This window comes from Anoplopoma fimbria, chromosome 16 (genome assembly GCF_027596085.1).
Source record: "Anoplopoma fimbria isolate UVic2021 breed Golden Eagle Sablefish chromosome 16, Afim_UVic_2022, whole genome shotgun sequence".
Classification (NCBI taxonomy): domain Eukaryota; kingdom Metazoa; phylum Chordata; class Actinopteri; order Perciformes; family Anoplopomatidae; genus Anoplopoma; species Anoplopoma fimbria.
Genome location: NC_072464.1, coordinates 10,948,890 through 11,019,854, shown reverse-complemented (window position 1 = coordinate 11,019,854; position 70,965 = coordinate 10,948,890). Strand labels below are relative to the sequence as shown.

At 39.4% G+C, this 70,965-nt stretch overlaps 5 protein-coding genes across 8 annotated transcripts in view; 3 read left to right on the top strand and 2 right to left on the bottom strand.

The window, feature by feature from the left end:
* The window catches only part of LOC129105022 (potassium voltage-gated channel subfamily E member 2-like), a 1,749-nt gene extending 1,267 nt beyond the window's left edge, over positions 1–482 (bottom strand). The window contains exon 1 of the mRNA XM_054615890.1: positions 379–482. Coding sequence (XP_054471865.1) covers positions 379–408 — 30 coding nt within the window. The 5' untranslated portion in view covers positions 409–482. The remainder of the gene's footprint in view (positions 1–378) is intronic.
* Positions 483–7,396: 6,914 nt separating this feature from the next.
* On the bottom strand, positions 7,397–14,256 carry slc5a3b (solute carrier family 5 member 3b). 2 transcript variants are annotated; one of them, XM_054615291.1, is made up of 3 exons: positions 14,078–14,256; positions 12,594–12,756; positions 7,397–11,200 (listed from the first exon to the last, which is right to left on the bottom strand). In XM_054615291.1, the coding sequence occupies exon 3, from the start codon at positions 10,971–10,973 to the stop codon at positions 8,841–8,843; it is 2,133 nt and encodes a 710-aa protein (XP_054471266.1). In that variant the 5' UTR covers positions 10,974–11,200; positions 12,594–12,756; positions 14,078–14,256; the 3' UTR covers positions 7,397–8,840. The 2 variants fall into 2 exon arrangements, with proteins under 2 accessions (XP_054471266.1, XP_054471267.1); XM_054615292.1 differs by having other exon boundaries at positions 12,607–12,756.
* Positions 14,257–20,720: 6,464 nt separating this feature from the next.
* dop1b (DOP1 leucine zipper like protein B) lies at positions 20,721–42,741 on the top strand. Its single transcript, XM_054614819.1, has 38 exons — positions 20,721–20,916; positions 23,222–23,399; positions 23,938–24,119; positions 24,244–24,414; positions 25,114–25,303; positions 25,479–25,577; positions 25,894–26,032; positions 26,124–26,218; positions 26,976–27,087; positions 27,220–27,331; positions 27,465–27,584; positions 27,867–27,975; positions 28,309–28,545; positions 28,638–28,951; positions 29,049–29,452; positions 29,539–29,810; positions 29,901–30,053; positions 30,202–30,302; positions 30,779–30,969; positions 31,069–32,677; positions 32,916–33,015; positions 33,103–33,294; positions 33,489–33,611; positions 33,716–33,850; positions 34,003–34,058; positions 34,176–34,280; positions 35,229–35,295; positions 35,397–35,556; positions 36,234–36,316; positions 36,398–36,507; positions 36,600–36,749; positions 39,186–39,247; positions 39,379–39,507; positions 39,585–39,721; positions 39,832–39,887; positions 39,977–40,120; positions 40,265–40,397; positions 41,542–42,741. The coding sequence occupies exons 2-38, from the start codon at positions 23,262–23,264 to the stop codon at positions 41,797–41,799; spliced, it is 6,948 nt and encodes a 2,315-aa protein (XP_054470794.1). The 5' UTR covers positions 20,721–20,916; positions 23,222–23,261; the 3' UTR covers positions 41,800–42,741.
* Positions 42,742–44,254: 1,513 nt separating this feature from the next.
* LOC129104403 (MORC family CW-type zinc finger protein 3-like) lies at positions 44,255–56,893 on the top strand. Of its 2 annotated transcripts, none has more exons than XM_054615075.1 (19): positions 44,255–44,506; positions 45,673–45,745; positions 48,060–48,192; positions 48,404–48,630; positions 48,914–49,070; positions 49,504–49,648; positions 50,064–50,192; positions 50,293–50,412; positions 50,520–50,617; positions 50,788–50,895; positions 51,927–52,055; positions 52,566–52,640; positions 52,813–52,855; positions 53,046–53,105; positions 53,415–53,523; positions 53,628–53,697; positions 53,787–54,903; positions 55,254–55,456; positions 55,601–56,893. In XM_054615075.1, the coding sequence occupies exons 1-19, from the start codon at positions 44,468–44,470 to the stop codon at positions 55,773–55,775; spliced, it is 3,210 nt and encodes a 1,069-aa protein (XP_054471050.1). In that variant the 5' UTR covers positions 44,255–44,467; the 3' UTR covers positions 55,776–56,893. The 2 variants fall into 2 exon arrangements, with proteins under 2 accessions (XP_054471050.1, XP_054471049.1); XM_054615074.1 differs by having other exon boundaries at positions 44,256–44,506; positions 53,046–53,123.
* A 907-nt stretch (positions 56,894–57,800) lies between these two features.
* LOC129104580 (MORC family CW-type zinc finger protein 3-like) lies at positions 57,801–68,476 on the top strand. 2 transcript variants are annotated; one of them, XM_054615321.1, is made up of 18 exons: positions 57,801–58,523; positions 58,902–58,974; positions 60,316–60,448; positions 60,658–60,884; positions 61,168–61,324; positions 61,767–61,911; positions 62,464–62,592; positions 62,693–62,812; positions 62,920–63,017; positions 63,188–63,295; positions 64,364–64,492; positions 64,957–65,031; positions 65,199–65,241; positions 65,429–65,503; positions 65,786–65,906; positions 66,112–66,782; positions 67,163–67,296; positions 67,441–68,476. In XM_054615321.1, exons 1-17 carry the CDS (start codon positions 58,485–58,487, stop codon positions 67,286–67,288), a joined length of 2,469 nt encoding a protein of 822 aa, XP_054471296.1. In that variant the 5' UTR covers positions 57,801–58,484; the 3' UTR covers positions 67,289–67,296; positions 67,441–68,476. The 2 variants fall into 2 exon arrangements, with proteins under 2 accessions (XP_054471296.1, XP_054471297.1); XM_054615322.1 differs by lacking the exon at positions 65,429–65,503 and having other exon boundaries at positions 57,802–58,523.
* The last annotated feature ends 2,489 nt before the right edge of the window (positions 68,477–70,965 follow it).

The window sequence follows — 70,965 nt, the reverse complement described above, 5'->3', positions numbered from 1 at the left end:
CCTAACACAGACTCTAGATTGTTCCATTCGTGTTTTTGCGTCAACAACCATAGTTCTCTTATATGCTTAGCAAAACTGAGTTGTAATTTAGTGAAATATTGCTGCAAAGGAGGATCATATTTACATTTGGAGTCCAATAAGGAACATCAGCTATGGTCCATAAATCAGTACTTTGATGGGATATGTGATTCTTTAAAGCAGAATGCAACAAGTAATAGCTCTGAAAAAAGCAAATTCATCAGTGGCCAAACTGATATTTAATTGCTTCAAAGTAATATAAATAACACGAGAAACAGGTTCAGCAGCCTACAGTCATATTATCATCTAAACTAAACAGAAATTAAGACTATGGTATCTCTCCGGCTTTACTGTACCAACCTTCTGCCAGGTTTTCAAAGGCCGTATCATGAAACTGGTCAACTTGGACACCTTGGAGTGAAAATGGAACAAAGCAAAGAGACACGGACAGAGAGCACAGCTGGTTACAGTAGGAAGCAAAGTCTTCAGCTCACAGTAACACACCACTGCTCATTCTTTGTTTACTTTTTTAATCTTTTTCTCCTTGGCTGAACAGGGGGGCTTGTGTGTGTGTGTGTGTGTGGGTGTGTGTCGAGTGACCTTGAAAATGTTAGGCATAGAAATTGTTAATGGGCCGGAAAAAGAAAAGGGAGTGCTCAAGGTCATTATAGCCTGACAGACACACACACACACACACACACACACACACACACACACACACACACACACACACACACACACACACACACACACACACACACACACACACACGCACAAGCATTAATATATGCATTTTTATTCAAAGAGTAGCAACAAATAAAGGGCAGAAAATGAAATAACCCAAGATTGACCCAACTGGTTTGATAGTGGCTTGCAAATGTGTTTTTTCACCTGTATCACCTGATCTGCCCACACGGTGGAAGCACCCTACAAGGGGACATTGACTGCAAGGCTATAGTAATTGTATTGTATCTTTCCCCAGATGGCAGCAAATACAGCACATTTTAAACTCGTATTCACATGCACTACTTTGCTACCTATTCTATAAAGAAAAGTGAAAGTGCACTATTTGATTTATTGAGGAAATTAACTGGGGCCTGAAGTCAAATATGCAATCAGTTTCAGTCCAAAGCAGCACATGGAAGTCATTAGAGATCCTTTGTCTTGCTCAAGGATATATTCAGCGTGTTATCTGTTTGCTGACAAGAATTTCTGAAACTCTTTCCTGTGATGGAGGGGCGGTGTTTCTCCCCCTGAGAGCCACACTGCTGGAGTAGATGATTCACACCACTTCTGGTAAGTCTGAATCATTTGGTTTTTTTGTTGCAGTGCCAGCAGGCGGACGCCCTGCGGACTTATTGCTCTGTACCGGGAAAAAGGAGAAAAATAGAAAAGTATGTCGAAAGAGCACAAACACAAAGACACAGGTTCACTACCCAGAAAAGTGGAGCTGGAAAATGAGTTTGTTAATAACTTGCAATAGAGTGCTGCAGGAATTCGTCCTAAAACACAGACATTATTCAGAATTTATGCACTTATGGTTCCCTTTATCTCGCTGTCAATAGTTTTTGGTTAGATGCCTGGAATAAGTGTTTGTGTTTGATCACACATGCTGTTACACTGAAACTCCCATACAAGAGTTAGCTCCAACCCTCACATTAACTACAGCTTCTTTGTAAAATAGTAACAGTTGTGGTTGCTGGAAATCCTTTGAGCTTTAATAAGTGAATAATTATTTAAGTACTTTTAGCTAAGTGCTTTTGCTGCAAGAAAATTCAACTATTTAAGGGGTTTCATCTATAAACCTCAAAAAAGGCAAAATGTTCAAAGAATTCCAAAATAGGCATCTCCTTTAAAGGATTGATCGCAAGACAATTATCCCCAGATCATGCAAATCCCCCATTTCAGCTTGATGAGGCTTTGGTGGAGCGAGGGTTTGGTTGTTGAGGAAATCTTAACAAAGTCGTTCATGTAAAGAACTTTAAATCACAGTTCAGAGCGACATAGTGTCCCCCAGAACTTAATAAAGTATTTTTTCTTCTCTGATACCTAGGACTCTTTCTATCCCTATTTGGTCATCCTACATTAGCTCACCAGTAAGCCCGAGGCAGACCAGGTGGCATGATCACCTTTGCTAACACAAACAAGTCCCTTGACCTTAACATCAACCCCATTTCTCGTAAGTTTATAGTGGCAGCCATCTGTGACCGCTTGGATTCCTCGATAAATTCCATCAGCAATTTCAGTTCCTCATTTACTTATTGCAAAGACAAATCATAAGGTCACAGAGTGATTTATCATTACATTTAACCCAGTAAACTTGTGTACTGCTGTTTCCTTATGGTGGATGTTGGTTCCCCTTCATGATTAGGCCTTGGATCTTCTTTTGGGATCAGGTATTTGTTACATGCAGGTTCAGTAATCAATGACCAACTCTTGCTATTCCTCCTTTATGTCTTGTTCCCCTGTAGTGGAATGATCTTGTTGTGGTTCTTCCTCTGGTTCTTTGCCTGTGGGCTTTTCTCATCCTGGTTCTGTGCTTTCTCATGGTCTTTGTTAGGGCTCTTGTTTGGCATTCTCTTATGCAAGCTCCAAGGCTTCCCTGACAGTGAAGATTAGATGAGGAAGACACGAAACCATGAAGAAGACGACACAGAATATGATTCGGACCAAGAGACAACCAATAACTATGTCCTGTCTTTACTAATAAAATCAAATTGATACATGTGCCACCATTTGAAAAAATTAAACCGTTTTAAAAAAAAGCAGGATATGTTTCATCTGAGTATTTGTTATAGCTAAAATAATCTATACATTATGCCTTTTTTACTCAATGAGGAAAAGGTGCACTCAGTAGAGTGAAGTTCTCCACCTGGTGTGTTTGCAATCACCACTGTGGTATTGTGTAATTGAAAGAATACAACCTGTGCTGTAAAGAATTGTCAAACAAACTTCATTGAAACTCAAAAAAAGCTGCAATGTAAAGTTTTTACAAACAATGGGCTTAAAGTTGTTGTGGTTGAGAGGTACTCTGCAGTGTGTGTACTGGTTGTACTATTAGCTGTTAGCCTTAAACCAATACACACCTTCCAAAACAATGACCATGTGCAAACAGTCCCCGCTCCCCTGTGTGCCTATGTCAATGGCAGTATAAAAGTGTGAGTCAGCACAACCACAAAAGGTCCTTGAGCATGCAGCCATAACTGTCCATTCAAAATATTGTGCAGTTTGCTGTAGCAGAATACGAGATTAGCCGTGGACAAAATCAGAGGTAAACACTCACTCAGTCACGGACTTACTGGCACACACAATCACACACACAAGCCTGAACACAAACTCTCCCCATGCTAATGCCGGGCAGACATGATTAAGATGGACAGAGCAAAGATATATATGATATCTCAATTTCACAACTGGCTCAGTATGATGAAAGAACATAACAATGTGTGTCGAAATGAAATGACACCAGGGAACCAGAATATCTGATGTTTTTCGCAAGAAAGCAGCCTAATCTGTTACAATGGCAAAAGTAGAAATTCTCTGAAATGCATTTGATGCAACACTCTTGCATGTTGAGGGTAAAAGTATTCAAGAATCAAACCACTATTTTGTACCATTTCCTAAAACTTTCTAGTAAGCCACACTTTAAAGGAACATCTGGTCCAAATAAGTAGTCAAATGATCCGACCACTTAAAGATATTTTTATAACCTGACAACCCAAAAGTTGTTGTTAGTAAAAGCTTATAACCATCTGTAAAGCATTAGATAACTGTCAATAAAACAATGTATTCAATGTATACATCATTTATGGTACTTAATTGTCTTTCCAAACAATGCTTCTCAACTGGCTGGATTAAAGATCAGAGGTCAGAGACGGACCAGAACAGCAACAGAAATGTGTGTATGTGTATGCTTGTGGTCATTGGGGTTATGTCATCCATGAAGCATAAACACTGACCAGTGGTATGTAAGTCCCAGGAGTCAGTTTATACACAGGTGAAATTTAAAATCATTGGTTGAAATTTAGAATGATAATTGACTTCCTGTTTAATCACATTAACTTGTTTCAGTTTTTTTTTTTATTGATTGGGTGGTGCCCTTGTGTGTGGTATCTATTAAAACAGCATGGGTTACATGTAAAGGTTTCCAATAAAGTAAACAGGGATAGCCTTCATATTTTCATGATTTCTGTTTTGCATAAACTTGGATCGCTCTGACACAGCTGCAGTAGCAGTAGGCTATTCAATGTCCCTTTTGATAATCAGTTACCATTATTATTATTATTATTATGAAGTTTGATACATTACTTATAAACTTAGCCGCTATTTTTTCTGCAACTGTATCAGCAGTTCACGCTTGACACTCTAGCAGCGATGCTGTTAATTTGTCACTAATCAACGTTGTCATCATCAGCTGGTTTGACCCAGACAAGAAAAGGCCTCACCGGTGTATGTCTCATTGATTCACATTCACTACGATGCGGCCTTGACACTATTCTTTCTGCTGTTATTACTAAGGGAGGGTAATATTTCCTTTTGCCTTTGAAACCCTGTTCCAAGGATTAATGCCAGAATATCAGGCATGCTGACATAGATTAGTCTGGGTTTTGCATGGGGAATGACAGGAATTTGATTGTGGTGTATTAAACAGGTCACTCCACATTACCTACATGACTGCTTCTGTTGCCACCCCAATAAGAAAGAACAACAGAGACATTACTTATAGCTCAATAGCAAAACAGAAGAGCAAAATTAAATTTGATATGATGGGAAAGCAAACAGATTTTAGATGCAAAATGTGTTTTGCTACAACTTGCTAATACTAGCAGCAAATCTCTCAATTTATTTTCAGTTGTAATATGGTCTTAATGACCATCATTCCATTCTTTAATTGTAATGATACTCTTGAGATCATTAGTAATTCACAGGGATCTACAAAACAAATTGATTGTATACAGTACGACTAAAGCATACTATATGTTGACGTTTGCTGATCACTCTTATGATTTGCCTGGATGCAAAGTGCTGAGGTCCTGGAAAGTGTGTGCACTTGAGAACAGCTTTTAGCTCACCTAAAAAAGTATTTGGTTTTGGTTTACAGTCCAATATATTCATTAATGTTAGTGGGCTTGCAGGGGCATGTTTGCTGGGATGTTTGCAGGGTCAGGCAACCATACCTAAATGATTGTCATGTCCTGAGTTGAACCTCCCTGGCAGCCTTAAATCTTACCAGTATTGAAAGACTTCAACCCAACCAAATACATCGTGAACCATTTGATTATTAATCCTCGGTATGCCTATACCTTGTTGGAAGCAGTTGGCAGTATGTCAAGTAGCGGTGCCTTTAAAGATCGGTTCAGGGCATGAAGAAACTTTGTTTTACATCCCCTGCAAAAAAATTACCACCCTTAAATATCCCAAACAGCAGAAGAAGCGTGAGTCACTGCAAACACTGACACAGATTACTGATAGGATGTAAGTACATTTTAAATTATGCTGTATCAAAGAGGAAAGTCCTGCTTAGTATGCTTCAAGGCAAAAAACTGGCTTCTTATCCACAGTTCATCTTACACTGATATGCTGTTTTGCTGAAGACGGTTGTATATTCTAAAATGTTACCTTTAATTCTGTGAATATGAATCTATTTTTTCATAAGGTTTTATATTAACATCAAATGTGCAAGCCTAATAGAAGCCTTTACAAAAAAACCATACAATATATTATGCCATCCAAATTAGATTTTGAAAATGTACTTATGAAGGTTACACATAGCTAATGACACATTGTAGTGCATACATTCTGTTTAATAATACAAAATAGAAAATACAAAAAATAGACAATGAACAAAGCATGGCTTGGATTCCAGTAATTGTCCACAAGTAAAGAGGGAGGGTATGAGTTGGGTGGGAGTTAGTAGAGGAGTAGGCAAATATGTTTGCTATTAGAGCAATGTCAAACTCCCACTGTGTGTTGTATCTTTCAGCAGTGTTAAAATAACAACACCAGAGAGAAGAGCTCCTGGCCTGCAGTTTTATTAAAATCAGATGGGAAACACAAGCAGAGGTTATTATGGACAGTTGACCATTAGATGATTGCTTACCGGAGAGCTATCCACCTGCATAATTTAACTAAACAGTTGTGGAAGAAGCATTCAGATCATTTATTTAAGTAAAAGTAGTTTGATGATCCTTTTATGTTCCTTTTAGCACCACAAGCAGTTTGACACTTTTACCTTTTGCTCTAATATCTCAACCACTATTTTGGCACAGATATCCAGGGTGCCCAGAGGACGAAAATGAGTTACTTTTGTGATCAACTGATTAAACATATAGAGACACCAGTAGGTCAAAGTTTTCACTTATCCTGTGAAATATCTCTTTCATGGCAACTGTTAGACAAACATTTAGTGAATTTCTGATAAAGTGACAAGGCACCTGCTGTCGGGAAAAGTATTTCTCAATTTGCTCCCAAATGCAAACCACACACTACCCTTTAGATGTGTGTGCTACATTTGACTTTGTTGAAATGGGTATTCATTGAACATCAGTGACATGACATTTCAATGTATTTAAATGGCACAACAATGTTGGTTGTGTCACTTTAAAAAACAGTGGACTCATCAGCACATTATCTAACCACATTAATCATTATGATATTAGTTTTGCATTTTAAAGTACATGTTTGTAGGTTAACTTCTTATCCAGCCGTTAGAGAGGTGTCATGTATAGTAGACTGAGGATAGAGGTATCTAGGAGTTAAACTGGTGAGAAGAAGAGATTTATAAGCTACTGATGCTTTTTTTTTTTATTGGCTCAAACTTGTGTTAAGAAGCCTGGATTCATCCAATGCTCTTTTGGCTCTGAGAAGAGTGTTGTGTTGGGGTTTATGTAACCCTGGTCAACAACAGAAAACCCTAAAACACTGAATGGGAAAATAAGTTGGTCACAACCCACACCCAGTATGAATTCCTTCCTACCTCTTTAGAGTTTTTAAAGACATCTCAATCATCGTATACAGTGAGAATTTGCTGAGTATCACAGACAAATAATGCAGTTATACAGGATTTGTAATAAGACGTGTAAATACCAACATAACCAGGAGATACATTTTGAAGATGGGTCAACAACTAATTTTTGCAATTACCTGAAAACAGATGCTTATGCTTCGTACACTTCGAGACAGCTGATAATCACATGACCAATAAGGAATGTTTCAGGTGTTGTAATATTCTTTAGTCAACAAATCACCTGACTTGACAATAATTAAAAATACATTAAAGGGCACTTTATTAAAAATAGATGTCAGTGTCTTCTATTCTCCAACTATTCCTCTATTTTTTGTTGTCACAACATAAATAATGAATACACATTTTTTTGTCTCCACGGGAATTTTATTTTAAGTCTCTAAAACTAAAATCCATAAAAATAACAAATGTATATTCTCTCAGAGAGTAAGAATACATTTTAAAGCACTTTCCCATACAGCAATCATCACTCAATCCTCTAAACTGTATGCGTCATTTATGACCGGCATTAATAGGGATAGGCCCGTCACATTATGACACCGGCATTTTAAACGGAGCTCATTCAACATTATTGTCAAATTCCAAAAAACACAAATATTTTTAGGGTAACTTTTTACAATGTGGTATTAACTGCCCTCTAATTTAAGGAAGTAAAACTGAATTCTTTGTTCTTCATTTTAGCATTGCATACTAAGACACATTTGGTAAAAGAGGTTTATAGAAGATGCACTTGAAACAAGATGAATTGCACTGCAGTGCACTAAAGGTACATTGACACACGGTAGATACACAACAGATAGCCTGCTTCAGAAGAAATGTATTGTGGGTGATCCAATGAGCCCTGAATTATATTATACACAATGTTAACATAATGCAACAAACTCAACACTTTTAATAGTACCACACAATATGAAGTGAAGATATTTCTTCTCGAGATGAAGAAAATATATAAATATAAAATGGGAACAATTTCTAATGTTGTGCTTCTTCTCTTCATTTCCTGTGCTTCAAAACACGTACATATTCTAAATACCAGATATTTGTTGTAAGCTTGGCAATTGTCGGCTAATCCAAACCACATAATGGTCATATTTAACAGCACAGAGAAGCAATGGTTTTTGGCACTTAACTCATTTTACATACTTCATAATGGTCCACTTTACAAAGAGAGGGCTAGATAACATTTCTACCTAGTCTCTCCAGAAGAGCAACATGGATGTGTATTAGTTAATTTGCTGATAACCTTGAAATTACAGTTCAGGGCACAATAAAAATGTATAAAATACCAATACCGTGACAATTTAATAGAAACCGTGTTTTGACTTACTACAGACATACATGTGCTATACGTGTACAGTCGCCATCACCTAAAATAGAAAAAAAAAAGCATAAATCACAGAATACATTTAATTTTCAGAAGACAACAAGTGCGTTTGTCAAATAAGGCAAATATTAAATTCACAGAGTACCAACAAAATAAAATGCGAGCCTACATATTATGAATGTCGGATTAATACAAGTGCTGTAAAAAAAAGAAAAAGGACTTGCACCAGCCAAATAAGCTTCATAGTCATTAAGGAGTACAATTGCTTTCATGTGGCAAAGCTTTTATCATTAAAAAAAGCTGATTAGAGGAATCTTAGAGCCATGTTAGAGAGCTACAAAAGACCACTGGATTACAGACAGAGCTTCTTAAATCTTTGAAAATTCAACCTTTCGTTTGTAAAAGCCATAACTTCCACCTTAATAAAAAAAAAAACATCCACACCAGTCCACATTGGTTCAGTGCAGAGTTCAACTACAGTGAGAAGTAAACATACATGAAGACGGCCAAGCAACAGTTGACAAACAGACCCACGTTGAGGAGAGTTTTAATTCTAGGGGGCTCGTACAGCACCTCTGCAATGACTCTTGCATCCTCCAGCACAACTTTTGGCTTGGAGCTTTGTGGTCCCTCTTTATATCCACAAAAACATTCCAGTAAACGCATAAACCTGCTAGTCTCCCCATTAACATCGCAGTTTTCCGTTCTGATCATTTCCATCCTTGCACTATCAAATTGTTCTGGAGGGGTTGCTACAGGAGATGCTTCCGTACTAGTTGTTTCTGGGTCATAGTCGGTGGATGGGACCAGGGGTATGACATGTGCCCCATCCAAACACTTCTCCTTACTAACATCTGGGATCATTTCTTCTCTGAGACTTCTGTCTGCACTGTCATGGCTCTTCTCAGTCAGCCTGTAAGTGTCCTTTCTGTCCTTTGGGGGAACCCTTTCAATGGTGCGGAGCCCCCAGAATGTGGTGGTACGAATCTGCTCCTCGTCTGGTGGAGCGGTGCAGAGGCTGACCAGCACCGCCACAAGCCCTGAAATCCAGAACAGCCCAGTGGCAAAATACATGTAGTGAATATTAACGATGAAGGCAGGCCTATCGTCTGGCTGGTCACAGCGAGGCTGGCGGTAGATAAAAGCTAGGATCAGCCGCACGACACCGAGTGTGAAACCTGTCATCCCTCCGCAAAATGCCCCCATCTCATTGCACCGTTTCCAGAACACACCTAACAGGAAAAGGGCAGCAATTGGTGGAGTGAGGTAGCCAGCAACTTCCTGGATGTAGAGGTACGTCTGTCCGCCTTGCATTTCAACAATAACAGGGACCCAGGCAATGCTGATTACCACCATGACCAACACAAACAAGCGGCCCATAATCAGCAGCTCACGCTGAGAAGCATTCGTTCGAGCAGTTTTGTATATGTCCAGTGTGAAGATGGTGCTCGCACTGTTAAAGATCGAGTCTAGATCACTCATCAAGGCAGCGATCATGACTGCCATCATCAAACCCCTGAGTCCCACAGGCATCACTGCCACGACCAGGCGTGGGTAGGCAAGGTTTGAGCAGCCGGCCTCAGAGCCACACACCGACATGCAGTGCTCCGGCCCAATGCAGGCGAGCTCGTCTGCAAACAAGATGCGGGAGATCATCCCTGGAATGACTATTATAAACATGGGAAGGATCTTGAGAAAACCAGCCATGAGCGTAGCGCCTTTAGCGTGAACAATGTTCTTTGCTGAAAGTACTCTCTGAACAATGACCTGGTCTGCACACCAGTACCAAATAGATGCAGGGGTCTGGCCAAGAAGGAAGCCTGGCCATGGGACGTCTTCATCCAGGGGACCTCTAAGGACATGTAGTGCGTTTGATTTAGGTTCAATACGACAGGAAGGCGAATAGGTGAAGTTTCCGGCGGCCATTATTGCAGTAACATTGGGGACTGCCAGCATGTACTTAGTTCTGACACCCTCCAGCCCACCAACTTTGATTAGGCTAAGGATGGTTAAGGTTAGGGCTCCACCAATCATCAATACTGCCTGAAGAGTGTCCGTGTAGAGTACTGCCACCAATCCGCCAGTGACAGTGAGCAGTGCAGTCATACTAATGAGCAGGAGGATAGACACATAAAGGTTCCAACCCAGGGACTCTTGAATGAAGAGGGCTCCAGCAAACAAGCCCACAGACAGCTTGGTAAAAATATAAAGTAACAAAGACAAGAAAGCAAAGTAAACCTTTAGCCGTTTGCCACCGAAGCGTTTCGACAGGTACTCAGGCATGGTGAAGATTCCAGAGTGTATATAGACAGGAACAAACACCCAGCCAAGCAGCTGCAGAAGTAGAAGTGCATTAAATTCCCATGCTGCAACAGCATAGCCACTTGCTGCGCCGGACCCAGCCAGGCCTATGAAGTGCTCACTGCCAATGTTGCTGACGAAGAGCGAAGCACCTATCACTATCCACGTCATGGAGCGTCCAGCCAGGAAGTAGCCACTCACAGTGCTGCGATTGGATTTCCACATGGAAAAAAAGCCAATGGCTAGCACCAGGACAAAATACAGGGCTACCACAGCTATGTCCGCGGCCTCCATTCCAGGAGCCATTTTTACAGATTACCAGAAAAAAACTCTTGGAAGTAGAGCTCAAAACTATATTAATTCTTATAAAAAAAAAAATGAATACAAAATAGTCAATTATCACTTTAGTTGTTTAAAACAGAGAAATTCACTAGGTGTGCTTCAGTGGGGTTTATCCACCGGCACTGTGGTTGTTCTAGTTTTGGAGGACGATGTTGTAGGCCTCTGGTCTACAAAAGCCTATAGCTCAATTTCTGAAAGACAGAAAAGAGAAAGAAAACCGCCCTAATTAGAGCAGTAATTTGAGAAGGGTTAAACACCAAACAGAAATGCTTGAAAATGTACAGCCTCTCTGAAAACACAAAGTGAGGTTTAAAAATGACTTAAAAGTCAAACTGAACACCATATAACAACCAACATATAATGATTAAAAACCCTGATGAAAGGGTAAAATATAGTATTGCGCTCTATTAAACACATTAAGATTTAAAATAATGCCAGTTCTACTTTACTCAGTTTTGCAATTGCAGTAATTCTCCATGTGAGTTCAGCCTGCCTATGACTTTATGACTTTCCTTAATCTTCTTAACATAAAAACTCAAGGTTGTAAAGACTTCAGAGGAAGCTTAAAAACATTATGTTAGAAATTAACAAGAGTCAAGAAGGAACAAAAACATGTAGCCAAAGACTATCCAGTTCTTACATTACATAATATGTTGCCTGACTTTTATCATCTTCAAAACCTTGCAGGTCTTTAAGATAACAAAATTGCCTGTGTTTAGGTAGTCTTTAGCATTTTTGTAAAATGCTAAAAAAACAGCCAATATTGTGGAATTCCTTTTTATGGTTTAGACCATGAACAAATAAAGTGTAGAGGGAGGCAACAGGACGACACTTAATCACACAAAATTAAGAATTACCTCTCAATTAAGACTCGTTCTTCATTAAAACTAGTCCAGCATAGGAAAAAAACAAGTTCCTTCAGCCTAGAAGTGAAACCTGAATGGCAACAAACTGCATCCAAAATGCTTGCATCTGCAAAGACCTTTTGCTTAAGTAAAATAACTAATGCCATGATTTATTAGAAAAAAATCTTTAACAAGTCCTGTATACAAAATACATAAATAAAGTACAAAATCAAGAAACTTAAAAAGTGAAAGTAAAAATACTCACTATGCAGACAAATTGGCTCTTTAGTTGCTACATTATTCTACAATATAATATTAGATTATTTTTATTATTGATGCAGTAACATATAAGAGGCATTACAATGTTATAGTCGGTTGCAATAGAGCTCATTTTATATTGTTGTATTTAATTTACTCATTGTAAATAAATGTACTGAAGAAAAAAAGTACAATATTTCCCTCTGAAATGTAGTGGAATAGAAAGTAACATCAGAATAGTACTTAAGTACAGTACTTAGTTTTCAGTTCACTGGTTATTACCATGCTGTATGAAAAATAACCAACTCAGAAAGTTATTTTGGAGCTCTGCACAAAGTCACAGTTAATTGTTTGCTTTGTAATTCAAATTCAACACTTATGTATAGTTAACAGTGAGATTGATCGAATTAAATAAATAAGTCAGAAAAAATGCCATAGTGCATCTGCTTTGTGTCAATCATACACCCACACACCCACACACCTGGATATCTGACCTCTTGAGGTGGCAGCCGTCCATGCGTGGTAGAAAATAACCCTGCCTATTCCTCCACACAGGAATAAAAAAATAAGTCTTTGTCGTCATCTCACTATGTCACCTTCAAGGGCCGCACTCCATGTGTTCACCAAAAACTGTCCGGGAGACTCTGAAACACAGCAATGTCATTCAATAGAGTAATATAACATCTGCTTTGTTATAGTATGGGATTAAAACATGTTTTTTGCTATTATGTTGATTATTACATATTTCCACTAATTAATCTTAGCTTAGACCTCTCTTTCACACGTCGAACTGAACTGAAACCTATTCATTCTTCCTCAATAAAACGCATGTATGCCCTATTCAAAACGACAAGACTGCATGAGTATGAATCCCACTGCATTCCTTGGCAAGACCCACGCTGCGGAGCTGGGTGAGGCAGAGACGATCGGTTAACGTGAAGCATTGCCCTCGAGTGGTTAGTCAGTCAGGCTAGTCCGGACATAGCACCTGAACTAACCGGTTACTGGTCACCCGGCGGGCACGGACCTGCCAAAGCAGTTGCCAAAATGTGGGAGATTTGCCACGGCAGTTGTCGCTGTTTTTGGGGAAGTTGCCACGGCAGTACTATTTGGAAGGTCTTGCCATGAAAAGCAGTCATTCATAACGCCAGCAGGTTTCTTAAAAACGCCACATTCATAAACCCCTTACAACACCAGTCAAAAGTTTGGACACACCTTCTCATTCAAATGATTTTTCTTACATTGTAGATTAATATTGAAGATATCCAAACTATGAAGGAACACGTATGGAATGATGTGGTAAACAAACAAATGCTCAACAAACCAGAATATGTTTTATATTTTAGATTCTTCAAAGTAGTTGAATAAGAAGGTGTGTCCAAACTTTTGACTGGTACTGTATACACAAATAATACTTTCACGTTTGTTCCCAGTAGGAAAGTGTTCTGGATATTTCATACATGGCTAGATATATATACTTTGATATATACAGGTAGCAACACTGCCCTTCATCCTAACCACCGGTAGGGTGCGCTATCATTTCAGCAGGAGGGAAACACCACCAGACTGGAGCACCAGACGGCCACTGGACCGCTGTCCTCCGGTCTGCTCCTCCGGTCTGCTCCTCCAGTCCGTGGGCGGGTCACTGCCGCCTCCTGCAGGGCGCAGCTTTGCATACGACCCCAAAACAAATCAACCATCAATCACAATCCCCCTGAACCATTTGAGGTCAATGCATAGCTCGGAGAGTTTCACAGCATTACCGTCTCAGACAAGAGCGTAAATATAGTCATCAGACATATTGGACATTTGACACAGATAATGAATGGTACATTTACAGTCATAACCAAAACAACGCTCACACATGACCATATATTTGTTTATATTAAACAGCCACTGGAGTGCTCAGGTAACGATAGTCGTTACATTCAGACTCAATGGATAAATACTAAAGACGTAGGCTACCTTGGTTAGCATAGGCTACATGTGCTACAGCGGCTCTCCATGCCCCAGCAGGGAGATGTGAATGAAGCAGTGACTCCTCTCCCCGTCTCCCAACAGAGATAGCTGTCTCTTCGTTTGACGTCCAAAGTCCGTTTTTCTCAGGAGTAGCTATGCCCCCAAAACAAATGCTACTACTTCTCTGCTCCTCATATGCGCTCATTCAATCCACGCCCAACACACGTGGATCCACGCGTTGGACACACCCATGAGGCGTTTGGGTTCACAGACGATAACTGGGATTTTCCCCAATTATTTGACCTACGTGTTTACATAGATTTAGCAATAAAAAGGATGCGTGTATTTTGAGGTTATTGTCAATTTTAAAAGGGACGAGAGTGGCCACTTAACACTTGATTTAGTCGGGGACAAAGATTTAACACAGGGTTATTTGACTAAACTTAAAAATGACATCTTTACATTGAATACAACTGATGGGAGCTCTTCTACACATTATAGTACTTCCCTGGATAATGAAGAAACCATATTTAATCTGGGACAATCTAGAATATTCTGTTTAATTGAATACTAGTAAAGGATTTTTTCAAAAGTACTTGATTTTGATCTTTTCAGTGCTTTATTTTTTTCTGAAGCCTCTCAAAAAATATAATTTCACCCTATAAGAAAATGATAATGCCCATGTGAGATAGAGAGGTGATGCAGATTTCATTGGAATATAGTATATATCATATTATATAAAATAGGGGAGACAATAAAATCTCCAATCATGCAGCAACACCTCTATTAGTATTACTACCACAACTAATCACGAGCATTAGTAGTAGTAGTAATAGTAGTAGTATTACTGATAATAATTTAGCATAACATAACATACCATGACAAACAAAACCATACATACAACACAACATTACAATAACACAATAGTAATATACATATATTTTGTAGTCATAGCCATATATCCTAACATATATTATACTGTCAATTTAACCCAGCCCTGTGGTTATTTCTGTTCAGTTATTTACCACAACCATATGTCCACTTAACATAACTAATACCTTATTATATTTCTGGAAAAGTCTCTTTAATGTAAATTGGGGACACATTTTCTCGAATCCAATATAAATATAGGCTACATTTTAAAGGTTTGAACTTGTGCCATTACAATGCGGTCTTCTAGTAGACAAAGAACTAATAGCACATATGACGGGAGCTGATTGCGTTAATTAAGAGTTAACAATAAAACTTTGCTGGTTTTGCCATGCTCTCAACTTACACTTTCAGGTGATATGGGCAGGCATCATATTAGGCCTTGGAGTGTAGCATCGAGGCCAATCAATCTAGACAGCAAGTGAGCTTACAACCTTGTGTAGGCAAAGGGCTCCTTCAGATCATCAACCTGAGCAAGCCCATCATTCTTACACATGGATGACAACTGAGATATACAGAGCATCAGGACATCTTTTGGTCAAAAGATCTGTGATGTTTATACAAAGTGCTGCCTCTCCTCCTGATACAGGCTCTAGTTGAGTCCCACAAGTGCAGAACTTAACCATTGTCTTCATTGTTGTGATAAAGACACCACTGCTGAGAGGGGAGCTTAAGAGGACATTAGGAAGTTATTTTAATAATGTTAAAATTATTGTTTTCTAACTGCATGGCTGTCTTACTGTTTAAGTGCAATTGAAAAATAGTTTGTTCAGTTGCCAAAACTCTGGTCACGAACCAAACTTTTGACTGATGTGTGACAGCACCTCCTTTACATGCTCACTATAAGAAGTAGACACAGAAAGGTTTTATTGCTCTTTGCGGAGACCACTGATCTCTGTATGCTTTGAGTCCATTTGCAAATGCTTAAATAAATCTCTCACAAAGACATCTCTTGCATTTTGTCTTTATTGATGCACAATTCAACCACATTAGCTGGCTACAGTTTTTGCCCTATAGAGGCTGCAATTTGACATCGAGGTCTAGTGTGTGGATGTGAAGATGTGTGTTCGTGTTCATGCCAATTGGCGAAAGGGTTGTGGCAGTGAGGTTGACCTCTAATAGAAAGTTGCATAACTTTCCTTTGTTGTAGACTCTTGTGGGAAGCATCCAGGAGGCAACCTCCGGGTCAGAAAACTGGAGCCAATGTGGAAGGCCTTAAACTTTCTGTTTATGTGTTTAGGTATTACATATTTAACCCTTTTACAGTGTGTTTTCAGTTCATGTTGGTATTTGTTACTTTTTTGTCACCTTAATATGTCTTCTTTAGTCTTTGGTTGTACTTAGCTCCACCCTCTCATGTCACCTCTGGTTGCAAAAAGCCAAGATGTCGACGGCCAAAATGTGGAAGCAGAGGCTTCAAAATGGCACAAACCTATAGGTGACTACGTCCACTTCAATGCACTCAGCAGAGTACCTTTTTCATTAGTGAGGCTTTGCACTGCCCACAACACTTTAGACCCGCCCCCTCATAACTCATGAACCGTTTGTCTATGACATTTGAAGGAGGAATCATTGGTCTCTGTAGAGAGTTCCTTCATCATTTTAACATGGAGGTCAAGTGTGGTGGGTATTCTGAAATCAAGACTGACAAGAGAGAATCTTTTTTTTCATGGTATTCAGTCTTTCAACAGGCAAAAGGGCAAAACACCATCAACAGAGCTGTCTCTGACATAGATAAATACACGCTGTTGGAACATCATGATTGGTTACAGAAAAAGTGTACGATTCTCTGATAGGTTTGGACAAATTATCAAATGTCACATTTTTAGCAAAGTACCTGAAATACATCACCACACCAGCCAGTATTTGAACTGGGTTTATTGACACATTTTGTGTTCTGTCTGCTCATCTACTGATTCACTCATAATGTTTACACAGCTTCATACTCTAAAGGTCAACATGCTCTTACATGCTCTGCTCTCTCAGAATGTTGTCTGTACTTCCATCTTACAGCATTAAACATCATTAAATAATTAAGCTTTAATTATTCCCTCATACCATTAATGTGTATTGTTTATGAGGTTGTGGGTGTATGGTTGCAGCTATTGCAAATATGCGCTTGTTATCACAAGTTGCAGCATCATACAGATATTTTTTAATTTGACAGAAGTTACTCAGCAACATATTTTTTCCCTAACTAAAAATGTAATATAATGATTGCTGTGCTCTTGCTCTCAGGTCACAGTACTCAAACATTGTTGTTGATGCTATGTACAAATTATCTCCAATTCAAAGATAACGGGAAAATGGGATGCAGGATAAGTCCAAGATTATGTTTACTATTGCCTTCTTTCTCTGTGAAGTGGGGGCTTGATTCTCAGTGGTAACCATCAAGTACATTTTCTATGGCTGTGACTTCTGCTCAGTAATAGGAACAAACTTAAGGAGGAAAAGGCACAAGACAGTACTTGCTGTCTGGTGTGATGTAGTACACCATCCTGTAAGTCGCTTTGGATAAAAGCGTCTGCTAAATGACTGTAATGTAATGTAATGTAATGTGTGAGAGACGTGGGACATAATATCCAGTGAAAAAGATCTGATTCTGGCAATGATCTACAACTCATATAACCATGGTTACATTTGTCAATCATTTATTTGCATTCTAGCCATTTTATTTCTTTTTTTTTAATTGTTGGGTTAACCCTTGCCCCCAATGGCATGATTGAGAACCACTGGGCTGCACCATTGTCTTAATACGTTTATAAAATGAATGTATGCTGTCAAGAAGAAATAAAATCAAATAGCACTTGATTTATATATAGCATGCTATTTTTTTAGAGAATACCTAAACCCTGGGTTTTGTGCATATATTAATCATGCAAAATTTCAGGTGAGGTAGCCTCGTAACCACTGAGATATGCTTTGATCATGTTGCTGTGGAGTCACCTACATGCAATTTGAAGGATCTCTTGGAAGTTTATTTGTGCAGACTCAATCTGTATGTTTTTCAAATTAGACAGTGCATTTAAAAGTCATGGCAACCTCCTTTTGTCAGGGAGGATGAGCTATCACTTTAACTATTAGAAAAAGGGGAGGAAAACAGCTATCTTGGCAGAGGTTACAAAAACACATTGATCCACCCTCAATGTTTTCCAACTTGGTTGTTGCTGATTAGAAACACCAGTGTACTGTTACACAGTACTCTCCATGTTCACATTACACATGACCATAGCGTTCCTTTTGGTTCACAAAGCATGTTATTACAGCAGCACTGTCTTTGAGCTACTTGAATTCACAAACACACACCCTGAATTTCCAAACCAGTACCTTTGTGCCAAATAGCCAAGGAAACAAGGCTGTGTAAGAAATGATCTAATGAATGCAGATCTAATTTGCTTATATGCCTCAGAGTTCAGGAGATTTTAGCAGGATATAAAATGCTTTATTGATAGGCACATTGTGGCGCTGTCCAGACCAGAACCTAATAGGTTCCTAGTGCCTTCCAACATTTAACTGGAATCTTTAAATCATTTTTTATGACATTTTCTTAAATTTCTGAAAGACCAGACTGAAAACATAAACTTGTTGGTGAAAGTTAAATGAATCAATGAAAAGACGAAAGAAAAGTATTTTACATAATTAAAACAAGTGAAAAACATTTTGGAAAGTGATTGTGTTTTAGTTGCCAAGGCTTTGCTGGAATTAATTAAAAGTGTCGGAACTTGTACCAACTGGTCTGTAAAAATGTCACCTTATGACTCTTTTGTGCAGTTCATTTTTAAGGAAGAGACTAATAAGAGTTTGTTTCCTCTTGTCACTTTCATTACACTCAAACTTTTTTAAAGAAAACAGGGAAGTACTGTTATTCAAGCTTATCAAAAGAAAACACATCATAGTTGTATTAGTATTGGTGCTAAGTAGCTAAGTATTATGGCCTTTTTTAGATTTACACAGAAAAACATTGTCGTAGCCATTTTTAAGTTAAAAATAGAAGGCAAATACTTCTAACTATAAACAGCTTACTACTTTCTCAGATAGAACTTGTGGTCTAATCTTAGTTTAACTTCAGTCCTGTCGAACAATTTTTATATATATTTCATGAGTTAACACATGAGATGAGTGACAAGTATTAGTCAGTTCATAACTGCATATGTGGTACATATACTAATAAGCCATATAAATTAGAAAATGTGTGGTCAACGATACAAGCGTTTATTACAAGCAGAATCCAAGATTGTTATCTTTAAAATTATTCATTTCTATTGATACTTTGAACATTAAGCACGATGTGGCCATATCATCTTTTAGCAGTTCAAGTAGAGGCAGGTTAAAATAATGCAAGAGCTCCACCTAGAGACATAAACATGTATTTGACAGTCCTTGAGTGTGCATACAACTTGTTATAAGACTAAACAAAGCTTTAACCCAAACCTCAAGTGAAAATGTATTTTTTCTGAAAAATGACATTTGACATACAAATTAATTTTGGCATGATGACATTGTTATAAGAACTAAGTAGGAAAGTCAAACAGGTCCTGCAGTATTTGACAGGGACAATTTGGTCATTCATTATAAGATGAGAGTGTAAGATATTTTGACAAATAATGTTTAGTCTTTCAATCAAATAAAAAAAAAAAAAATTGTGTTCGATAGGTCAGATATCTGAGAGCAGGCATATAACATTTAACTATAACTTGACATTAACCGTTCATTTTAAATTTGGGAAAAAATAACTTTCAAAATGGAGAAAATGTGCATGTATCCCAAAAGCAGTAATAGTGCTATTTCAAAGAAGACATGTTCACTTGTTGTATTCGGAAAAGCACTGGTGCAACTTACTACATTTATATCAATGAAATGCATGTCACAGCCATGACACAATATGTCTCGCAAAATGTGTTTACTTTGGTGCCAACAGAAAATGATAAATAATGAGAGGAGCCTTTATCCAGCCTCATAATACCCCAAATTATCATGTCTCATTTGTAACACTGAAGCGGTTTTGAGTACTTGGTAGTACAGGCTTGAGTACTTGGTAGTACAGGCTTATCATATTTATATCAACATATATGTAAGCCAGTAGGTGACAAGAATTTGCAGTACATAGTTTGTCCATAGCTTTGAACTCTCAAATATTGATACCAGTGTCAGCCCCAAAATATTGGTGTGTGCTTTTAATGCATTGACATGTCAAATGCCTGCTCGGAGAAAGCGAGCTAAGCCTAATTTCATTTGATATATCTGAAAATGCAATGTATTCATATATATTTCGTCAAAAAGAACCCCTTAATTAAATATTTCACAACAAAACTGGTCAATATTTAGACATTTTTGTTTTTATTTGCAAAATTAATCAAGCTGTGGCTAAGGTGGTGTTTTAAGGTTGCAGTGTAGTGTTCAGTTCAGCGTCACGCAGGTATCTGGCGGAGAGGTGAGAGGTTTGTAAACACTGCACATCCTGGATTATACCAAAGCCCGAGGGGAGGTACACAGTGGCGTCCACATCTCGATTTTAAAGCTGCACGTAGAGAAACCGGTTTATTTTTGCTCTAGGCGAGAACCTTAAGTACATTTTGAGTGAATTAACTTTCTCACGACGGTTTTAAAGACAAACATCTCCTTAAGAGGATACCCCCCCCCGCCGCCACACCCCTCCTCTATCAGGAAGTGGACCATCCCTCCGCGTTCAGCTCTGAATCAGCTGAGTTGGAGGCTTCCACCCCGTTGTGTCCGTCGCTTCATGGTACTCCTGGGATGTCTAGGGACACACTCCTCCTTAGCACAATAACAGGTCTACCACCTCTTCTCCTCTGAGCTACGTTAGCGTGAAGGATGCACCATGAGGACCGGACCATCGCCTCTCTGAGTCGGACTGCTTTGAAGCCTCTGCGCATCTCGGGCTTGTTTCTCTGTTGGTGAGTCATTGATGCACCCGTCAGCTAACGTTAGCTCATTTTGTTTACGGTGGTGGTGCCATAACTGTATCTGTTGTCTTGTTATAACCAGAATACCATATCAGTTCTTCTGACACTGTAAAAACAAAACGCTGATATTTGAATATTGCGTTAACGTTACGTTGTTTTAATAGCCAGCCAGCTATATGTTACATTTTCCCCCTAGTTTCAATTTTAGTATTGACTAAAATGTGCATTATCTAGCTGCACACAAACATATTTCACCAACTGTAAATATGCATTACTTATTGCATATGTTACTTGTTTCCCAGTGTTGGAAGCAGTGCTATTATGATGCGGTCTGAAGTCGTGCGGTTACATAATATACTCAACTCTACTGATGCTACAGTTTATTCTCAGGCCGAAAGCTGCAGCAGCCAAGTGTCATTTGGTCACAGTTTATGTTGTCTCCTCATCTGCACATTAAAGTATGTTGTGGTGGAAGTGTCAGTCAGGTGACACAGTCTATAGCTGGGCTTGCTGTGGGCCATAGTGCATGGGTCCACCCTCCAATGCACACACACTCCTGCCTAACAACAGCTTGTAGAAATGCATGGTTTTATTGCACTTGCTGCTGTTTTGCTTATACACAAAATGAGGAAGTGAGATCGTGGATAAAAGCGTCTGCTAATGACTGTAATGTAATGTAATGTAATGTGCACTTAGTTCTGCTTTGCACACTCAATAACCTACAGCTGCCACCTGTTATTAGGCTGAATTTTAAGGATCCTCATTTGAAGGTTGCAAGCAAATAAGTTGTCTCTCTTTGCCGGAAGAATTATGGTTCATCTAAGGAGAAATATCTGAACAAGGTCTGTGTATAATAGAATAAGCCTAATTTTCACCTTAATGAAAAGCTGCAAATAATAACAGTTTGCTTATGTATACATTATACTGTAAGGAACATGGTAAAAAAAAAGGAAGCGTATTATTACCAAACCTAATTTTCACCTTAATGAAAAGCTGCAAATAATAACAGTTTGCTTAATCTGCCATATCACCTGAAAGCCAAAGCCGTAGGAAAATGCATCCTTAATAAGGTAGAGAGCCTTATCTGTATTATTGACAAGGTTGAGTTTAGCTTTTTACAAATTTCAACAACAAAGTCAACAGAGACTTAATTGATGTCTTCACATTACATATTATTTTGATTAAGCAACAAATAACGCACTGTATTCAGTTTTTTAGGGGCATTTTAAACTTCAACTATTTGTAATTTATAATAATAACTCAGAAGATTAATCGTTAACTGAGTTTTCATTGATTAATATTAATATAAATTTTCTGTCAAGAGGCTGATAGTTTGACCACAAATACAGAGTCGCCCTGCACGTGTTGTTGGGTTTGTCCACGATGGTAAAGCTCCTCTCAGCTCAGGCAAAGGGAGTCCAGATGTCTGTGCTCCTCTAATCCTGCCTCTACCCCCCCCCCTTCTCTCTGTAAAGCTTAATTCAAATCCACCACATTCATGTACAGAAATACACACACCACTGCCTTGCCATGTGCCGAAAGTGAGAAAGCTACTCCTTCTAGATCATGCAGTATATTTACTGAAGGACACTTAGTTCTGTTTTCTTGCCTATGTAGCCTAAAATAAGACAGCTTTTTTGAAGCTGCACTTATTAATATTGATTAAAACAAAAGATCAAATAAGAATACTTGCAAAGAGCCCACAGATAATTAGTTGAGTTGGTAGAGATCAAGATAGAGCTAAAAAGACATCGAATATTGGACTTCAATTCATCAGGTGGCAAAAAACACATCTCAAAATGAATGCTAATGTTGCTTTGCTGAATTTGTGCAACCACAACACCATAAGGTGATCCTAAGTCAAGTCGATCTGAAGTGGCCCCAAAAAAGCCTATAAATGCTGCTTTAAATGTCACTGTGAAGACAAGAGAGAAATAAACTGTATCCTTCTGTCAGTTTGGGCCCAGTCCACAACATGTTTTTCTCTGGAAGTGCATGCATAATCAAACAGTTTGTGTTAGCAGGACTCCTCCCTCTTCAGACTGAGAGACAGGTCAGTCAGATAAACACTGACCAGTCAAGAATGAGGACATTTGTCTCCATAGCCTAAAAGCCTTTATCTATCAGAACAGAGCTAATTGGCTAATTCTATTAGCTAGAAACAAGCCTCAAAGGTGGAGGGACGTCCAAGAGGCTGCAGACAAACGGATAGTATCACAGAGCTGATTGTTCTCATGAGGGCGATAAACATAGTCTCTCTCCTCAAACCCTTTGGTCTGTTTCCCCTCTCATGCAGAAATATTGTGCTGAACATGCGGGGATCAGACTGATCTATCATGGATCCTGAGGAGTTGGAACTGCAGAATGACTACCGCTATCGCAGCTATGCGTCGGTCATCGAGAAGGCGCTGCGAAACTTTGAGTCTTCGAGTGAGTGGGCAGATCTGATCTCCTCCTTGGGCAAACTCAATAAGGTACGTTATGTTGCACACCGTGGACTGTTACAAATGGTTCTAGTATAAAACTAAGTTTGTCAATATAGAACTTTGGTCTATTATTTAATGACAGTTGATCTGAATTCACTTAAGCATCTGCAGTGGGGGTTTTTTTTTGGTCCTCATCTTGCGGCTGTCAACTTCTCAGCTGCTTTTGTGAATTTCCGTTCTCTGTACTTATGAGGAAGTTTTCTTGTGTCTCTCTCTCGTATTGCTTGAGTCTTCTAGCTATTTGTTTTGGGCAATAAATATGTACTTTTGCTTCTCCCTTGCAGAGCGTGTGTTTACTTTGGAGTGTCTGTGTGTGTTTTATCAAAATCATTAGTCCTAAAAGTACACAGGGAATGTGATGGAAAAAAGTCTGTTATACACTAAATCTGTATGCACAACATCTCTTCCAGTGTGCCTCTGTAGGTTATACTATTTGATGGTTATGCCAAATTCTAACTTAATATATAAACCTTTTGTTCAGTGGCTAACCCAGTTGTTTTTTCTCTTTTCTGTCTCTTTCTTTCAGGCCCTGCAAAGTAACCTTCGCTACTCCCTCCTGCCCAAGAGGCTGATCATAGGGAAGCGTCTCGCCCAGTGCCTGCACCCGGCTCTGCCGAGCGGAGTGCACCTCAAGGCTTTGGAGACCTACGAGGTCATTTTTAAAATCATTGGAACAAAATGGCTGGCCAAGGATCTCTTTATTTACAGGTGAAGAAACTGGCATGAATGTGTTACTGCTTTAAAGAGAGATCCGGCCTGATTATGTGTGCAGCTTAGCATCTTATAACTTGTGTGTGTGTGTGTGTGCATCTGTGTGTGTTTTGGTTTTCAGCTCAGGATTGTTCCCACTGTTGGGCCATGCAGCCATGGCAGTGAAGCCTATACTGCTGACACTGTACGAGCGTTACTATCTCCCACTCCAGAGGGCTCTGCTGCCCAGTCTTCAGGCCTTCATAACAGGACTACTGCCGGGTCTGGAGGAGGGATTGGATGTTTACGACAGGTACATAGCACATACAGTTTTGTTAATTATCTCAAATTGATCATTTCTTTCTCATTTATAAATGTAAAGGATACGTCTGACAATATTCAGATTATTCTTATTGCCAACAAATCCCCCAAAAAGACCACAATCAATTACTAATTGATCCCTCTTACAATCCTATAGTTCCTGTATCCAAAGCCTTATTCATCTGTGCTATAGGACTCTATTGTTGTCTAGAAGTAATTTAAAACAAATCCACAAGGTTGCATAGACGATCCTGCTATCGTAAATACTCAATTACGGAATGTTTATTAATCTGCATCTGAAAATAGTCCCAAAAAATGCACCGTTTTCTCCTTTAATGAAAGCATACATGAGTGACTCATTACAGAAGCGTCAGCTTGTGGCTGAGAGCCACAGACAAGGTAGGGAAGTGAGATTCTTATTAGATTTCTCAAGTTTCTTCACGTGATTTGTCAAGTGCTTTTATATGACAATATGGAAAACAAGGAGTCCATCTTTCTATTGGGAGCTGCTTGGTGTGCACTTAGACACTTTTATACTGAAACAACAGAGGAATTTTATATAATTGATTGATATGACATCACCAACCAAAGTCAGCCTGCCACTCTGAGATATAGATTTAGTAGAGGATATATTGTTCGATCACATGTCAATGGGTTTTTCCTCTCTATTCTGTCATCTCTCTTTGTCCAGGACTGATGCCTTGCTGCTGAAGCTGTCGCTGCTGGTGGGTCAGCAGGTGTTCTATGGTGCGCTGTGGGGCAGTATGCTGGTCACCCCCATGGTGCGACTGCCTGCCTCTGTCTTTATAGTCACACATTTTGACTGCAAAGCTTCTCCGCGCCAGCAAACACACATGCTAGGCTACGACCACCGACTGGTGGTGAGTGTCTGTGTTTGTCTTACTGCACTTTTGTGGTATGAACCACGTTTAATAATAATGGGTCATTTTTTTGTAGTTTGGAAATATTTCAGTAATTTTTTCAATTTAGTTCTACATCACCATCTTTTGTCATCCGTCTAAACTTCTGAACTTCTCGGCTTCTCTGTGTCTTCAGATGAAGTCGGTGTGTCTTTCTCTGCAAGATTCAAATGTCCTGGTGCAAAGGAACATGCTTGAAATCCTGCTCTACTTTTTCCCCATTGCTGCGTGCCTGGTTGGTACACACATTAACACACTCACTCCCGGTTTTTCTGGACCACATCTTTGGTTCGCTGTGATCTAAGTAAAAGCAGATTCATTAGATTCAGTTTATTAAAGTGAAAAAAAAGTAATTACCCTGTAATTGCCATCATATATATATAGCAGTGGCTGCTGCGTGAAAGTATTGAGTATCATTTTTGTGAGTTGTCTCCAATACTACCGTTTGTTTACCTTCTTTTCCATTAAACATACAGTCTTTCTCGTCATCACACTCCTGTTTTTTCTTGTTGTTCCTCTGGCAAATGTTACTCTCTGTGTTGTTGGTTTAGGACCCAGCGGAGGCCAGTATTGCCATGAGTGGTAAAGACATGATAACAATGGTATCTGCAGCCGCACTTACCCTACTCCGCAGAGACATGTCCCTCAATAGACGCCTCTACGCCTGGCTCCTAGGTGCTGATCACTCAAGTACATTTCAGATATGAATTACCCACTCAGTTTCCCAGTTAATGCAGTACTGTATGTCTCCGTGTATGTGTTGTCAGGGAGAGACAAAAAGAAGGAATGGTGGCACCACACCCTACCCTCTCCACCACCACGGAGGAACATGCATCCTTTTACTTCAGCACATATTCAAGAGATTTCCTTGTGCAGGTAACTCAGTCATGTGTTAGCAAACAACAAAACCCTTAAAAATCATAAATATGTGTTTATTTTTAGTAAAACCGGATTTGTCAATGTTGTTAAAGAAAAAGTTTGACATTTTGGGAAATACACTTACTGATTTTCTTACTAGAGTTATATGAGAAGATCGATCCTATTCTTAAGGTTATACAGTAATTATTAAGCTACAGCCAGAAGAAGGTTAGCTTAGCATAATAACTAGAAACAGTTGGAAACAGCTTTGTTGGCTCTATCCAAAGGAAACAAAATCCATCTATAAATCCCTCCTAAGCTCATTAGTTAAGACTTTATATGTTGTTTGTTTAACCCATAAAAAAAAGTGTGAGAATGAAAATGGTTGTAGTTCTATGGTCTATGTTTGGCACTATTTCCTTACTGCAAGCGTTGACTTGTTGTCTTGTTATCACAATGAGGATCCGGGCAACCAGACTTCCTCCAGGAAGTGACAGCTTCCAGGCTAGAAATAGTCCGCCACATGACTTTTATCTAACTCTCTGCAAAGAAAGTGAATAAACATATTTCCCAAAATGTCTAAATAAACTAAACTAACAAAATGTCTAAACTAAACTATTCCTTTAAGAATTTTATATTTAAAACATTTATATTTCAGCTTGGACATGTGGGTAGGCGCATAATTTGTAAAATCTCGGTCAAGTGTGAAAAGTGTACCAATGTATCCTTTTCACCTGCTGTTCTTATTCTCATTTGTTTGTTTCTGTGACTTCAGGCTCTTATTAACATCCTACAACAGCAGGATGTTGAGAGCGACCCAGAGAGTGTGATTGGGTACCTCAGGCCCTTTCGCATTATCATCAGTCTGCTGGATAAACCGGAGATAGGTAGGCAGCACCGAGCACTGCAGCGTACAAACACGTCAAAATGCTGAATTGCTTGATCCGCCACTCTTTGTTAATGTCGCAGCTTCACTCTAAGCATGTTTCACTGTGATAAAAGACAGCGTTTCTGCACAGGTCCAGTGGTGTTGAACAGTGTGTTGTTGGAGGTGGTCCGAGCCTTCTACAGCTACTGTCGAGAGATGCTGGGGGAGGAAAGCTCAGGTCTCTCAGGCAACCAGCTAGCCAGGTGAGAGCGATAGATGATAGGAAAGATGCAAGGATGTTTATTGTTGAATACATATTTAACTGAACATGTGACAAAATTGCAACTGACAAATATGAGACCTTAGAATATGCTTTTCTTATGTTTTCTGAAACAGTACAATAAAAGAGAATAAAAATGCAGCAGAGATCATAAAGACGGTGAATATGCTCGTGACCTCCATGAACAAAGAATACCTGTGGGAGTACATGACCCGACGCTTCTGCACTTCTGTCAGGTATGGCAGGAATGACTGTGACATGGAATTCTTATTTATAAAGGGGAATTATGCATGTTGACTATAGACATTCAAGATTATAGGGAAAAGTCAGCATTAACACAGTAAACAACATAGAATCAATAATGTGAAAGAAAGCCATCAGCTGAATTGAATAAATTGTTTCCGTACAAAATAAACATGCCAAGAACATAAACGAAATGTGCGTGAACTCTCTTTTTTTAACCTCAAATATCAACCAACAATGATCACTGTTTTTATTTCTCCTTCTTTACTCAATAGTGACAAAAAGGACCCACCAACACCTCCTCGACTGGAGCGCAAACACCCTGCTCCGTCTGTCACAGAGATGTCCGATCTCATAATTTTCCTGCTTGACGTTCTCCCTCTGGTAAACAACTTACACACAGTTGCACACATTTAGGTCACCATTGTGAAAGTAAATTAATGCAGTGAATCTGGCAAAAAAAATAAAAAATGTTTTGCAAAAAACCAGAATATTGGGTTTTGATATTTTGGCAAATTTCAACAAATGACGAATTGAGAAGCAAATTGGTATAATTTTGACAAAATAGAGAAAAATGCTAAGCTTTAACATGGTTAATCTTTTTTGCATGCTTGCATGGTTTAAACAAATATTATCTTTCATTCAGTGTTAGTTGACCAAAGTCTGACTCATAAACACAAATATTGGACACAAACAGTGTTGTTTGTTTTCCCACAGGAGCTTCATGCTGACATCCAGTCCCAATTCCTCCCAGAGATGTTGGGCACCATGCTAGGGACCCTTCACAGCCACATGGACTTTGTTGGCCTGGAAGATGTCACACAGGGTCTACGAGCATGCTTCAAGGTCCTGAGCAAAATCCAGATGCCTGTAGCTTATATGGACATCGAGGCAAGAGCACAGACAGAGGACATGGAATTACAGTCACCGGAGGAGGAAAGCAAAAAGGCTCAGGTTGGGCATTTTACTGTCTGCGCCAATGTGAATTATTTTTCATTTATATTTTTGATGTTTGACTGTGATCATATCAATCATACTCTATCTAGGATATAGAGAAGGAGGGAGAGAAAGATGGCAATGTTGAGGAGTTAAATGGTAACCATGGAGACGAAGAGCTGAACAGAGACGGAGGAGACGAGGCAGAGATTGCAGATGGTGTTTACCCAAAACTCAGGTCCGAAGACAGCGGATTGGGCATCAGCGCCTCACCTTCGGAGCAGCATCTCCCACCAGGGATGAGGATGGTGGAGGAGGAGGAGAATGGAATCTCCAAAGAAGGCGAGGGAGTGTGGAGGAAGGGAGGCAGTGTAGACACCATGACCCAGTGTCTGCAGGACATCCTGGCCTCCATAACCACAAGGTAGACTAATGAGGAATTATTAAATTAGGTATAACCTACATGGACCTATTTTATAAAAGTGTGATTTGTATATATTTTCCCTTCTACCATGTTATAGATACCTGTTGGTGCAGGTGGAGGATGTTGGGGGACAGGAGGAAAGACCCCAGCCTGACCTAACTGCAGCGTCCGTGGATGAGAAGACATTGTTGGCGGGCATAGGGGGACGTGAAATTAAAGACAAACTGGCAGAAATGTTCACTCCACACAAGCTTAAATCCCGGCCTACATCTGAAGCCCAGCTCTTAGCAGCCCCCACAGAGAAGAAAAAGGAGCGTGGGCATTTGGGGTGTCCGGACTGGGCGGCTGGCTACATGCCCCGTGGCAGGGCAGAGATCTCTGAGGCCTGTCGACAGGCCTTCACCGCCACCTGCCACCTGCTGCTGGAGTGTACCACCTTCCCCGTCTACCTAAGTGAAGAGGAAACTCTGGTTCTCCACACAGACATGTTTGGCCACACAGGTCAGCACATAGATGTTAGTTATTACTACTGTCCGCTACTTACTTTAAGCCACAAAAAGTGATTAAAACGTTTTGGTTTTCCACAGATTTTGATGTCCACAACTTGCCAGTGTGGTTGAGGTCCTTGATGACCCTGTGCTGCCTGTCCAGGGACTACACCATCCAGCACATAGCAGTGTCCGCTTTGTTGGAGCTCATCAACCACTCCCAGTCCTTAGCACTGGTCATCCAGGACAAGCACAGACGCTACCTAGGATCTGACTGTAACCCTCTGAGTGGGCAGCTGCAGATGGTCACTGTGCCACCCATCTACCCTCCTCTGCTTCGTGCCATAGAGGAAGGCACGGATTTCTATCAGGTTAGGTTATAATAGGGAAAATGTTGGTGTAACTCAGAGCTAGTGTAAATGCAATATTCATTTTATTTCCTTCTTTTTGCTGTGACTCAGAGGGTGTCCCAGGTACTGTGGAACCAGCTGGACACAGAGCGGAGAGAGCAGCACATTTCCTGTGTGGAACTCTTTTACAGGCTTCACTGTTTGGCTCCATCGGCATCCATCTGTGAAGACATCATCTGCCAGGCACTATTGCACAAAGACAAGGTGTGTAATATGCATGCAAACACGCTGAACACATTTTCATGTTCTCCCAGCATGTGTCAGTTTATCTGGGACACATAAACAGAGCTACTGGGAAATGTGACAAGTGTAGAGAAAAGCCTTATGTTTGCCTTGTGTTTGTCTGCCCTAGGCTGTTAGGCTGGAAGCACTACACCGCTTCACAGTTCTATGGCACCTGACCCGGGAGATCCAGACCAACAGAACCATGTCTCTCGATCACTCCTTCGATCGGTAAGTACATGGTTGAAAAGTGGTGACAAATGGAGGGTAGTGTCTTTAAAAATGTACATCACTGTGTCTCAGTACTCTTCTTTTATAGCTTAAAACATCAGCATGTGTGTCAGTGCTCCTCTGATAGTGGATGAACCTGCTACACAAGGAGGCATTAGTGTCTTTGCAAAGATGCAAAGTAAGAACAAGCATGACAAAGTTCAGCTTCATGCAAATATTCAACTGTGTGCGTGAGCGCAAAGCACTTGTGTTACAGCAAATATGCAGCAGTTAAAAAATGCCTGAATATGTCAAATCTGAAAAACATGATGAATACAATGTTCAAAAACTGCAGATTGAGTAAAATCCTTGACATTTTCTTTTTTTTTTTAAATCTTTTTATTATTCCTATTAGACTTATTAGAGGCATGATTTTCTCTTTGTGTTGGGGTGCTTTATTTACCAAATCTGACTGTTGAAATGTGTGTTTCTCTCAGGTCTCTGTGTGTGGTGGTGGACAGTCTGAGCTGCACAGATGGCTCAATAAGTGCAGCAGCTCAGTGCTGGCTGGTCAGGGCTCTTTCCCTCAACGACGTGATCCGGGTCCTGGAGCCTATTCTGTTGTTGCTGCTTCACCCCTCCACTCAGCGCTGCTCCATTCAGAGCATCAAACAAAATCTCACTGCTGGTAAGTGCATTTGTCAGCGTAATTTGCATATGCTGTGTAAATTATAATTCCAATTAGATTTGGTTTGGCTGTATATGTGTTTTGTTTTATTTCTTAAAGGTAACCTGAAGGTTCTAAGCAACAGAAACCGAAGCTCCACCAAAACCTCTGGGATGTCTGTGGATTCCATGTCAACAGAGGTCACCACCTTAAATCTCATGAACATCGTGGACCGGGAATCCCTGTGGGTAGAGTTAGAAAGTGGCCCAGAGTTGGCCAAACCATCGGACACCTTAGTGGTATCTAGGAGTGAGAGTGAAGAGACGGAAGAAGAGCAGGAGGAAGAAGGGGAAGAGGAGGAGGAGGAGGAGGAGGAGGCAGAGGAGGCAGAGAGTGAACACACTGAGTCAGCCGACACAAGTGGAGCCCAGCTATCCACCGAGAACTCCAGCTCAGGCTCTGTCCCCTACCGCAGTGTCGAGGAAGGAGGTGTTGTCAACGGCCTGCGGAGGGTAGAGTCCGAGCACACGCAGGCGTCTGATTCCCTGTCAAGTGAGGATGAGGAGGATTTGGAGCTGGAGGCCATGGCCAGGTCTCGCCTGTTAAAACAGGAGCGTGAGAAGAGAGAGGCCATCGACTCCCTGTTCCGCCATGTGCTTCTGTATCCTGTGGCAGGCGGATGGCGCCATCTGCTCCAAGGCTTGGCACTGCTAGACAGCCTGCTGCGAAGCAGTGCTGAATGCCCTCTGGTGAATGCCCTCTCCTGCACTTCTCTGGACACAAGCTCCTCTGCACATTTAAACCTGGTCTCCAACCTCTTGCAGCGCCACCAACAGGCTCAGGACGGTCAGGGCTTCTACGGCAGCCTGCTCTCCCCTTCTTCCTCCCCCTCAGTGCCTCCATCGTTGCTCATTGAACTGCTGGTGTCCTTGTGCCTGCGATTCCTGCGCTCCCTTTACCCTTCCTATCTGAGCCTGGATCCTCTTGACCTGCAGGGGAACAGGGAGGTTCAGGTGAAGAGTGTGGAGGTGCTGACCCGGATTGTTAACCAGCTTGGCTGCATCGCACATGGACAAGAGGGCAATGGGTCCAGTGTGGAGTCCATCCACAGACTCCTCTCAGGATGTAAGGTGCAGCAATATGCTCTGCTGACACTTTCTGCATCCATGTATGTCAGCCAAAGGGTGACTGAGAAGGGACCATCCAAGGGTGCGGAGCTTCTGGATGAGCAGGGAGGCCTGTCTGAGGAGAGTCTGGTGAATCTTGGAGCAGGAGGTGGACCGGAGCAGTTCCCCTTACAAATGGAATTATTGAGACTCCTCCAGGCTCTCATAGTCCTGGAGTCCCATGTGTGGCCCGGTGGTGCTGTCTCGGCAGCTGCGTCGTCTGGCCAGCCCGGAGAGCCCCGCGAATCCCCAACAGCCACCACCCCGCTTGCTCGTGAATGGCAAACTGCAGTTCTGTTTCAGCAGTCCATCAAGGCAGCCCAGTACGTCCAAAGCCACCCCATCACAGCCCAAGGAATGTTCGTTTCTGCCGCAGCCAGGGCTCTGCAGCCACAGTACGGCTATGCCATGCACCCCCACTGGGTGTCACTGTTGTGCTCCTCTCTGCCATACTTGGGTCGTTCACTGGGCATCATCATGGCTCCACTCATCAGTCAGATCTGCAGGAACTTGGACGAGCTGGTCAAGCTCTACGAGCATGACGGAGGAAAGACAAATCAGAGGTAGACGGAGCACCTCCAGAACGTATTTTCCACTTCACAAGCACAATATAAAACAGTACAAAGACACACTGCTTAGTTCGCCAATAGTTTTTGTAATTCAAGAAGTTAAGCAGTGTTATTAGTTATGTATACCAGTGTGTATCATGGCTGGAATGTATTTTGATATAATCTAAAAAAAATGTACAGAGAGGAAACTATTGTGCTTTTAATTTGATAAATGTTTCTGTCCTATGATCAGCCTGAGTGGTAGGAGGGAAAACATTGCTCCTGACTACCCTCTGACTCTGCTAGAAGGCCTGACCACCATTACACACTATTGTCTACTGGACAACAAGAAGGTGAGGATGAAGCCCAAACAAATATGTAACTCTTATATGTACGAGAATGTAAAAAGCCATTTTGATCTCTCTCTTTCTCCCTGTTAGTCCTTGGTTGCCTGTGATCCTGTGGATGTCCGTAATGCACGCAACGCTGTGATTGAGGCACTGCCACAAATGCTCAGTAGCATGGCGTTGTTATGGGGCGTGGTCATGAGGGAAGAGTTTCAGAGGCAGGCATCGGACACTGCCCAGAGCAGCAAACACACTTCTACCTCTGTCTACTTTAAAAGCACCAAGGTGTGTAGTGTGCTACATACGTGGATAATTCTTCATTTGTTTTATCCCAGGACAAATGTATTGAATAACAGATATGTGTCATATATGGTGTTAGTGTAGCTTATATCCTGCACTTACACAACTTCTCCTTTTTTAATCAATGTGCATGTGTTATAATGGAAAATGTCAACCATTCACGGTGTGTGCATGTTCAGATCTTACGTCAGCGGATACTGGAGTTCCTGGTCCCTCTAACTGGGCCGTATGGGATTCAGCTCATGGCTTCACTGGGAGCAGTGTGGAGCAGCAGAAGGAGTAAAAGGAGACATAAAAACAAGGTAAGAACTGCAGCGTTTCTAGAAACCTAGAAAGGACAGTCACATGTAGCTCATTGCGAGGCTTTAGAGCAGCTTGCATTTATTCTCACTCCTGTCTTCTTTAGGTTTTGCCAGTGGCCAGTGAGTCTCGTCTAACCATTGTGGCTCTGGTGAAATCCTTGCACACCTTGCAAACAGATGCAGTCTTACAATTGGTCAAGGAGGTGGTGAAGAAACCACATCAGATCAAAGGAGAACAGGTACACATACATACATACATACATACATACATACATACATACATACATACATACATACATGCACAGCTGCTCAAAAGTAGTATGCTGGTGGTTTCTGAGGTCAATTTACCATAATTTCTGTAACATTTTGTATGTACTTTTCTCTCCAACAGAAGTCAACCCTAGTAGATATCCCCATGTTACAGTTCAGCTACGCCTATATCCACAGGTTAGTAGGAAATACAATACGAGTCTCCACCTCAGCTTTGATAAGACTATTCTACAAATGATATTAATAACATCATAATGTATATTTTTTATTTTGTATTAATGTTTGTCTGTGTAGCATTTCAGCTCAGACTCTGCAGGAAAACGTGGCTCCTCTCCTCAGTTTGTTACGGGAGTCTGTTCAGCTAAACCTGGCCCCGCCTGGACACTTCTTGTTGCTGGGGTCAGTTTTTAAAACATTCAGTTCTTATTCAAGGTTCATTTGTTCGTTGTCATTGTACAATACAGGGTTTCACAACAAAATGCAATTGTAGTCCCTTTATGCTACACACTTAAAACAAAATGAAATAGTAGTGCATTACTGTGGTGCATTTTTTTTAACAGCAGCAACAAAATTACTTTGATTGGTAGTAGTAGTACTATTGTATTACAGAATACTCTTAAACAGTATCAGGGCATACACACCGAAACAGCTCAGAAATGGACTGCAGTCTAGGACATTGACAATGATTGACCTGCTAGCTGTATTTGCTCAAACATGTTTGTTAATGTGGTGGAAGTTTGACCGAATAAGGGAGACCAACAAAGAGAAATTTATCTTTGTATATATTTTATAAGCTTTTGCGCAAAAGGACCGAAACCAACAAAGTGACAGTCAGCTACTGACTGCCGAGGAATCGGTACTTGAGTGCCTCTTCACTAGGGTTTTATATGCATAAGAACAAAGAGTCAATAGTTACATTCAACTGAAGGGATAGACATCAATAGTTACATTCAATGAAGGGATGGACATACTTAATATGGAACAGAGAGTCAATACTTAGTAAAGGAAGGGAATTTCTTAAGATGAAGGACATGTCTCAGACAGCATTTGGCACACCAGCGTGGTATACAGATCAGGCATTTGTATTAAGAAAGACAGTTCGTTAGCCAGTCATCAGAGGTTCAAGTACAGTTCAACTGAAAGACAGCCAGATGTCAGGGGTTCGAGCATAGTTCAAGCGGAAGGCAGCCGGTCATGCCTTCGCGCAGGCCACAAATAACAGTATAACACAGAGAGTCATTCTTAATACAAAGGTCATACATTAAATGATAATTCTTTCCTCTACAGTTAACATTTGCCTGTTTTCTTTTGGAAATCTGATACTCATAAATGGTTTCTGTCTTGCAGAATACTCAATGACTTTGTCAATAGGCTCCCCAACCTGGACAATAAAAAGGACACGAGAGATCTGCAGGTATGATGCATGTTGTATTGTGTTAGCTATGATTGAGATAGCGAGAGAGTACATGTGAGATACTATGGTGATGATTGATCGATGGTGACATTTTCGTGCAGGAGGTGACTCAGCGGATCCTCGAGGCAGTGGGTGGAATCGCAGGGTCATCTCTGGAGCAGACCAGTTGGCTCAGTCGCAGCCTTGAGGTCAAAGTTCAGCCACAGGTGTGCCCTGAGGCAGATGAACTTGATGACGCAGAGTTGGATGGTGATCATGAGGGTAACTTTTCATACTTTGGACAAACACGTGCATTCATGACCATTGACCTCATATGCAATTCCCATCCACTGGTTGAGAATATGAACCCAGGGGATCAATATATCCCTCTGTCAGATTGATAATAGAGCTCACAAATCAATACTGTTGCAGTGGAAACACTGCTCTTTCTATAGTACACTTAAAGAGCTAGTTCAGATTTTTTGATCAGGGTATTATGATGTACTCATCCAAAGTCAGTCTATTACCCTCAGTAGATGGCTTTCCCCACTCCACTTGTTTGGAGAAGAAGGCAGGAATACCAGCACTGTAATACCTAATTTTGTCAAAGGAGTCGGTTGGCTTTGAAGAGCATAAATAACACCTCCAATTCCACCCGGAAAAAGGGCTGCCTTACATCGACGTAAATATGGAAATATAGCGCACTGATCCATAGCAATACATTGGTTTGCTTCTGTGCTGTTACTCGTGCCTGCTTCTCTAAACTCGGGGAGCTCTGACTTCCACCTACTGTAGGTGATTTATGAGAAAGGATAAATGCCTTATACAACCCATATGGGGCTATGTTGGCAGGAGGTTCTTTCAAAAAGGCTCAAATTTTTACTCTCCCAGAATTATTACAAGTTCGGTAAAAGTCACAATTGAACTCTGTTTTATCATTTTCCTTATCTCCTTGTCAGAGTCGGTGGCTCAAGCTAGCACCATGGTTTCCTCTTCGGCTCCCTCTGCTTATAGTGTCCAAGCTCTTGTACTCCTGGCTGAGGTAGGTTTTATTTATGGTGAGGTAATGAATGGGTGATTCTTTCTATGTTTGTATTGTTTAACGCGTACTCTTACTGTATAGGTCTTGGCACCACTTCTGGACATGGTGTACCGCAGTGATGAGAAGGAGAAAGCGGTTCCTCTCATTTCTCGGCTAACGTACTATGTTTTTCCTTACCTGAAGAACCACAGGTAACTAGTGTGCAGGGCTATCATAAATGCTAACAGCTTTGGTCTGTTTGGTCTCAGCAGACTTCCTTTGAATTGTGCTTTCTTTCCCATAGTGCCTACAACATGCCCAGCTTCGAAGCCGGTTCTCAGCTGCTGAGCAGTCTGAGTGGGTATGCCTATACCAAAAGGGCCTGGAAGAAAGAGGTCTTTGAGCTCTTCATGGACCCCCTCTTCTTCACTATGGATGTCTCCTGTGCTCCCTGGTTAGTAGGTTTATTTGTTAGAAACGCACACACTCACAGCCACACACAGAGGACTTTTTATTTGTATTTCAAATTGCTATTTCAAATTCAGGTAGACAATAGCAGCACATAGATAACAGATATAAGTGACACAAATATATACAAAGAGAACATTGATTAAATTAAAAGACAATAACAGTGCTGACAGAGCTATTAGTATTAGCCTGGTGGGGAAGATAAGGGTGCCGTTACACTTCCACGATGACACTGTGGGTTCGGACCGCGTTATCAGCTAGCGATTTGCTAGCCAGTGGGCCTCAACAGAGGGACCCAAATGCTCTAAAATGCATTAGGTAAACCTTACTCTTAATATATATATATTAAGAGTAAGGTTTACATATATCTTTACATAGCAATATTTGTTTGCTGCTATATTAATGCTCTGAACCTTTAATAAAATTATGTAGACAATTAAGTTCTAGAAGAAAATGTGAACTTGAGAAATTATTTAGAAAAAAAATTGTGTATAGAATATTGAAATTAATCAGATATACAAGAGCACCACCAGTTTGATTATTATAGTAACAAATAATATGTTTATGTCTAAAAGAATAGACAAAAAATGGAATAAAATGTATTCAAAAAAATAAAAATAAAATTGTTTCTAAATTAGGTTTCAAAAGGTACAAGAAATATCAATGATTGTAAACTTGATGATAAGACAATAGCTAATTAGACAACAACACGGTCTATTTTATGTTAAGTTTTGAAATATACTTCCCTAGCCTTCTTTGAAAACACAGTACTTATAAAGTAAAAGCCAAGCCCTTTTCCAGTTTATGTTCTCAATTTGAGAACTCCAGAAAAACGTGTCTCCAGGTACAGTTTTATTCTTTCTTTGAAAAGTTTGGCAAATTTAATGACTAGGTTTCGAAAAAAATAAAATACAAACAATCAGGACTTGAAGCTTACCACTTGGAGAGCAAAGTAGAAGAGGTAGTCAGTCTATTGCCAAACAAATCCAGTTGTTGACATTGCTAGGATATTAATTAATATATCCTAGTAATGTGAACATGCAGTACATGTCTTTAAATACATGTTATTACTCTAGAGCTGCCCTCTCTTTGTCGATGAGTCGACTAATAGGTTGTTTTGGTCTTTGCTGACTATGATTTCTTAAGTTGATTAGTTGTTTTTAATGCCTTTTTTCATGGTGAATGTCTCATTTCAAAGTAATTTATGAGCACATATTTGGTAAACACAAGATTAAATTTTGACTGTGTGGCTGCTACTGCCTGAAGACGTTGCATATATTAACAGCTCTGAGACAACTGTATCAATGGGGTTCATTTAGGGTTAGTTTGGGGTTCATTGAGGTACATTTGAGTTTCATTTGAAAAAAAAAAAGTTAGTCCAATCGCATAAATATTACAATCCTGCAGAAAATGCGTTGGAATGCTGAAAGCTGAAATCAGTCACAGAGCATTGCTGAATTAAGTTTCAAATGACTTTCCTGAAAAAGCCCAAAAGCCAAGAACTGCACTGTTGAAAAACCTGGTAGTTGAATTGTAAAACTGGCAAAGATGGAAGCTGAACTGAATCATCAAAAGAAGCATCTGGAAGCTGAACTGTTAAACTGTAGAGGTGGTAGTAATAGTAGAAGAAGAAGTCATAAGAAGAGTAGTAGTTTTAGAAGCTGAAGTTATAGTAGTGGTAGTAGTATCCGTAGAGAAATTGTGTGTGTGAGTGAGTGAAAGAGAGAGAGAGAGAGAGGAAGAGGGTGAGTGAGTGAGAGTGAAAGAGAGAGAGAGAGGGTGAGTGAGAGAGATAAGAGAGTGAAAGAGAGCTTTACAGCCTTGTTGCTACACAGCCACACAGAATTAACTCAGTTTTACAGATCTGTCGATCAAATCAACAAATCAATTAGTCGCCATGTTAGTCCACTAAGAATGACTTTAGTCGAGCACAGCCCTAAATTACGTGAATGTTACAAACAGGTTGTTCCGGACTTAAAGGAGATGTTGGTGAAATAAATGTTGTTGAGTGTATGACTAGAGCTTGCAGAGGGATGTGTGAATGAATGCTTTTGACTGACCACCCCAAGGTGCCTTACGCGATCTGGGTTATCCTGCACATGTGTTGTCTGTGTTTTTGATATTTAGATTTTTATTATATTTATATATTTTTTTATTTACCACGCTTTTTTTCAAACTTCAATCTCATTTTTGTTGCTCTGCATGGAGACTATTGTCAGAGCGAGAGCAATGTGATGAGCTCACGGCTCTGGATATTGGAGCAGGAAAAACTGTCACAGTATGCATACTTTGTGTAAAATGATCTTACTTCATATTTATAAAGAAGTATTTTGTCTGACCAGTGTATTTAATATGACACAAATGAATTGGAGCTCATCAATGTCTAATGTCCTTTCCTTCACTGCTATTTGTTTATCTATAGTTGGAAATCCATTATTGACCACCTTCTGACTCATGAGAAGACCATGTTTAAAGACCTCATGAGTGAGTACAGCTTCTAGGAAATGTTTGTAGTGCAGCAACGATACAATTGTAATCTGAAGGTGAGAGATAATCTGTGACAAAAAAGGTTCATTTTTTACTTTTAACATCTTCTGTATTTATTTCTCCTGTAGGCATGCAGAGCGGCTCCCTGAAACTGTTTACTAACGTGGACCAGAAACCCATGCTGCTGAAGCGCCAGGCATTCGCCATGTTCAGTGGAGAACTGGACCAGTATCACCTGTATCTGCCCCTCATTCAAGGTGCAGTGCTGTTACTGGATATTTATGTCGATTAACTGTGTTCTATCGATTATAATACTTCATTCCCCTCCTTTCAGAGCGTCTCACTGAGGCTTTGCGTATGAACCCTAGTCCTAGTGTTTCAGCCCAGATTTTCCTGATGTTTCGTGTTCTCCTGGTGCGGATTTCATCCCAGCACCTCACATCTCTTTGGCCGATCATGGTCACAGAACTGGTACGTTCCCATCTTCTAAGAGCCTTGCTTCATATACTGCTCCAATACTGTGCGAGTGCTTATTTTGTTTGTTGTTAATGGAAACTTATTTTTCAACTTGTTTTTTTCAGATTCGCGTATTTGCTCGTCTAGAGAAGGCTATGCAGTTAGAGAAAGACGTCTCAAAGTGAGATGATTATTTCATTCACAAATTCATATTTTATTGACACTGTGTTTACGCTATTGCTCCAAATACTTTTCTTGTGTACCACCTAGGCTGGCTAAAGTGGTGCGGGGAGCCCAGGACAGGAATGGACCAGTGAATTTCTCTCAGGCAGAGTTGGACATGTACCTGTCAGCCTGCAAGTTTCTGGACACCTCCCTGGCTTTTCCTCCAGAGAGGATGCCACTCTTTCAGATGTAAGAGCTCAGGACAAAATAAGCTCAGACTTAAATAAATCCTAGCATATGTCTTTGTATAATTTGTGGTGTTGTGTTAGTTATTTTGTCAGTGTACTATTTTCCATCTTACCTTTTCTGTGTAACTATGTTTTCCATGTACAGGTATCGCTGGGCCTTTGTCCCTGAGGTGGATGTGAATCGCTACTCTGGGCCAGAGTCTGCTCTGATTGAAGGCGAGCAGGAATGCACACCCCATGTTGTCAGAGTACTGGAGGGGATACAGCAGCGATATGGGGTAAGATAATACCTGGGTGAAACAGTAAATTTAAAACTTCTAGATTGTCATTCTCATTTAAGAGTCCACAGTCTTAAATGGTTCTTTTGATGAGATTGATTTTTGGCACAAACATCCACTTGGACTCAAGGATGAACTGATGAGATTTGATGGTCAAAGGTCAAGGTAACTGTGACACAAGTCATGTTTTTGACATAACTCAAGAATAGAAATGTGCAAAATACAACAATTTTACCCAAATGTCTTATAGGATAAAATAATGAAGTGATGGCATTTTGGACAGACTTGGATGTAAACTACCACTTCACTTGATGGCGGAGGCGTATTATTGAAGGCGGTAATTCTAGTTTGATGAATATGTAAATTCACCCTTCGCTAAGTCCCGCCCCCTCAAACACTGGCCAATCATAGCGTAGCATCAGCCAGCTCCGACAACTAACCGGCTCATCTCCACTGACTCTCGTGCGATCGTTTCAGATTGTCTTCATTTTCAGGCCCACAACAGGGTTGTTCCTTAATTTCATTGTCTTCTTCCTCGATGTCCAGGTGACAACTTGTTGTTTACTGCTTTATGCACACTTTGCGAGCGTCCACATTTCTGCAGACTTTACCTGAGGGAAATGCCAACCACAATACACAGCTTGGTGAGATTTAACACAGGGTTACCAGGGGATACCCAGAGGCTGTAAAACAAAAAAAGGGTTAACAATGAGGACGGCTCATAGGTATTTAGCGTCACATATTACATTTTCACAGATACCACGGTAAATTTGAGGAATGCAAGCATTGGCTATATCACACAACTGGTTTATTCATCAACAATGTCTTTTATTTAATTTCTCTTTATCGTGTTTTGTCACTGCAAAGTGCTGTCTCAGCCATTTGAAACCCTTGCAACTAGGGAAAAGACCATCTTTCTAACAGTATAATACTTATTTAAGTCCTTGGGTTTTGGGCCTTAAACCTTGATGTGGTAATATTCAAGGTGTTCATTTGTAAGACCATATTAACAGAGTTCAGCGGAAACTGAACTCTGTTAATATGGTCTTACAAATGAACATATAAAGTCCAAAAGTAACATTCATTCAAGTTGTGTTTTTACAGCATCTCAATCTGATTATGATATCCTGTCTTGATATTCCAGACACTGAATGGGCTGAGTGAGGAATCTTCCACAGAGCGTTTGGAGTTCCCGCTCCTCACTCAACGCTCGCTGTCCTCCATCACCCAGCTGTTGCCTTTCCTTCGCACCCTTTGCTGTTCCTTCCAGGGCCCTCCTCCCAACAGCCAGCCCATGCCACACCTCCCAGTAGCAGACTACCCAGCAGCCAGTGCAGACACAATCCTGAAGAGACTGGAGTGCATCACTGAAGAAGAGTTCCTGGACTCCATGGAGAGTTAGAACTCGGGCATGAAGCAAGCTTTCATGAAATAAGTCCTCTTCTCAAACTCTTAGACTTGCAGCCATACAATTGGAATATTTGAAATAAGTAGTCGGTGTATTGTGAACTAGAACAAAAAAAGAATGGTTTTGGAATTCCTTTTTTTATGTTTTAACTTGTCTGATCTCCACATAATTATGTGTACCTCTGAGGCGCTCTCACACTGAATCTGTATTGGAAAAGCTAAGGGACTTTTGTTGTAGTTACTTCAGTGGGTGTTTTGGTTGTCACGGTAGGAGTATTAATTACAAATTACTGTGGAATGCTTGTTTCACTCTCAAGGATGAGTATCTTCTTGGTTGCAAAATATTTACACATTTAGATTGTGTCAGTGTCTACACTCTTTGTTTTATATGGTTTTAGTTATAATATGTTATAATTAGGCGCCATGCACCTTATAATAATAATAGTAGTACCAGTAAATATTTTTTAAGTTTGACACCAAATAACAGATTCACTGTAAAGAACCTCATTAAGTATTGTTGATATGAGCTTTTGACTTTCGCATAACCTCTGGTTAACCACAACGTCTGGTGCGTGCATTATGTCTGTCTGACTATCAGAATGTAAAATCTACTGTATATGGCTGCTGTTAGGTACTTTCTCTTTAATTGTTACTGGATACATCATTATGGAACCTCGAACCCTTTCACTAAGATTTAAGTTGTGAGTCAGTTACTGAATGTGATTTGTGTACACCTGGAAAACCCTTTGAAATATTATTTGGTGTACCCTGCTAAACTACATGCTTTCCATTTCTGGTGTTTAAGGGAAATCGTTTTTTGCAACTGCCTATGATCTTTTTGTTCCACAATGCTGAATGCTTACGTAATTTATCTTGGATGTGTAAAGGACCATGTCATGTTTTAAATTAAGAGAAATAAAACTCATTAAATTACATATTAAGCTGAAATACTGTGTTTTCACTTTACAGCTTCAGTTGCTTGTTTCCCTGCATTTATGTTGGAGAAAAATTGCTGATGACTGAAAAATGTGGAAATGGAATTGGCGTTCCGACCCCGATTCCTCCTGCTCACATGCTGAAGTGACCGTGGGCAAGACACTGAACACTTAAGCCTTGTTCTCCAGTTGTTCTCCATACAACAAATGTTGCAACGACTACTTTGCTTAATCAGCTGACACAAAAATGTGAAAGCCCAAAAATAGACCGATAACTGCACAAATGAGGTAGAAAGTGATGTATACAGTTTTACAACAGGGTTGAAATAAATGTAAGGTTACAACTGTATCAAACTAACACATAACTGATACAAACAAATAATGCACACTAAACACATCCGGAAAAACGTAATTGCAGCATTTCTTTTTAGCTAAAACTACATTGTGCAGGCTTAAATCACTTTCAGAAAGCTGCAAGCTTTGGATTTAAATTACAATACAGCCCCTTTTATCCCGTGATATAATGCTGTAGACACCAATCCAGTGCCAACATCATTCTCTTCTTAACAACTCCACAGAAATAAATCAAATTTTACAGTGTCCAAACGCTGGAATTACAATTTGCCTGTAAATTAATGGATAATATTTGAGGTAAATCAAATTTGCCGGTACGATCACTAATAATCCTTATTTAAATCAGTGGTTCTCAAATGGGGGTACGTGAGATTTAAAAAAATATATATTTAAAATTAGCATCCATTCAAAAATCCTTTAAAAATTGTTATTTAATAAATATTCAATAAAATATAAGTGTAAGTTCATAAACTGAATTTAATGCAACAATGCAATCGTCAGTGTTGACAGTTTAATAAATCAGACGCTGATGGCAGAGCGCTTAGTATTACACCTTTTTTTCAACCAAAAATGCTTTGCGCTGGTTAGGGGGTACTTGGCTAGAAAAGTATTTCACAGGGGGTACATCACTGAAAAAAGGTTGAGAACCACTGATTTAAATCATTGGGTTCTAAAAAAATTAAAAATAAATAAAAGTGAAATGCACGAATAGACAACTCTTTAAATTATTTTCTTTCGACCATTCTGGTGAACGAGTCCGGGAATATGTTCGGCCTATGTTTTGGTATTGTTTGGGCCGAGGGCTGGGAGGACGCTAGTGCGCTTCTCTATTGGCCCAATGCTTCATGCAAAGTTAAAAAAGGAGATTCCGCCGGTGGGATCAACAAATGCCCAGGGAAATCTGCTCTGCACTTACCGAAACGCTCACTGGCTAGCGCACAAGGGTGTCCAACGAGTTATGAAAGGCTGAGCGCAACCGAAGAGCGCCTGAACGGACAACATGCCTCTATTTCTAACGCCGTCCGCCTTAACAAGAGACTGTTCATAAGTAGACTGCAAGCCTCCAACCGCGCAGCTCCAGCTACACTGCGCATGTGTAATACCCCGCAGCTGTCCAAGCCTTCATTAAACAAGCCGTGCCCTGGATGCGGAAGATCACCGGAGGTTCCGGTTAGTATTACACTGAAGACGAACTTTTTGTTATTGACGCACACACGCCCCACAGAGCAACTCTTTAGGAGCGAGTGAAGCTCCGCCTCCACAGCTGTATTCATGGAGGACGAGCATCGATATTTAACAGGCGTCTGTCTTACGGTTTGTCATCCCGTGATTTCTACGTCATCACCTCCTACCGACATCCGTATTTACTGAAACATGGCGGCACAAACAAACCGCGGTGTCCCGCTCAGTACGGTCAGTAGAAAATACTATTTTATTTTATTTTTTGTATATTCATTTTAATATTAACGTTATAGTATGTGGTCAGCTGGAGTACTGCAGCTATAGCTGTGTGAGCAAAGGGGTTAAATATGTCTTATGCTTTCTGTTTCCAATGCCCTGTTGACTGACAGTAGAGGATGTACTTACATTATAGTTTACTAATAACTGTACGATGGACTCTGTACCAATCAGTCTATACTCTCTACAGCGCTCTGTGGTTGTGTGAACTCTAGGTAAAACATATTATTGCTCGTAGCAGTAATATCTGTCTGTAAATCACTTCACTCACGTCAATCAAACTGTATTTTTTTTTCAAGTATTACAGATGTGCAATTTTAACACTAAGGAAGAAAACAAGTTTTCCCAAACATTTAGTACTTTCTAATTTTTGTTCCCTCTATTTTTATCTGATTACACTATGGTTCAAAAAGTTGGACAACACTTATGGGGGGGGAAAACACTTGCGGGTGTCAGCTGCCAGATCAATAGCTCCAGAGTTTCTCCTAACTACAATCCATATCTATGTAAATTGTCAAAAGTGCATACATTTTTATAATGGTAGGGCTTTAACATACAAAAAACAGAATACATAAGAAACACAGAAATTACAGATTATTCTAGATTTATGCTAGATTTATTATATTTATTTTATTTATTAGTATAAACTTTTCAGAAAACTTGTCTTTTTTATGTCAATCCTCATTCTCTGTTTTAGAAAAACCAACACATTTAAACATTATTTAATTTGCATACAAACACAAGTGTTATATTTTTGGCCCCTTTCAATGCACATCTAAATTGCAAAGATCAGCAACCGCATCTATTCTTAGTGAATTTGCAAACCACTGGGTAAAAGCAGTGTCAGAGAGTTTACTCATCTTTTGACTGCATTAATAAAGTTACTGTGAGGTACTTTAAACTGGTTATAAAACCGTTTTAAAAAGAGCTCTAGTTTTCAGAAATACTACCACTTTTGTCCACAGGGGCCGCCAAAATCGACACAAAATGAAAGTTCCTTGTAGTAGCTTTAGGCGTTAAGGCCACGTTGATTGAATATGAATAAAATGATGTATGAAAATAAAGCCACGTTGATGTCGTCTAACTATTCTGTACCTTTTTATAATTTGCTCCCCTCGCAGCTTTGTCCCAAGTATCTTCATTCAAATTCCACCAGCCACACCTGGCCCTTCAGCGCCATAGCTGAGCTCATAGGTGAGTCATCATCACACGGTAGTATTTGCAAGTGAAATAGGCTGTTTTACTTAAGTTTCTATTTACTGCATGAGTTTCTATTTCAATACATAGTGAGGTCCACAGTTGATCTGCGTGATTGGGTGTCTTGGATGACATAACCAATGATAATCCTATTCAGCGAATTAATCTAGCAGTGATGTTTATGTGCATTAAAATGCATTTGAGATTTTTTTTCTTTTCGTCACCAGGACAGATTTTCATGAAATATTTAAAGTATTAAATATGTCTTTCTCAGCAAACAAGCAACTGACTGCAGGTGCTTAGGCTGCAGCATAGGTTTGAATTTAACAATACTCTTCCATTGACTTTATTTCTTTGGGTTTTAAAATGACAAAGCACTTTGTTATGCCGAGTAGTTAACAATGTATTTAACATCCCATGTTGTTAGGGACTCTGACTGTCACATTCAAAGAGAACATCAACAAACCTGATTCAAATACCAACATATGACCTTTGATGAAATGGTGTTTTAATATTAATCGGGTCCCCACATGATTGATTTGTTGAAGTCCGGGTAAAGCAAAAATAAATATGTGATCTGAGTTTATCACACTAGAGCAGGGGTCGGCAACACGCAAGCCCCTCTGTGGCGGCTTTGACAAAAAATAACATGGAAATAAATGTCGTGTTTTTAAAGAAACATATATTCACCTGAGAACAACTGCTTAACTTTAACTCTTTATTAGCATAACTCGTCCATAACTTTACTCAGCCAGAGAACCCTGATTCCCTCACAGGTTGCCATGCATCACCTATCCTCCTGGGTCCTAAGTCCCTACAAGTAAGGCCTCTTGTTGTCACCAATCAAGCATACCTTGAACATCTATGTACAAACATACATTTATAACAAATACCACGATAAATAACTTATTAAAATATTTTTTTATTTCATTTTTTGCACAGTGGACGTCTTTCAAAGGGAACACCTCTTATCTTGGAGTTTGAGGTGATACTGTGTCACTGAAAATAAAAAATGTTTTAATATTTTGTCAACTAAAATGTGCATCACATCCTATTACGTCGCTGTCAAGCGCCTTTCCCTGGAGGTGGCTAATCATGATTTGCAGACCCCCGCCCTCGGTAAACAGAAATACAAGAAAACAAAAGTCACAGAGGAAAATAGAGTTTAATTCTGCGTGGAAGTATTTATTTGCTTTCACTGCCAACGATGCTGGCTTACCTGTATGCTTGATATGTTGCGATTAATTGGCAAACAACAAAAAAATGAATGTTGAAAGACACTTTTAGAACAAGCACACAGCATTTGCTGAAATACGTATATCAAGCTGGAGATGAGCGAAAAAGAGCGAAAATATACTTTCACGAAGGCCTACACATGCCAGTGTATTTTTCTCCTCTTCATAAGAGTTTGATATTGTTATAACAGGTAAAATAGCAGTAAAAAGTCAAGAATTGTATTTATTCTTCTTCTATAATTTCATAAATACAACAGACTATAGTTTTTGTATATATAACTATATATAACATTTTATAAGATGTGATATCAAATAGCTTTTGCAGCTCCAGACAAGTTTTATTTGGTGGAAAATAGGGCAAAATGGCTCTGAGGATAGTTAAGGTTGCCGACCCCTGCACTAGAGAATCATTTCCTTTTACCACCCAGACACATTTGAATGATTAATAAGTTTAAGAGTCTAAATCCACGATATCTTATGATATAGTTCAGTCTTTTCACATGTTTTCAACAAGTATTTTCTCTGATTTTAATTTACCTGGACTTTAATGTATATGTGAAGAACTTTTGTGAAAAAATAATTCTTAAATTTAAATTTCACATTTTATAACCAGCATATTTCTGATTATAACTAAACATTTAATGCCTGCTTGAGTCACCTTTCTCAAGCACGATAGTGTTAATAGAGCTGAAGCCTCACTAGAATGCTCAGGTGAATGCAATCATGAATTATTGAATCAAAAGAGTGCAAATCTTCTGAAATACAAATCTGAACTCATTGCCTCCTTTGTTGTTGTAGAATGATACGGTATTTATTGAGAACTTTTAATTTTTACTTTGTCATCTATTGTTGTTTTATTTTTAGATAACTATCGGAGCTCTGTAGAAAAACAAATATTTGGTGCATATACTCCACCTATCATTTGTGCAATCCTGCTCTGCAGTGCAATAAGAACAGCGATGCACTTTGTGAGCAGTAACTTAACTGTAACACGCGGAATAGTGAGAACTTTAATTGCTGGAGGTTGAGATTCTTATGTGAATTTAATTTAGTCCTAAATTTGTTTCTTTTGACAGACAATGCCTATGATCCAGATGTCAGCGCCAAACAGTTCTGGATTGATAAGACTATGGTCCAAGGACAAGAATGCCTCAGCTTTATGGATAATGGAAATGGACTGGACTATGAAACAATGCACAAGATGCTCAGGTACTGCTACTTGGTATTGTTTTGAGGGAAAATATGTGAAATGTATAATGACCCTTTGGACATTGACATTACACTGCCAACACGGGCATACATTATGATCATTGCTTAAACCTTTTATAAACCAATGTTGTACATGATGCTGCATTGATGTTTGAATCCTGACATGATTCATATGCTCACTAAATAATATATATCCATTTCCCCCTTTTAGCTTTGGGTACAGTGACAAGACTGCTATAAAGGGTATTAAGCCAATCGGTATGTATGGCAACGGTTTCAAGTCTGGATCCATGCGTCTTGGCAAGGACGCCATCGTGTTTTCGAAGTCGGAGAGGGCTTCATGTGTTGGGATGCTCTCTCAAACCTACCTGGAAGAGATTGGAGCTAACCAAATAAGTGTACCTATTGTCTGCTTTGAACAGAGACAGACAGACAAGTATATCCTTCATCTACTGCATTAAGGCGTATTGCATCTGATGTACACTCAAACAGTTTGAATTTAACATACTGGTGTCAGTCTGGAACATGATTTGATATGGGTCCATTTGTAGTTACTCACTTTTTTAAAGTATTTAATGTGGGCTGGATAGAAGTCTACACAGATCTTCTGTGAGTTTGATATGTCTTAAACAAGCACATTTTCTCTCAATCTTACACCAGATGGTCATATTTCCATTTCTCCTTATTTTTTCATACAAGTTGCACTTAACTTTGGCTTTACTCAGTGTAAGACAGGAGCACAAAGCCAGTCTGCAGGACATCCTGCGCTATTCCCCTTTCAAGACGGAGGAAGAATTGCTTATTGAGGTCAAAGCCATCAGTTCCAACTGGTCCACACAGAAAACTGGCACACGGATCATCATCTGGAATCTCCGCAGGTCTGTCTGTAGTTCCTACTTACAAACACATTTTTAATGTTTTATTTCAGACAGCTTTATATACAATGATTAGATAAAGAAGATATTTCAACACCCTAACTACTAACCATTTAACACTCAGGACATCATTCCTACAGCAAACTAACGTGAACAAAATTACAGTTAGAGGTAATAAATAACATTCAGCTGCATGTGTGTATCAATTTGTAAGTATTATTTGTTGCACAACAATTTGTCAACAGCAGCCTGATGGCTGTGCTTCCAACAAACAGGTTGTTAAACTTTGTTACTAATAATCAATAACACTAGTGCTGCATGTGATTGTCTGTTTGTTACAGATGGTCTTTTTTCCCTTAATTCAAGAATAATCTGTGTTAGCCTCAGGGAGACCAGATAACCCAAAGACTAAAAGACATGTTTATGTTTTCAACAGGACATCTTCTGGAACAACTGAGTTTGATTTTAAGAAGGATCGTTACGATATCCGAATTCCATCTGACGTCTACGAGGAAATGAATGACACTCAACATCCAGACAAGGTCACTTCAAACATCCCTGAGAGTTTTTACTCTCTGCGGGTAAGGAGCAGTAATTTGTGTGTCTTCAAATAATTCTTAATGATTGAGTTATACCTCAGGCATCATTTTGTATACCTTATACACACACAGTCACTAATGTGTCTAATGTTAAGCATACAAGCATCAAAATTGAGTCCAATCGTGGTCCAATGTGCACATTCACAGCGTCTGTATTATGTAAGTAGAACATGTCGTTTTAAGACTTTTTAACAAAGTAATTTAACTTACTGTTTAAAAACCATATCACCCACTTCTTTAAACATGCGTTATTTTTTAAGCTGACCCAGCTGTCCATTTAATTATAGGTAATCTGTGTTCTCTTCAACAGAAAAACACTCTGGAATATTTAAAATTTTCTTGATCGCTTACTATTTGCATGAGTAAATAATTAATAAATGTTTTTTGATGGGTGTAGGCCTATTGCAGTATTCTCTACCTGAAGCCCAGGATGCAGATCATTATTCGTGGTCAAAAGGTGAACACTCTGCTCGTTGCTAAGAGTCTTGCCCTCGTCAGGAAGGACCACTACAAGCCCACTTTCCTGGTATCCTTTCATTGCAGAGTATTGATAAATATATTTAATTTGGGACATTTCGTATGTTCACAGGAAGTGTTTCTTGAGTTTTCCTTAAACATTATTTCAGAACAAACGTATTCCTATTACTTTCGGCTATAACACCAAAAGTAAAGACCAGTATGGCATTATGATGTATCACAAGAACCGGCTGATCAAAGCGTACGAACGTGTCGGATGCCAGCTCAAGGTGAGTTGTGTTGCTTTGTTTAGTGTGCTGTTTAGTACACATATTGTCAAGAGTTTTGTAAATGTCATTAACCAGTGTTCATGATTCTGAATTGTTGCTGTCCGCAGGCCAACAACAAAGGTGTGCGGGTCATTGGGGTCATAGAGTGTGACTTTCTGGAACCTACCCACAACAAACAGAGCTTTAATGAAACAGATAAGTACAGGTAATGGCACCAATTCCAAATTCTGTTTTGATCACAGCAGCCTGATTTAGGTTTAAGTTAGTTTCAACATGAGCCTTGCACAAAAACAATATTTTTATAGTAGCAATCATGTTACTGGATTATTTCTCAGCACAGGGCCAGTAATGCAGAAGTGTAATTTCTTGGTACAGGAAAACTATGAACAATTTGAGCACCAAACTGGAGGAGTACTGGAATGAAATGTGCTACAAGAGAAGAAGAGAAGAACCAAACGCCACCACACCAGTGGAAGATACCATGTTAGTACATTTTGCAGTGACATCATGTATTCTACATGCATATTTTTCTAACCATGTAAACTTCCTATATTCAATTCAATTCAGTTTATTCTATATAGCCCAAAATCACAAATTTGCCTCAGAGGGCTTTACAATCTCTACACATGCGACATCCTCTGTCCTTGAACCCTCACATCGGCACAGGAAAAACTCGAACAACATAACAGAGTTACAACACATTCAATGTATATGACATGAATGATTCATATAATCACAGTAGTAAGCAGAGTAACGAAGGAGAAAATTAAGACTACTTATAATAAAAGCAGCAATGACTATAGTAGAATTAAAATAATGATATATATAGGGAATAGTATTAGTAATGTGACTAATAATAATAATAAAAGTAAGTGGGTGTCAGCCGGGTCACAGAAGGAAGCACGACCACGGTCGATTCATGGAAACCTGCGAGGCGAGAAAGCAAAAAGGGCTTTAGGGTAGAAGCAAAGTCAATAAGCGTAATGTTACAGGGAATAGTAAGACTAATGTGACTAATAATAATAATGGTAGTAGCAGTGGGTGTCCGCAGTGCCACAGCAGGAGGCACGACCACAGTCCAGGTACAGCCAGGATTTATGGAAACCTGCGAGGCGAGAAAGCACAAAGACTCCAGGGTAGAAGCAAAGCCAATAAGCCTAATAGTACAGGGAATAATAATAGTAATGTGACTAATAATAATAGTGGTAGTAGCAGTGGGTGTCAGCAGGGCCACAGCAGGAGGCACGATCACAGTCCAGATATAACCCCGATTCATGGAAACCTGTGAGGCGAGAAAGCACAAGGACTCCGATGTGCATAAATAGGAGATTAATACATAAAGATGGAGGGAGAGAAGAGGATAGAGGAGCTCAGTGTGTCCTAGGTAGTCCCCCGGCTGTCTAGGCATATAGCAGCATGTCTAGGGGCTGGACCAAGGCGAACCTGAACCAGCCCTAACTATAAGCGCTATCAAATATGTATGCTCTGATACTTGTCTTTATCTATGTACTTAGGAAGCGCCCAGATCAAAACTGGGTGCAGTGTGATGACTGTTTGCTCTGGCGCAAACTTCCGGATGGGATCAACTGCAGCAAGCTGCCAGAAAAATGGTTCTGCCGCATGAACCCGGATCCTCAGTTCAGGTAACTAGAGCATTATCAAAAAACCTGTTGCTATAATTGTAATCTCATGTGATAAAATAAACAATTTTTTTGTAATCAATGCCAAACTATGCTATGTAAAAGTATTTCTAGGTCTACAATATATTTGTTACTGTTACTACATCTAAAAATGAATGTAGCATAATTTACCAGAACACGTTTACACTACAACAACTTTTTGAGGTTTTTACAAAACAAAAAAAATCCAGACATGTTATTTACACACCAGTAACACAAACTGATATATAAATTATTGAATCACATGAATCATGCATATGATTACAATTGGATTTGCAGGTTCCGATTGAAATACAAATACAAAGGGTCAAGGGTCTGATATAACAAGTTTTGGCACATTTCTCTGTGTTTGAAGCGCCCATAACGCATATACACATTATTGATATCGAGGTATTTTGTCAGAAAATGGATAAACCCAAACGCAGCTCAGACTCACTGGATCTTTTCTAATCTCTATCTATTTTGACCTCCCAGGAGCTGCCAGAGGGAGCAGGAGCCTGTGGACTCTGATGATGAGCAACCTTCATACTGCAAGACCTATAAACAACAGTGAGTCCCTTTTCACTTATATACACTGCCACAACTTTTGCCCCAAAAATGGATATAGAAATAGAATATTTAGACCTAGTAAATAATGCATGTTCTTTGTATTAAGCAGCCCTAATACTTTAACGGAGCATAATAATTGAATGGATTTACCTTGTGGTTATTTATTTTACAGAGAGAAGGAAGACAGAAAGAATCAAGAGAAGGAAAGACAAAAGGTAAAATAAACACATTCCTTATTGTAAATCACCTGCCATTTCTCTGCATGCTTTTGTTGTTTCCTCCACATGTTGCCTGTAACACCTCTTGACGAGGTAGAATAAACAGTTATATTACTAATAGTATTGGTTTGTTATTTAAAGGTTAATACATAATTAATACTGCGTTTTGGAATTTGTATTTTCCTAGGTTGAGGACGCTAGAAAGCGCAATGAGGAACGTCTGGCTGCTCTCGACAGGCTAAAACAGGCCGATAGACGTCTGCAGGTTGGGAGTAATGACTAGAAGTTTTAATAAACCAATAGCAAAAAGTAGGTATGGTGTAGGATTATTAGTAATTACAAAAAGACATAGCCCTATGTTTGGAACACATTTAGATATGTTTTTTAGATGTAACATCTTTCAGCTGTTAATCATGTCTCATATCACTTTTTATGGTGAATGTATTATCTATATTGTTTGTCTGTATGAGTTGATTAGGTGGCAGGTAGGTTTCCCCATTGGGAAATAGTAAAGCTTTCTAGTCTTATCTTTCTATTTGTTTCTTCTTGTTGACAGACTGCCGATTCTCCCTCAACCCCCACTACCCCAAAGCGTAGGTTTAACACTGTATCACCACAAGGGGCTGAATCCTCTCCATTTAGGTCCTCTCGACTGTCACAAGCTGGTAAGAACAAATGCTCTTTGTGTGTCTGTGCGTGTGTGTCTGAGACAGAGAGAGACACAGAGAGTGTTTATGAAATTAAATATATCTCCTTTTTTTTTCTCTAGCTTTCAGCCCCTCCAGTAACAGTGGTCTTCCAGTTATTTCTAGTGTATGCTCGTTGTCAACGGGCCTCAGGTATGATGTTGTGTTGTTTGTGAGCTCGGATATATATATATATGAATTTGTTTAAGAAGCATATTTATGGTGCTTTGTCTGCATTGCAGGGGAAAAAGAACACAGCCTGCTTCTCCACAAACAACGCCCAAAAGACCTAAAATCAGTGGCACCTCAGGTACATCCACAATAGTGGATGTGAGCCCGCAGAGCTCCCCATCAGTGCTCATTGAAAATGATGATGATAATGATGATACTGATGATGACATTTTCATCTTGGAGACCGCCTGTACCCCCAAACCAAACACGCCAGGCTTCGATTTGACTCATGTGAAGATAGAGCAAGAGCAAAGTGATGCTAACGTCGGCATGCTTCTGGAGTGCAATGATGATGCTGCTGTGGATGATGTCCCGGGGACGAATGTTGCAGGAACAGGCACTGCAGGGTCTGCAGCTGTGGGAACCAGTCACTCCCCATCACCTCCTCAAGACGTGACCAGCAGCACCACCCAGACAGAAGGACCCAAAGTGAAGAGGGAAGAGGAGGACCAAATTCAAACTGGAGGGGAGGAGAGAGCAGGGCAGAGTACATCCACTAAGAGTGGTGGAGAACAGAGTTCAGATGTGGACATCGGTGTCTGCACTGTTGAGCAGAGATCAATGAAGATCGAGAACAGTGGAGACACTCGCACTATGGATCAAGAAAACCAGACCTTGCCGAACGGAGTGACACATCATCTGGATAGTGACAAAGTTGTAGGACCTCCCTGTGCGAATAAATGTAATGAGAAAGACTCAGCACTTAACTACCCCAGTGTCACTGAGGTACAGGACCAGCAGGACCAGCTCCTAGAGCTGATGCAGGCTACAGCTGTGGAGAGAGACTCCTTCAAGGAGCAGGTCCGAAAACTGACCTGCCAACTGCAAGACATGCAACGCAGACTGGAGGAACTGTCTCGGATCAATGTAAAGAAGGAGTGTTCTCAACAGGGCAGCCAAACGGAGGAAACTGAGGGGGGCGGGGACTACAAAGCTCTGTTTGAGAGGGCCAAACAGAAAGTCGATGAACTCGTTAAGGACAAAGAGCTGTTAATGACAGCTTCTGAGACCAAGACCAGTGCCGCCCAATGTGAAGAAAAGGACATCGATGATATTGCACTACAAGTTGACTGTCTGATGCGAGAACTGGATCAAAGTAAAAAGGAGAGGGATGAACTTCGCACAAAGGTCAGTGTTCTAGCTGTGTTTGGAACTGGTAGTCTTTATTTTTATTTTTGTCAACAAATCCCATAAAAACACCAAAGCCAACAGCTTCCAAGTCTGCTTCCTCATGGACAGCCTCACATGAACATACCCAACAAATATTTTCTAACAACAAATCCAAACATGAAATTGACTGTGCACTTTATTTATAGAGAGTAATCATAAAGAATGAGTTGTGTAAGGTTGTCTGGTTATATATTATGATTGTCTTTTGCTTAGTCCCTAAATATACACCTTTTTTAAAATATGTTGACTTGCTTACCCTCCCTCCTTCATTCATTTTCTTTTCTCCTGGGGATCTGCAACTCCATCAGTTGGACAGTATGGAGGTGGAAAGGGCAAACCTGGCATCCGAATGTCAAGAGCTCAGGTTGAGCCTGCAGCAGGAGAGGGAAAATGCTCAGGAGGGAAGCACAACTCCACACAGAACCACTGATTCTACGATACAAACGGATCCAGAGGAAGCATTAGCAACAGCGGAGTCTGACACAAATTCAAGCACAGATACATCAAGAAGGTTAGATGATTGGAAAATCATTCTCCTTTCACGTTGCATGAATTGTCACTGAATTATCACTATTTGAAAAAGCAATTGAGGAAATCAGCAACCCAGAAGAACAATGCTGTAAATCAGATTTTCTCTATTCTCTCCTCCCTTCAGTTTGATTGAGCTGAGGCACAACATCGGGCGCCTTCTCGTCTCCTACGTGCCGGCTCTGGACCTGGACCAGGTCAATTATGAGTGCAATGTAATTGATGAGATCCTTGAACAGGTGCTTTCAAATGTGGATTCCGTTGAATGGGTGGGGCAGAGGTACAGCGCAACAAATGAATAAACAATTGAAATTATCCTGGAATGAAGAACAGTACTCCACCTATAAATAATGAGAAGGGAATTTTATGATTGTGGGAGATGAAGTTGTATTTATTTGAAGGTGTTTTCTTATTGATGAACAGTAAATTCAAAACTATGAGCAGCTTTGCACTTTCTTTATCTCAACAGATGAAAACTGCTATAAAAGCAGTATAAACAATACAACCACAGTGTACATAAATAAATGTTATAGGCTATTCGCTTTGCTGGGTAGAATCATAGAAGTCAAATGCTATGTTGAGGTTTTCATGAAAGATAGGCTCTGTATCTGATTTTGTTTGTTTTACAATGAAAGCTATCTGTTTTCTCTTTGATTTGAATTGACGCATTTTTTATATGTTTTCTATGAAATATATTTTAATATTTTCTGTCTTTGCTTTGTGATGAAATGCTCTATGGCATGTTATAAGTATCCTGGTGAACCCTTCTGGTAGGACAAACATAGAGGGTAGGGCTGTCAAACTGTACATTTCTGAAAACTGAAATTGAAACTTAACTAAAAGTGTTATCAAGATCCTCCCTCTAAGCCATTAACAGGTTGTGATTGTTTGATCAATGTTTTAAAGGCCACCATGATGATCGGTGAAACAAGACTCAGTTATTTTACTTCAGAAAACATATTAATACCACAGTGTCAAAATACTCTCTTATAAGTAAAATGCCTACATCCAAAATATGAGTTAAGTAAAACTACAAAAGTATAAGCATGAAAATAAACTTTAATAGAATATCCCTCAGACTTTAGAGGAGATATTCAGAACTGATATCCCTTATAGATTTGATGTTTTATATCTAGGGAATATCCCACAAAAGCTCTGCTCCCTGGATAGATCCCTTGTGGTTATTCTGTTGGCTACAGGTAAAGAAACGATAACCCGCAAGTGGCTGAAGCCCCAGGCTCCCTCGACTGAGGACTGGGTAGACATTGTCCATCAAATATATACGATGGAGAAACTGACATACTACAAGACATATTTCACAGTACATGGTTAAGGTGGCTCAAATCCATCAGGCCCCTGAGACAGGACTTTATATGAAATACTGTAAATTTGTGTAATTTGGATATGACCATTCCTCCCAGTTGTTCTAGAGATTTTGAGGAAAGAAACAGATTGACGGTAGTTTCTTCCACTTTTGCATCAGGCTGTCCGACAGAGCTCGCCTGGAGAGACGGGTGATACTAAAGACCATGGTTGTGATATGAGTTTGGGGGTTCTAAAGGGGGCATGGAATCTAAGATTGCTGGCATGAGGAGTTGAAAATACTCAGTGATTTGGATATGACTGGTGATGAGGGGGGTGGATCAGTTGTAAATTGTTTGTTTTATGTTGCACATAGTTAAAGTTTGGTATCAGAAATGGACATTAAATAAACTTTAATGACAAAAAATGTAATGTAATTGGGCTGTGATGCCCAATTCCTCCTGCCCACAACCTGAAGTGTCCAAGGAAGAGACACTGAAAACTAAACCCTCCTGCCTCAAATATAGTTACCATTTTACCTTTTACCAACTGGTAAAAGGTTGTGTTTCATGCACATCAGTCATACAATATTCAATATCACATCAGTGTGCACAATCATCAGAACCTTTTGACCATGGCTCAATGAAGAAACATGTCTTTTCCATATTAAAGTTGTTCTCCATACAACAAATATTGCACCAACATGAAAACCCTCAGTAGGAGCTTGAGGACGCAGCTGCAGACTAACTTGCTGGTGTAAGATAAGATAACATAAAACAAGATAATCCTTTATTAGTCCCGCAGCGGGGAAATGTACAGGATTACAGCAGCATAGATATAGTGCAAACAAGGTACATAGTAGAAACATTTCATTTATTTATTTTAAATAAGTAAGAAAAATAAAAAAAATCCACAATAACTAAAGAAAAATCTTATAAATACAGACAGAATAATTATAGTTATAGTATTGCACAGTGTATTTGTATTGAAGTGTTTTGTTTTGTGGTCTACTGGGATGGCAGACAGAGCTGGTTGTGCAGCAATATATAAACGTGATAACTAAAAAAAATAGACAAATAATAATAATAACTTTATTTATATAGCACCTTTTAAAAACAAGGTTTACAAAGTGCTTTGACAGACCAGCCAGCAAGACAGTGCATAAGAAACTAAATGAAATAACAAGTGACAATCAAATAAACAAACAAAATAATGAAATAAATAAAATCAAGTGATAATGGTAAAATATAGTAAACAAATATAAGATAAAACACCAAGACCAAATGAAAATGAACCAATAAAACGACGACATCACATAAAAGCCAATCTATAAAAATGTGTTTTAAGAAGTGATTTAAAAGAGAAATGACTGCACAAATGAGGTAGAAAGTGATGGGTACAATCCAGTTTTACAACACGCCATGCATATAGTAGATTAGTAAAGTTACATCTGTAACAAACTTACATATAACTGACATAAACGAATAATGCAAACTAACTGTAGACACCCATCCAGTGCCAACATCATTCTCTTCTTAACAACTCCACAGAAACAAAGTTGGGCTTTGAATCAACTTGAGTGAAGCTCCGCCTCCACAGCTGTATTCATGGAAGACGAGCATCGATATTTAAGAGGCGTCTGTCTTACGGTTTGTCATCCCGTGAGTTCTACGTCAACACCTGCTACCGACATCCGTATTTACTGAAACATGGCGGCACAAACAAACCGCGGTGTCCCGCTCAGTACGGTCAGTAGAAAATACTATTTTATTTTATTTTTTGTATATTTATTTTAATATTAACGTTATATATATGTTCTTCAATGTTGGCCTCACCTCATACCCTTATCTAAGACACCATTGTTTCTCACAGTTCATATTATTCTTTCCAAAATGTTTTGATAATTAATATTTCCACACATTGCTGTTATCACATTTGTGAAAACAAAATACAGTTTCACTTTCAGTTTTGGGTGTCCTGACCACATAACACATTTGCTGGTATAGAGCCATTCATAGAAAAAATACTGTCTTGGGCGTCCTCCGACAAGATTGATGTATGAAAATAAAGCCACGTTGATGTCGTCTAACTATTCTGTACCTTTTTATAATTTGCTCCCATCGCAGCTTTGTCCCAAGTATCTTCATTCAAATTCCACCAGCCACACCTGGCCCTTCAGCGCCATAGCTGAGCTCATAGGTGAGTCATCATCACACGGTAGTATTTGCAAGTGAATTAGGCTGCTTTACTTAAGTTTCTATTTACTGCATGAGTTTCTATTTACTACATGAGTTTCTATTTAATATATAAGTTTCTATTTACTACATAAGTTTCTATTTTACTAAATAGTGAGGTCCCCAGTTGATCTGCATGATTGGGTGTCTTGGATGACATAACCAATGATAATCCTATTTAGCGAATTAATCTAGCAGCGATGTTTATGTGCATTAAATACACTTGATTTTTTCTTTTTTTTAAGTATTAAATATGTCTTTCTCAGCAAACAAGCAACTGACTATATTAGGCTGCAGCATAGGTTTGAATTTAACAATACTCTTCCATTGACTTTATTTCTTTGGGTTTTAAAATGACAAAGCACTTTGTTATGCCGAGTAGTTAACAATGTATTTAACATCCCATGTTGTCATAGACTCCGACTGTCACATTAAAAGAGAACAACAATAAACCTGATTCAAATACCAACATATGATCTTTGATGAAATGGTGTTTTAATATTAATCCTGTCACTATTTAGTAAATTCAAAATTCAAAATGATTGATTTGTTTAAGTCTTGGTAAAGCAAAAATAAATATGTGATCTGAGTTTATCATACCATAACATGAGTTTTGAACCACCAAGACGAATTAGAATGATTAAACAAAATAGGCAAGTATATAAAATCAGGTTTCCCATCCGATGAAAAACATCTTGAAGTCCAACTCCACAATACAGTATGATATAGTTCAGTCTTTTCACATGTTTTCAACAATTATTTTCTCTGATTTTTATTTCCCTTAACTTTCACATTTTAAAACCAGCATATTTCTGATTATAACTAAACATTGCATGCCTGCTTGGGTCACCTCTGTCACTGGTATGTGAAAGCTTTGAATAGCTATGAGGATAGTGTTAATAGAGCTGAAGCCTCACTGGAATGCTCAGGTAAATGCGGTCATGAATTGTTGTATCAAAAGAGTGCAAATCTTCTGCAATACAAATCTGAACTCATTGCCTCCTTTGTTGTTGTAAAATGATGTATATAACAAATAAATATTAGGTATTTATTGAGTACATTTAATTTTTACTTTGTCTTCTATGGTTGTTTTATTTTTAGATATCTATCGGAGCTCTGTAGAAAAACAAATATTTGGTGCATATACTCCACCTATCATTTGTGCAATCCTTCTCTGCAGTGCACTAAGAACAGCGATGCACTTAGGAACTTAAATGTCACATGCGGAATAGTGAGAACTTTAAATGCTGGAGGTTGAGATTCTTATGCGAATTTAATTTAGTCCTAAATTTGTTTCTTTTACCAGACAATGCCTATGATCCAGATGTCAGCGCCAAACAGTTCTGGATTGATAAGACTATGGTCCAAGGACAAGAATGCCTCAGCTTTATGGATAATGGAAATGGACTGGACTATGAAACAATGCACAAGATGCTCAGGTACTGCTACTTGGTATTGTTTTGGGGAAATTATGAATAATGTATAATGACCCACCAGACATTGACATTACACTGCCAACACTGGCATACATTATGATCATTGCTTAAACCTTTTATAAACCAATGTTGTACATGATGCTGCATTGATGTTTGAATCCTGACATGATTCATATGCTCACTAAATAATATATATCCATTTCCCCCTTTAGCTTTGGGTACAGTGACAAGACTGCTATAAAGGGTATTAAGCCAATCGGTATGTATGGCAACGGTTTCAAGTCTGGATCCATGCGTCTTGGCAGGGACGCCATCGTGTTTTCGAAGTCGGAGAGGGCTTCATGTGTTGGGATGCTCTCTCAAACCTACCTGGAAGAGATTGGAGCTAACCAAATAAGTGTACCTATTGTCTGCTTTGAACAGAGACAGACAGACAAGTATATCCTTCATCTACTGCATTAAGGCGTATTGCATCTGATGTACACTCAAACAGTTTGAATTTAACATACTGGTGTCAGTCTGGAACATGATTTGATATGGGTCCATTTGTAGTTACTCACTTTTTTAAAGTATTTCATGTGGGCTGGATAGAAGTCTACACAGATCTTCTGTGAGTTTGATATGTCTTAAACAAGCACATTTTCTCTCAATCTTACACCAGATGGTCATATTTCCATTTCTCCTTATTGTTTCATACAAGTTGCCCTTAACTTTGGCTTTACTCAGTGTAAGACAGGAGCACAAAGCCAGTCTGCAGGACATCCTGCGCTATTCCCCTTTCAAGACGGAGGAAGAATTGCTTGTTGAGGTCAAAGCCATCAGTTCCAACTGGTCCACACAGAAAACTGGCACACGGATCATCATCTGGAATCTCCGCAGGTCTGTCTGTAGTTCCTACTTACAAACACATTTTTAATGTTTTATTTCAGACAGCTTTATATACAATGATTAGATGAAGAAGATATTTCAACACCCTAAATACTAACCTTCTAACTCTCAGAACATAATTCCTACAGCAAACTAACATGAACAAAATTACAGTTAGAGGTATTAGATAGCATTCAGCTGCATGTGTGTATCAAACTGTAAGAATTGTTTGTTGCACAACAATTTGTCAAAACTGGCTTTAAGGCCGTGCTTCCAACAAACAGCAGGAAGGTTGTTAAACTTTCTTATCAAGAATCAATTACACTAGTGCTGCATGTGATTGTCTGTTTGTTACAGATGGGCTTTTTTCCCGTTAATTTAAATAAAAATCTGTGTTAGCCTCAGGGAGACCAGATAACCCAAAGACTAAAAGATATGTTTATGTTTTCAACAGGACATCTTCTGGAACAACTGAGTTTGATTTTGAGAAGAATCGTTATGATATCCGAATTCCATCTGATGTCAACGAGGAAATGAATGACACTCAACATCCAGACAAGGTCACTTCAAACATCCCTGAGAGTTTTTACTCACTGCGGGTAAGGAGCAGTAATGTGTGTGACTTCAAACAATTCTTAATGATTGAGTTATACTCAGGCATCATTTTGTATGCCTTATACACACACAGTCACACATTTTCTAATGCAAAGCATACAAGCATCATAATTGAGGCCAATCGTGGTCCAACAGGCAACTTACACAAGTGTCATGTGCAGACTTAAAGCCTTCAGGTCACAAACACTGAGAAACCTTTCAGTAAATAAGGAGACATCTTGTGTCCAGCTGTTGAAGTTTGGAATTTGACCACATTTGCACATTTGCACATTCACAGATTCTGTATTATTAAGGTAGGATATGTAGTTTTAAGACTTTTTAACAAAGTAATTTAACTTTCTGTTTAAAAAACATGTCAGGCACATCTTTAAAAAAGCATTATTTTTTGAGTCACCTGTTTTAAGTGGTGTCCATTTAATTATAGGTAATCTGTGTTCTCTTCAACAGAAAAATGCTCTGGAATATTTAAAATGATCTTGATATCACTGTCTATTTCCATGAGTAAATAATTAATAAATGTTTTTTGATGGGTGTAGGCCTATTGCAGTATTCTCTACCTGAAGCCCAGGATGCAGATCATTATTCGTGGTCAAAAGGTGAACACTCTGCTCGTTGCTAAGAGTCTTGCCCTCGTCAGGAAGGACCACTACAAGCCAACTTTCCTGGTATCCTTTCATTGCAGAGTATTGATAAATATATTTAATTTGGGACATTTCGTATGTGCCCAGGAAGTGTTTCTTGAGTTTTCCTTAAACATTATTTCAGAACAAACGTATTCCTATTACTTTCGGCTATAACACCAAAAGTAAAGACCAGTATGGCATTATGATGTATCACAAGAACCGGCTGATCAAAGCGTACGAACGTGTCGGATGCCAGCTCAAGGTGAGTTGTGTGGCTTTGTTTAGTGTGCTGTTTAGTACACATATTGTCAAGAGTTTTGTAAATGTCATTAACCAGTGTTCATGATTCTGAATTGTTGCTGTCCGCAGGCCAACAACAAAGGTGTGCGGGTCATTGGGATCATAGAGTGTGACTTTCTGGAACCTACCCACAACAAACAGAGCTTTAATGAAACAGATAAGTATAGGTAATGGCACCAATTCCAAATTCTGTTTTGATCACAGCAGCCTGATTTAGGTTTAAGTTAGTTTCAACATGAGCCTTGCACAAAAACAATATTTTTATAGTATCAATCATGTTACTGGATTATTTCTCAGCACAGGGCCAGTAATGCAGAAGTGTAATTTCTTGGTACAGGAAAACTATGAACAATTTGAGCACCAAACTGGAGGAGTACTGGAATGAAATGTGCTACAAGAGAAGAAGAGAAGAACCAAACGCCACCACACCAGTGGAAGATACCATGTTAGTACATTTTGCAGTGACATCATGTATTCTACATGCATATTTTTCTAACCATGTAAACTTCCTATATTCAATTCAATTCAGTTTATTCTATATAGCCCAAAATCACAAATTTGCCTCAGAGGGCTTTACAATCTCTACACATGCGACATCCTCTGTCCTAGAACCCTCACATCGGCACAGGAAAAACTCGAACAACATAACAGAGTTACAACACATTCAATGTATATGACATAAATGATTCATATAATCACAGTAGTAAGCAGAGTAACGAAGGAGAAAATTAAGACTACTTATAATAAAAGCAGCAATGACTATAGTAGAATTAAAATAATGATATATATATATATAGGGAATAGTATTAGTAATGTGACTAATAATAATAATAATAATAATAAAAGTAACAGTGGGTGTCAGCCGGGTCACAGAAGGAAGCACGACCACGGTCGATTCATGGAAACCTGCGAGGCGAGAAAGCATAAAGGGCTTTAGGGTAGAAGCAAAGCCAATAAGCGTAATGGTACAGGGAATAGTAATACTAATGTGACTAATAATAATAATGGTAGTAGCAGTGGGTGTCCGCAGTGCCACAGCAGGAGGCACGACCACAGTCCAGGTACAGCCAGGATTTATGGAAACCTGCGAGGCGAGAAAGCACAAAGACTCCAGGGTAGAAGCAAAGCCAATAAGCCTAATAGTACAGGGAATAATAATAGTAATGTGACTAATAATAATAGTGGTAGTAGCAGTGGGTGACAGCAGGGCCACAGCAGGAGGCACGTTCATAGTCCAGATATAACCCCGAGTCATGAAAACCTGCGAGGCGAGAAAGCACAAGGACTCAGGGGAAGAAGCAAAATCAGTAATGTGCATAAATAGGAGATTAATACATAAAGATGGAGGGAGAGAAGAGGATAGAGGAGCTCAGTGTGTCCTAGGTAGTCCCCCAGCTGTCTGGGCATATAGCAGCATGTCTAAGGGCTGGACCAAGGCGAACCTGAACCAGCCCTAACTATAAGCGCTATCAAATATGTATGCTCTGAAACTTGTCTTTATCTATGTACTTAGGAAGCACCCAGATCAAAACTGGGTGCAGTGTGATGACTGTTTGCGCTGGCGCAAACTTCCGGATGGGATCAACTGCAGCAAGCTTCCAGATAAATGGTTCTGCCGCATGAACCCGGATCCTCAGTTCAGGTAACTAGAGCATTATTGAAAAACCTGTTGCTATAATTGGAATCTCATGTGAATAAACCAATATAATGGAAATACAATTTTTTTTATTTGTTACTGTTACTACATCTAAAAATAAATGTAATATATAATTAACCATAACACTTTTGCTCTACAACACTAACAACTTTTTGAGGTTTTTTTAAGCACCAGAAAAAGAAAGGATATATGATTTTTTTGAATCACATGAATCATACATATGACTCCAATTTGATTTGCAGGTTCAGATTGAATGGAAATACAAATTTAACAGTTTAGGGTCTAATATAACAAGTTTGGGCACATTTCTCTGTGTATTGATAAATGGAAGCGCCCAAGACACATATACGCATTATTGTGATCAAGCTATTTTGTCAAAAATGGTTAAACCCAAACACAGCTCAGAGTCCCTGGATCTTTTCTAATCTCTATCTATTTTACCCTCCCAGGAGCTGCCAGACTGAGGAGGAGCCTGTGGACTCTGGTGATGAGCAACATTCATACCCCAAGACCTATAAACAACAGTGAGTCCCTTTTCACTTATAAACACTGCCACAACTTTTGCCCCAAAAATATAATAGATTATTTAGTTCTTTGTATTAAGTTGCCAAAAGCAGCCCTAATACTTTAACGGAGCGTAATAATTGAATGGACTTACCTTACATTACCCCTGTGGTTATTTATTTTACAGAGAGAGGGAAGACAGAAAGATTCAAGAGAAGAAAAGACAAAAGGTAAAATAAACACATTCCTTATTGTAAATCACCTGCTATTTCTCTGCATGCTTTTGTTGTTTCCTCCACATGTTGCCTGTAACACCTCTACAAAACTTAGAATAAAGAGTTATTTTTTTAATAGTATTAGTTTTTGATTCAAAAAAGGTTAACACATGTTTTGGAATTTGTATTTTTCTGGGTTGAGGAAACTAGAAAGCGCAATGAGGAACAACGTCTGGCTGCTCTCGACAGGCTAAAACAGGCCAATAGACATCTGCAGGTTGGGAGTAATGACTAGAAGTTTTAATAAACCAATAGTAAAAAGTAGGTATGGTGTAGGATTATTAGTAATTACAAAAAGACATAGCCCTATGTTTGTAACACATTTAGATATGTTTTTTAGATGTAACATCTTTCAGCTGTTAATCATGTCTCATATCACTTTTTATGTTGAATGTATTGTCTATATTGTTTGTCTGTATGAGTTGATTAGGTGGCAAGTGGGTTTCTCCATTGGGAATTAGTAAAGCTTATCTTTCTATTTGTTTCTTCTTGTTGACAGACTGCCCATTCCCCCTCAACCCCCACTACCCTAAAGAGTAGGTTTAACACTGTATCACCACAAGGGGCTGCTGTGAGGGCTGAATCCTCTCCATTTAGGTCCTCTCGACTGTCACAAGCTGGTAGGAATAAAAGCTCTTTGTGTGTGTGTGTGTGTGTGTGTGAGAGACGGAGAGAGACAGAGACAGATGTTGTTTATGAAATTAAAAATGTCGTCAAAATGTTGTCAACAGGCCTCAGGTATAATGTTGTGTTGTTTGTGAGCTTAGATATATAAATATGAATTTGTTTAAGAAGCATATTTATGGTTCTTTGTCTGCATTGCAGCGGGAAAGAGAACACAGCCTGCTTCTCCACAAACAACGCCCAAAAGGCCTAAAATCAATGGCTGCTCAGATACATCCACAATAGTCGATGTGACCCCACAGAGCTCCCCATCAGTGCTCATTGATAATAATGATGATGATGATAGTGGATCATCATCAACTTTGTCACTGGATAGTGACAAAGACCAGACCTTGCCGAACGGAGTGACACATCATCTGGATAGTGACAAAGTTGTAGGACCTCCCTGTGTGAATAAATGTGATGAGAAAGACTCTTCACTTCACTGCCCCAGTGTCACTGAGGTACAGGACCAGCAGGACCAGCTCCTAGAGCTGATGCAGGCTACAGCTGTGGAGAGAGACTTCTTTAAGGAGCAGGTCCATAAACTTACCTGCCAACTGCAAGACATGCAACGCAGACTGGAGGAGCTGTCTCGGATCAATGTAAAGGAGTGTTCTCACCAGGCCATTCAGACGGAGGAAACTGAGGAGGGGGAGGACTACAAAGCTCTGTTTGAGAGGGCCAAACAGAAAGTCGATGAACTCATTAAGGACAAAGAGCTGTTAATGACAGCTTCTGAGACCAAGACCAGTCCCGCCCAATGTGAAGAAAAGGACATCGATGATATTGCACTACAAGTTGACTGTCTGATTTATGAACTGCACACAAAGGTCAGTGTTCTAGCTGTGTTTGGAACTTAAAGTTCAAGATAGGTGATGGTCTTTTTTTTTCTTTTTGTCAATAAATCCCATAAAGACACCAAAGCCAACAGCTTCCAAGTCTGCTTCCTCATGGACAGCCTCACATGAACATATATTTTCCAACAAATATTTTCTAACAACAAATCCAAACATGAAACTGACTGTGCACTTTATTTATAGAGAGTAATCATAAAGAATTGTGTAAGGTTGTATGGTTATATATTATCATTGTGTTTTGCATAATTTACTCTCTAAATATACACCTTTTTTTTATTATGTCAGTATGTTGACCTGCTTACCTTCCCTCCTTTATTCTTTTTTCTTCTCCTGTGTATCTGTTACACCATCAGTTGGACAGTATGGAGGCGGAAAGGGCAAACCTGGCATCCGAGTGCCAAGAGCTCAGGTTGGGCCTGCAGCAGGAGAGGGAAAATGCCAAAGGGGGAAGCACAACTCCACACAGAACCACTGATTAGATTAGAAGGTTAGATGGTTGGAAAATCATTCTCCTTTCACGTTGCATGAATTGTCACTGAATTATCACTATTTGAAAAAGCAATTGAGGAAATCAGCAACCCAGAAGAACAATGATGTAAATCAGATTTTCTCTATTCTCTCCTCCCTTCAGTGTGATTGAGCTGAGGCACAACATCGGGCGCCTTCTCCTCTCCTTCGTGCCGGCTCTGGACCTGGACCAGGTCAATTATGAGTGCAATGTAATCGATGAGATCCTTGAACAGGTGCTTTCAAATGTGGATTCCATCGAATGGGTGCAGCACAACAAATGAATAAACAATTGAAATTATCCTGGAATGAGGAACAGTACTCCACCTATAAATAATGAGAAGGGAATTTTATGATTGTGTTAGTAACCGTGCTGTTTGAGTTTTTGTTTTTCCAGCAACATGTGCTTTTTGTTTACACTTTGATCATGTGGTGTTGTCATGTGTTTTCTGTTTTTGTTTTGAAAAGTCATGTGGCCCTGACTCTTTGTTTGTTTTCCCGCCATTTTGTGTGCACACCTGATTTCTGTTTGTGGTGATTGGTTTGTGGGTATTTAAGTCCGGTGTGCCTTGGAGTCTCTGCCAGATCATGCCAGTTAATACCTGAGCCTTTCCAGAGTTCCGTAAATCTTGTTATATTCTGTCTGCCTGTGATTTTTGACCTTTGCCTGATTTTGACCTGCCCTGTTTGGATTCTGTGTTTTGGATACCTTTGCCTTGGACTCGGTTCTGACTTTTTGGATTTTTTGACCTCTGCCTCCCTATTGACTACGAGACTGTTTTTGCCCTTTGGATTGTTGCTTGAGAACTAAATTAAATCTACTCTGAACCAAGAGCTGTGTGTCTGCTAGTGGGTCCTTTTCTACTGAATCCCTAACATGAAGTTGTATTTATTTCAAGGTGTTTTCTTATTGATGAACAGTAAATTCAAAACTATGAGCAGCTTTGCACTTTCTTTATCTCAACAGATGAAAACTGCTATAAAAGCAGTATAAACAATACAACCACAGTGTACATAAATAAATGTTATAGGCTATTCGCTTTGCTGGGTAGAATCATAGAAGTCAAATGCTATGTTGAGGTTTTCATGAAAGATAGGCTCTGTATCTGATTTTGTTTGTTTTACAATGAAAGCTATCTGTTTTCTCTTTGATTTGAATTGACGCATGTTATCATAAGTATATTTTATATGTTTTCTATGAAATATATTTATATATTTCCTGTCTTTGCTTTGTGATGAAATGCTCTATGGCATGTTATCATAAGTATCCTGGTGAACTCTTATGGTGAACATTTTTCTAAAGGTCACCATGATGATAGGTGAAACAAGACTCAGGTATTTTACTTCAGAAAACATATTAATACCACAGTGTATAAATACTCTCTTATAAGTAAAAGGCCTACATCCAAAATATGACTTAAGTAAAACTACAAAAGTATAAGCATGAAAATAAACTTTAATTCCCAATTGAAAAATGTTCTGTTGATGTATTTTTGTGTAAGCATCACTAATGCTGCAGCTGGTAAAGGAAGAGCTCATCTATACTGCTTAATATACTTCTGGGTGTCTTAATTTATAGTAATAGATCATAATGCATAAGTTGATTTATAATTTATATAAATAATGACTGGAAAGTAAATAGCAACAAATGTGAAATAAAAGCAGTGGAGTAAAAATAACAATATTATTTTCCAAGATGTAGTCAAGTGGAGTAGAAGTATAAAGTAGCATAAAATGGAAACACTCAAAAGTACACGCACCTCAAAGTTTCAAGTACAGTACTTGAGTAAATGTACTTAGTTTCATTACACAACTGACTGTGATAGAGGTCTCAATCAGCATTTTGTACCTGCAGGCTAATACTTCTTCCCATGAATGATACATTATCATCATACAGAAACTATATGTGTCAGAGTTTGACAGGTTTGTAAATCACACAGTGTTTGGTGTGACAGGGATATTTCTAGAGGGTACATTATTCCGGTTTAACAGTCCATCTCCAAGTCCACACCGACTACCTTCAACAATACAAAGACGCTCTCATCTCAGCCCGGTCCAACTACTACTCTCAGCTCATTCACTCTGGCTCCTCCAACCCCAAGGCTCTCTTCTCCACAATCAACAAGCTCCTCAAACCGAAGGACAGCACCTCCAAATCCTCCACAGTGAACAAGTGCAACTCTTTCCTCTCATTTTTCCAAACAAAAATTGACACCATTTACAGCAACCTGAACAACTTAACTGCCCTTTCCATCTCTCCACCTGCCCTCACCACTTCCACCCCTCATCCCCTTTCTCAGTTCTCCCCTGTGTCCCCAATGGAGCTGTCTAGCTTCACAACAGGAATGAGAAGCTCCACCTGTATCCTGGATCCCATCCCATCCAATCTTGTCAAGGACTGTCTCCCAGCCATCTCACCACTCATCACAGCAATCATTAACTCCTCCCTCAGCTCTTGCTCAGTCCCTGATACACTTAAACTGGCTGCTGTCACCCCCATCCTCAAAAAACCTGGACTTGACCCTGACACCATGAACAACTTCCGGCCCATCTCCAATCTTCCCTTTCTGTCAAAAATACTGGAACGTCTTGTCGCCGCACAACTGAAAGCCCACCTCATCTCCAACGATCTGTTCGAGCCATTTCAATCCGATTTCCGCTCACAGCACAGCATTGAAACAGCCCTCCTCAAAGTCACCAACGACCTGCTCCTCTCCTCAGACTCTGGTCACCTCAACATTCTCATTCTCCTCGACCTCACTGCAGCTTTCGATCTGTGTGTTTTAAGTTTTAAGTTTTTAGTGTGTAGCTCTTAATGATGATTTTAAATGTCTGTAAAGCATCTTTGAGTACTCTGAAAAGCTCCCTATAAATAAAATATATCATTATTATTATTATTATTATTATTATTATTATTATTACTATTATTATTTTGAGCTTTATTTAGGAAGGCTCATCTCTTTGTATTGCAAGGGAGAACAAATTCAATGTATTCTAGAAGACGAAAACACAAACCAACCATCAGACACACTTAACAGTTCATACAGATTTTAAAAGTCATTAAGGTCATTAAGTCATTAATATATATTCTTAGATTTTATTATGATTAAATTAATTAATTAATTTTATTTTTTATTTGTTTTTAGCGTTTTATTATAATATTTGATGATTGTGATTGTTTTACCCTGTACAGCACCTTGAGATTTCATTGTATTTTAAAGTGTGCTATATAAATAAAATCCATTATTATTATTCTGCGGATTTTAAAAGTCTTTAATGATCATTGTACGTTTTCATGTAACACACTGGTGAGTGTGTCATTTGTCTTGGGTAATAAAGTTTTCAATGGTAGTGGCATCAGCATCAGCATACATGATATCTCAATATCCTGTGTAACAAAATACTAGCTTCCTAGTTCAATAAGACTTTGGAGGGGCTCAGAATGAAACAACAGTGTGGTTTCACATACGGAAGACTAACATTTCCATCACATTTAACAAAAAACTGAAATTAGTTTACTCATCCTAAAATAAAGTCTCTAATGGCACACATGATAATGTCAGCTCAATAGGAACCGCATTAACCATATTATAGGTTGATACGTGAAAACAATACGTGAAAAATATCTTTGATCTGTGAACGAATATTC

Excerpts from the sequence above, each read along its gene's own strand:
- slc5a3b (XM_054615291.1), bottom strand. The coding sequence starts at position 10,973 with ATGGCTCCTGGAATGGAGGCCGCGGACATAGCTGTGGTAGCCCTGTAT.
- dop1b (XM_054614819.1), top strand. The coding sequence starts at position 23,262 with ATGGATCCTGAGGAGTTGGAACTGCAGAATGACTACCGCTATCGCAGC. Across the intron at positions 24,120-24,243 it reads AAGGATCTCTTTATTTACAG|CTCAGGATTGTTCCCACTGT; the intron begins GTGAAGAAACTG and ends TTTGGTTTTCAG. Across the intron at positions 33,851-34,002 it reads ATCAGATCAAAGGAGAACAG|AAGTCAACCCTAGTAGATAT; the intron begins GTACACATACAT and ends TCTCTCCAACAG.
- LOC129104403 (XM_054615074.1), top strand. The coding sequence starts at position 44,468 with ATGGCGGCACAAACAAACCGCGGTGTCCCGCTCAGTACG. Across the intron at positions 52,856-53,045 it reads AAGAGAAGGAAAGACAAAAG|GTTGAGGACGCTAGAAAGCG; the intron begins GTAAAATAAACA and ends GTATTTTCCTAG. Across the intron at positions 54,904-55,253 it reads GGGATGAACTTCGCACAAAG|TTGGACAGTATGGAGGTGGA; the intron begins GTCAGTGTTCTA and ends CAACTCCATCAG.
- LOC129104580 (XM_054615321.1), top strand. The coding sequence starts at position 58,485 with ATGGCGGCACAAACAAACCGCGGTGTCCCGCTCAGTACG. Across the intron at positions 58,975-60,315 it reads CGCCATAGCTGAGCTCATAG|ACAATGCCTATGATCCAGAT; the intron begins GTGAGTCATCAT and ends TTCTTTTACCAG. Across the intron at positions 66,783-67,162 it reads TTTATGAACTGCACACAAAG|TTGGACAGTATGGAGGCGGA; the intron begins GTCAGTGTTCTA and ends TTACACCATCAG.